The sequence below is a fragment of the Mustela nivalis genome (assembly GCF_964662115.1).
Source record: "Mustela nivalis genome assembly, chromosome: 3".
Lineage (NCBI taxonomy): Eukaryota > Metazoa > Chordata > Mammalia > Carnivora > Mustelidae > Mustela > Mustela nivalis.
In genome coordinates, this window is record NC_139022.1 from 74,160,305 (window position 1) to 74,232,393 (window position 72,089).

General features: G+C 38.8%; 1 protein-coding gene across 1 annotated transcript; it reads right to left on the reverse strand.

Annotated features, from left to right (window-relative positions):
* Positions 1 to 36,523: 36,523 nt before the first annotated feature.
* LOC309861226 (V-type proton ATPase subunit S1-like protein) lies at positions 36,524 to 59,777 on the reverse strand. The gene is made up of 7 exons (XM_082723977.1): positions 59,640 to 59,777; positions 52,926 to 52,969; positions 52,607 to 52,668; positions 50,634 to 50,869; positions 43,884 to 43,934; positions 41,452 to 41,692; positions 36,524 to 36,957 (listed from the first exon to the last, which is right to left on the reverse strand). Exons 1-7 carry the CDS (start codon positions 59,732 to 59,734, stop codon positions 36,655 to 36,657), a joined length of 1,032 nt encoding a protein of 343 aa, XP_082580103.1. The 5' UTR covers positions 59,735 to 59,777; the 3' UTR covers positions 36,524 to 36,654.
* Positions 59,778 to 72,089: the final 12,312 nt, after the last annotated feature.

Sequence of the window (72,089 nt, forward strand, 5' to 3'; positions counted from 1 at the left end):
TGACAGCAGCAGCCGGCCCAGAAGGAAGTATTGAAACTGGATCCACATTTGAGCAGTTTTCTCTTATTCGTAGAAATACAGGATTTCCTGAAAGACCTATCAAGTTAATGGCTGGTCCATGCAATAAACATACATATAGTGATAAATGGCTAGGTGATGAAGAGCTGTGTCCTAGAACTGTACAGTATCAGAGTTTTTTAATCAAAGGCTCATGGAGAAGGAGAAAAAGGCATATAGCCTTTTCCTTTGGTTTGCTTCCTTAGCTCAATCCAACTTGGAAATAGCAGAGACCACTGAGCAGTACTTGGCAATACCTTTATTGTGTTATCCAAATCCAGGACCACGATCTTAGTGTAAAAGGAAGCTAGTTTCTTAATCAATCCTTCCTCTCACAACTTCACTCATTGAAGCCCTCCCCCCAACCCCCTCACCCCACCCAAGATGATGATATTTAAAAATGGAGCCCTTGAGAGATAATGAAGCTTAGATGAGGTCATGAGGGGATTAGTGCCCTTAGGAAAAAGACAGCAGAACATTTTCACTCTCTCTTCTCTGGGTGAGGACACAGAAAGCGCTGACCACCTGTTAGTCAGGCGAGAGTTTTCACCAAAAATTGGCCATACTGGCACCCTGATCGTGGACTTTCAGCCTCCAGAACTGCGATAAAGTTAATCTCTGTTAAGACAGCCATTCTATGATATTTTGTTATAGCAACCCAAAAAAACTACATAGCCAGTTTCATACACAGTGCATACACAACCAATCTAGAAGTTAATCCCACCAAGACCTAATTGCCACAGACCAGAGCCACTAATCTAGATCCCTTCTCCATGCAGGTACCTTCTCCCTATGAAGCATTTTGTCTTTGTTCTTAAATAAATCCTTCAAATCCCATATATATATATATATATATATATACACACACACATATATATGTATATATATAAAATATGTATAATATATATAATATATATTATATATAATATATAGATTTACTTTTATATATTATATTAAATATATTATGTTTATAATCTTTATATATAAAAAATATATTTTTTAAATTTTGCAAGATAAGCCCTGACAATCTAGCATTCTCATCTTTTGTCTAAAGAACCTATGGCCTGTCCCTACTCAGCCCCCAATGTCACACTTGAGGATTTCAAGAAGTCAGGAAAGATGAGACAAAATCCTCATTTCCTACAAGAGCTTCTGTGTCAAGCTCCTAATCTGATCTCCCAATATGCTGAGCTCAGTTTTCTTCCTCCCCTAAGATCTGGGGTAAAACCAGGTGAATCAGTCTGCTATGACTTTAGAAGAGAGAGGGTAGAGAGCTATCACATTATTTCATTATGTTATTTCATCACATTATCTCATCTGTTAATCCCTAAAATATCTATTGCCTAATATATGAAGGCTATCACATTCGGTTTGTAATATTTTGAAGCTTTTTTTTTTTTTTCTATTTTCCAAAATTGTAAGAGCATGCTTAGGTGTAGAAAATATTTATTATTATTATTATTATTATTACCTGAAAAGCTGGCACCATAATTACTCTTAGGGAAGAAATCATTTTTCTTCTGGTCAGTCTTTTGTAGTAGAAGGTGGACCCTGAAAATACAAGGGTTATCAGGAATAAAAGCAATAAAGAGATAGCTCTTGCTCCACAGTAAAAAATGAGAGATTTGGTGTTGCTCCAAAATGGAGGAGAGAAGAGAAGAGATGAAGAGCCAAACAAATGACACGGTAGGAGGACGGGAAATGTGTAAGGATAGGTAGCTAGTGAAGAATACACCTTGGTGAGCTTTTAAACACAACAGTGGTAAAAAATAAATAAATAAATAAGAACTGGTTTAAAAAGAGGAACTGAGTAGTCAGAAACGCTCTGTATTTCGAAATGAATCCTTGAATAACTTCCCCAACGTATCCAATGCACATCACCATCTAGTCAGTGACGCCCCATAGAGGCTCCGTTTGTCACCTGCAGGGCTGTTCCCAGGGACCATTGCTTCGGACTCCCCAGAGCTTTTTCAGGCCCTGCAAAACAAGCCTGTGCCAATTGCTCAAGTATTTATAAATGCATAAATGTAATTTGGTAAATTGGTAAATTTGGTAAATTCAGCAAACTGGTCATTTAACAATGGGCAAATTGGTTTTTGGCAAGTTGGACCAATTGCCCTAGTACTAGGAAAAGGAAATCATTTCCAGACCTTGGCAAATCTACCCACCACAGCATTCAATACAGCGCTTTGATGTTCACTCCCTCCATTCTCCTACTCTCCCCTAGTAAATGCTAAGTGTCCAAAATTCAAGAACCAGTCCTCACTCTCTGAGAAAGGATCAGAGGTTTAGACTTACGCCTAGACAAAAGCTCTCTGACAAAAGCTCACATCTACAGGTGTGCTTTAAGCCAAATATTAAAAGAACATGATTAGCTACTTTTCCCATAAGTAGACATATTCATAAATGAGATATTATTATCAACCTAGGTAATATATAACTAAATGTGGCCCAGGACATGATTGCAAAGAGGGTATGTACACAGGCCAAAGGAGGGTAGAAGTGGTGTGGTGTGCAATGAAGGCCAGAAGCTCCCCTCCATGTCTCTTCTCATGCACATAATCTGGGGAGTGAAGGGGACACACTACAGAAGAATCAAAGTCATGTGTGTCTCCTATCATTCTCCCGTTGTAGGAATTAGGAATTCAGCCCCAGACTCCATGAAAGAGAAAGGGTTTAAACCCATTTTTGGTGAAGGCATCCTCTGCCCTTCAGAGAGACCATCCCCACTCTGCCCTGAATGGGAGACCACAATGCTCCTGGGGGTGGGGGGACTGCTCTCCCCACGTGGTCCAGAGCTGAGCTTCAAAACTGATCCCAGGTGTGGCCAGCCAATTCCCAGGTCTGGACTGCCCAGAGCAGAGCTGAGTCCTGCCAGGAAAAGCAGGGCAGAAGGCATGTTGGTTATGGGGGAAAGACAGTGAGAGAGCATCTGCTCTTCTTTCTTTATTCAGTCTCCTTATAACCAACTTTCTCGTTCATTGGCAGATAGAAAAAAAGCTAAACATATACAGAAGAGAGGCCTTGTTGCAAAGAGCAAGAAGACTCCAGCTGGGAACATTAAAATCACACAGACAAAAAACATAGCAGAACACATGACACCCCCGTTGGCAGCCCCCAGCACTGGACCAGCCAACGATCTGCCTCTTGAGATCCAAAGACACAGCTGCAGAAACACACACTCTGCAGCAGCCCCAGTAGAGTCTGACGCTGGAGAAGAAGGCAGAGGTAAATGGGTGTCTCCCCATCACTCCACCCACAGGTCCCAAGGGCTTTCCCAGCACCAAGCCAAGGAGCAGGCTGTCAGCCTGTGCCCATCCAGATGGGGGACAGTGGGATGACCAAGGTACCTGACATTAAACCTGGGACCCTCTTGCGATGGGCCACCTGTGCAGCAGGAAGTTTCCTTAAGGCTGGCTTCCAAATACGGAGTGGGGCTATGTGTACGAGGGTCCTGCAACTTTATTCTCAAGTTTGGTGGTGTTATCATGGAGAAACATTCTCTTGGGCCCTCTTACTAGATTTGGGAAAGGGATAGATTCATACAACTGAACAAACATGGAACTTAAAGCAAAGGCCAGAAGAGCTCATGACTAGCTCTCTCTCCAGCAATCCTTAGAGAGACACAACCTATTATTAATAACACTTCCTCACTTGCTTGAGAGCACGGCCAGCACACAGGCTGCAGAATCAAATGTTCTGCATGTAGCTAAGACAGAGTCCCCCGGCATCATACGCAGCTGCATGAGCACTTTTCAGAAACCACCCAGTTCTATATTCCAAACAACCAGGGTTGAATCCTCAGAGAGAGGCTAATTCAACCTGCGGTCATTTGTGTTTGATGAGTTGCTCTGATTCTGAAAGGAGGTCTGACAGTCCTCACAGTGAACAGGTTGGGGTGAGCCTGATAATGGTTAGCAGAAAAAGGTCCCACAGTCCTGTGGGGACCTTCCAGAAACAGCTTGCTCCAATGTCTCCCCAGACGTTAGCCCAATCCACTTCTTGGGCTTAGGTGAGAACAAGGGAAGGAAACAGAGGGGGTTTGTACTTCACCCTCCAGCCCCTGAGCTACAAAGGCCCTCAGTCACACGTCTTCTTCCTGCAGTTCACCAAGTGTAGCAGCCCTAGATGCACATGAATGACCCCCCCCCCCACCTTCGTCCCTGGCTAGGCCCTGATGTGGTGTGCAGGAAGGTTCACACTGTCGTCCTTGCTGTGCAGACAACCCCTGCACGTGTCATGTGTCCTGGCAGGACACTCAGTTTCAATGGTTTCAAAGCAAGTCACAAAAGCTGAATGCATCCTCTTCCCCAGGAAAGAAGAGTGTGAGTTAGAGGGCGAATCTGGCTCTCTATGGGGGCCTTATCTCTCTGCACTAGAAGAGACTTGTAAATGTCTTCTGACAGATCACAAGCAAAACTTTTCTCAGGGATTCCTTCTTTGACCACGATAGCCCCAAACATCCTTGCTATTCATCTGAGGATCCCCATGCACTAAGGACACTCCTTGGAGGGAGATGGCCAGGGAAAGGAGAGTGATTGCGCGATTCAGTTTTGGAACGCCCTCAGCTCTTCACTGAGAACTCTCACAGAATCTTAAAGACCAAAACCATAGAAAGGATACACCACCAGCTTGTGGTTAACCCAGCTGTTGTTCTCCCTGTGGCTGGACAGGCAGGAAAAAGGGCAGGAGAGTGAGGGGACTTGAGACAGAAAAGAGTTCATCCTGAACCACCTTTCTCCTCTTGGCCAAACAATGTCAGATGTGGTCAAGACTGAGGAGCTAAGCTCCTTCCACAGGAAGGTAAGTGTCTACAATGCCAGCTCATATCTGCTGATCACCTCCAGTGACCCTCACTGAGTTAGGCACTATGACAGGAGCACAAGGTATGGTCCTCAGAGGGATGGCATCCACCACTCACCCAGCACAGGTGAGGCAGGACGGTGAGTGCAGGATGATGGAGTGCACAGACTCCAGATCTAGTTGGTTTTGGTTTAAATCCTGATTCTAGCACTTAGCCAGAATTTAAGACAGGTTTTTTATGTTGCCATTTTCTCATTTGTAAAATAAAGATGGTGAGGGTCAACCTTATAAGAACTACAGTGTGAACTCAAAGAGCCAATGTACAGAAGGCACAAACTTATCCAAATGTCAGCTATTCATGGGATAAGAAAAAAAAATATTAAATACAAAGCCAAAAAAGGAAACGATGACAGACATGAAACAGTCTACAAACCTAGATGAGTTAGAGGGGACACATCTCCCAAGTTCTTTAAATCAATTTAAGCACAACTCAAGTCCCCTATCAATGTAACAGTCACTGTTGGACTCACTCCCTCTCAGGGTTGAGCCTTCCATAGCTCAAGGACACCAGGACGCCTCCTTCACGTGGCACGTGCCTGCCCTGTTGTTCTGGTTTCTGCTGAAGTGCCTCATGACTCAGCCCACATGATTCCCCCTGGGCCAGAAGCTCTGCCATCTCCTTGCCTCTCTGGGATGAGGGGCTTTTGCGAAGGTTGGAGACCACGTGCTCAAAACACCATGCAGCCACCTCCGAGGCCTTCCGGCTGCCCAAGGGCCTGCTAGTATTTACCAGCCTCTCCCATCTCCCCTTTTGAGAGTCTCTCTTTTCCTTTTCTGCTTATCCACAAAGGTGCCCCCACAGCCCTGCTCCTTTCTCTCCATCTGGTATACTTCATATGATTACCTGACAAAAGGCAGGCAGATTTCACTCTACACGGTTACTACTTTCTTCCCAGAGGTAAGGATTCCGAAGGGCCTGTCAGCCAAGTGTTTAAAAGGGGAGGTGGGAACATGCAACAAGCAAAACACAAACCAATACTCCAAGGTAACGTTCTGCTGCAATAACACAACAGGAAATAAATGTTCAATTGCATCATGCTGACGACAGAGTCACCAGGATCTATACTTTTTTTTTTTTTTAAAGATTTTATTTATTTATTTGACAGAGAGAAATTACAAGTACACTGAGAGGCAGGCAGAGAGAGAGAGAGAGAAGGAAGCAGGCTCCCTGCTGAGCAGAGAGCCCGATGCGGGACTCGATCCCAGGACCCTGAGATCATGACCCGAGCCGAAGGCAGTGGCTCAAGCCACTGAGCCACCCAGGCGCCCCAGGATCTATACTTTTAAACATGATTGTGTTCTATGTCATCACACCTCTTCCCGCGAGCTTGGGGCAGGGTAATGCAGCGGCCTGGTCACCTCAGCAGATAATGGTGAGTGGCTTCCCATAGGGGAATGACTCCTTAGCTGAGCTCTAATGTAAGAAAGGGAAAAATCCTAGAGAAGGTCAAGAGGGAGGACATTTGAGACAGAAGCTAGAGGAAGGGCAAAGGCATGAAGGTCACCATCATGGAAGGGGAGGGACAGAGAGACACAAGAGCACCTGAGTATTTCTGGAATCCAAAGTACAGGCAAAGGAGTCCCCACAGATAGGGGTAGGTCATCAAAAGACAGCTTAGGGGGCGCCTGGGTGGCTCAGTGTGTTCAAGCCTCTGCCTTCAGCTCTGGTCATGATTCCAGGGTCCTGGGATCAAACCCTGCATCGGGCTCTCTGCTCCTCGGAAAGCCTGCTTCCTCCTCTCTCTCTGCCTGCCTCTCTGCCTGCTTGTGATCTGTCAAATAAATAAATAAAATCTTTAAAAAAAAAAAAAAAAAGACAGCTTAGTCCCTGCTGAGTAGCTCGACCATTAACATTTGATCTGCCTTCTGAGACAAGGAATGAGGACCCCAGGTGCTGTGGCAGAACCATGCAAAGCCTCAGGGTAAAGAAACGCATATCAGTAATTTCAGTCATTGCATTTATGATAAGACAAATGTAACTTTGTTAGTGAGAAGAAGGTAAAAATTGATGAGTAATTTATAAAGATAATATAGGAATTTTTTGTTTTTTACTTATCAAGAGGATATCCCTATGATCCCTGGGGATTGCATTTGTCCTCTTCAGTCCTTAAGCGTATTTCTGTAACAAATTTTGAGAAGTGCTTTAGATCAGTAACTTTCATTTTTGCTAAATCAGGATTCCCAGTTAAAAAAATGAAGTGCATTTTTCAAAGTCACCCTGCCCTGTAACACACACACACACACACACACACACACACACATTTTCAACCCAAATTTTGCAAGCATTACTTACTATGTGGGAATCACCGTACTCTAGTCTACTCTATCCTAATCTATCCAATTTAACTTTCTTTAAAACTCTGATCATAAGTTACTGAACTGATTTCATAACCCACTGATGGCTTCCCACTCATAGTATAAACGTTGCTGCCATAATTGAGGTAAAGCCATTGAAGAGACATCGATAAAGAAGTAGGCCAGTTAGATTTGTGTTTTTAATTAATCGTGCTCTCGGCTGTGTGGCGTTTGACTCTGAGGAAGATAAACGGAGGTGGCAGATCAGACAGGTGGTTCTGATTCTTAAGGTGGTCTGCAATGAGGGCATTGCATTAAAAATAATAAGGATAAAGAGGAGATAATGATCACAAGTATTTAGGAACCAGAATCAGGGGGATATAACACTGGATTGGACATGGGTCTAAAAGAGTGGGAAAAGTCTAGAATGGCTCCCAAGTTTCTGCCTCAGCCCTGGATCTACCACTTACTGAGGCACACAGGTCTAGATGGGCAACACCTTACCTCACTTTGAATTTGAAGTTCTTGAACCATGTCTGCATAGACGGTACAGAAGCCATTTGTATGTACAGGTCTGAAAAATGAGAACTATAAATTAATATTTTGGCATCATCCGCATATGGGTAGCATTTAAAACTTTGAGAGTGTGTGTGATGCCCCAGGGAGACTTCTATATAAGCTGATTGTTTCACTCTGTCTTCATGTATGTGATTATATGTATGCAATATTTTACACACAGAATTAACCGCTGTCCTGTTTTACTCCCCCCCCCACCTCCACTCACTGAGAACAAAATTAGTAAGACAACCCCTGATGCCATGGTGGAACTCAGAGTGGGAAGACACAAAGGTTGTTGTCTGGCCCATGAAACCAGTGCACGTCACTCCTTTGGTACTTGGCTATATGCCCAGGACACTAGCTAGGTATCTGCTTCTTGCTACGTTCACCCATCCAATCCTGTGCTGAACATGGCATATAGTGGGCACTTAGGGGGGATTACAGGTGAATGAGGCAAGTAATCCTGCCTCCACATTTAACCATCACATGTATACATCTATCTCCTTTGAAGTCCAGATTCATGCATGGCTGATTAAGGGGAGATCTTTCTATATGGAAAAAAAGTACTCAGATGGGGCACCTGGGTGGCTCAGCCGATTAAGTGGCTGCCTTCAGTTCAGGTCATGATCCCAGGGTCCTGGGATCAAGCCCTACAACAAGCTTCTTGCTTGCAGGGAGCCTGCTCCTCCCCTGCCTACCACTCCCCCTGCCTGTGCTTGCTCTTTCTGCCTGTGCCAAATAAATACATTTTTTAAAAAATCTTAAAAAAAAAAAAATAGAAAAGAAAAAAATGCTTAGAATACAAATAATAATGTGACTGCTTGGAAATGTGACCCTTTTTTGGGCAAGATATGACAGAAATTAGTTTTGTATCTAAAAATGATAATATATAATGACAGAATAAAAGAATCTTCTACTAGAATATAATTACCATACTCTTAACAAATGTACGAGTCATGCTTGAATGAGTTAGATGAAATTTCCCTGCTGTGACTAAATTGCATTTCCTTATACAAATACATGATTTCACAAAGATGTCATGTTATATAATTTTAAAACCTACCAAAATAACTTATTCAAAAATATTTCAAGACTTTAAAAATATCCACGTTAACCTTGTTGTTAATAATAAACTGATTGCATAAATAATTTCATTTTTAAAAGTATTATTTCCATTTTTCTTTTAAGATAAACACATTAAAAACAGCAGATGCCTGAGATCATTTTATATATTGTTGGATGTTAAGTTAGAGAACAATGCAACTAAACTGGTTCAAAATTGTTTCAGTTTGACATTTTCGACTCTTACATACATATGGAAGGAGGCTAATCACATTTTTATTGATAGGATCATAAAAATTATTAGTTCTCAAGGCTAATGTTATAGTATCTAATTTATTTTAAAATACTTGCACACAGGAGCACCTGGGTGGCTCCAGTGGGTTAAGCCTCTGCCTTCGGCTCAGGTCATGATCTCAGGGTCCTGGGATCAAGCCCCGAATAGCCTGCTTCCCCTCTCTCTCTGCCTGCCTTTCTGCCCACCTGTGATCTCTGTCTGTCAAATAAATAAAATCTTTTTAAAAATAAAATAAAGTAAAATAAAATACTTGCACACAAACAGAGCAATATATTTGTACAAAAAATTTAACTAACCTGAACTTCTCAGGGGTGATTAGTTAGCATTTAAAAGACCCTAATCAGACATTCTCTGAGAAGACTACTGCAAGCAACTTTCAACATGGCTTTTCAAATCTGCACTAGAAGATAGAATCCACATAAACATGCTAGATAATATTTCCACTAGTGACATAACAGGTGCTCTGGATAGTGCTCAGTGGAAATTGTATGCAGGCACCTTAACCTTGTGAAAAAGGGTAAAAAATTGTCATGTTCCCTCTCAATGCGAGACCCTAGATCTGGTCCAGTCTTCACCACTTGATGAAGGACTTTTTTTTTTTTTTAAAGATTTTATTTATTTATTTGACAGAGAGAGATCACAAGTAGGCAGAGAGGCAGGCAGAGAGAGAGAGGGGAGGAAGCAGGCTCCCTGCTGAGCAGAGAGCCCGATGCGGGACTCGATCCCAGGACCCTGAGATCATGACCCGAGCCGAAGGCAGCGGCTTAACCCACTGAGCCACCCAGGCGCCCGATGAAGGACTTTTTTTGCTTATTCAAACTAGAGGGCTTTTTTCCCCTTTCACAAATACTATTTTATCTGCCTTGATGTGAATATTTATGCAAAATGTTCAGCCTGAGTGCCTAGAAGGCCAAGAACGTCATCAAGCCGATTACATGACTGCTTGCTGAAAAATGTTAGATTATAGTAGAATTACGTATAAGAATTGCTTTCGCTATTCCTAACACCTGGTAACTAGGGATGGGGAGGAAGCTATCCAGTTCTCACTTACTTCTAACTGTTGGAAGTGACCTGTAATCACTAAAAGGAGAAACTGACATTGTCATTGGCTAAATTGGCTAACACGAGTTTTCAAGACTATAGTAGAGAGACCAATAGGGATAGCCAGAAAAAGACTGACACTGTCCCTGTCCCAAATAACTTGAAGCTGAATAATTTCTGAAGTCTATCTTCACAGAAAGGGACATATGAAATGAATGGTATAGATAGAACGACTGATCTAGTCTACACCTCCCATTACAGAGGGGAGAACTTTAACCCACAGATAAAAGATCAGAATCTCACAGGTAGTAAGTAGATCCTCACACTGCCCCAGCACAAGGGCAAGTCAATCGGCAAAGAAGCCTCAGCTTCATTCTCTCTCAAAGGTTGGACATTTCCGACTTTTCCTACACTCACTGGGTGACTAGAGGGTAGTGGAAAAAAGGTCCCATGGGCTGTTACTGGGTGGTGTATTTCCTGATGTGGATTTGAGGTTTGAATGGATGAAATCACTATACAAAATATAGAAAGACAGGCTGTTTGTTGAGATTAGGTTGGTTAACAGCTGAAATTTCATGGTCAGGAATTTAGCCTTTTGAATTTAGCATGACTTTCTCACATACAAAGATACTAAATTTATTCAGTAAACATGACTTGAGCACCAATTGTATGCACAGGTATTTTACTAAACACGAAGGACACAGAAGTAAAAGAGACATAATCCCTGCCTCAAGTTGTCACCTGTCCTGTGGAAATGTTGTGATCTCAGTAGGAATTTCATAGAACTTAATTTACTTCATTTTTTTCCTGGATGCCCAGAAGGACCTGGGGCAATTTCTGAGCACAGGGAAAGAATTAAAGGTAAATGTCAAAAGGGAACAAGAAGGGGAAAGATACTAAATGAGGTTCTTTCTGGTGGCAGTCTTTCCAGCATCATGGCCCTGGGATCAGCCCTAACCATACATGAGGCAACCGAAGTTATTAGCCAGGCGTGGGATGTAAATCTATTGGTAAAATGCAGACTGATATGTGGTGGCTTGGCTCTGGTCTTGAAAACAATAGAAAACATAATGCTTCACTATGCATTCATGCTCTTTAATATGTTTACCCCAAATCCTTGTAATGAAGAGAGGCTTCCTCCTTTCCATTTCCATTGACCAGATGAACTCAGAATCGTCTGGGGTTTGCATCATACAATGTCTCCAATGAAGCAGAGGTAGATGAAAGTAAAATACATCCTGTACCTCCTGCCAAGTTAGAAAACAGGCCCAGATTGGGGCCAGATGTGTAAATCATGCCAAATCATATTTTACCCTTCCAGAGTGCCGTTCCTCTGAGACACTTAGAAACAGGAGCAGGTAGACATTGACGGCTAGAAAACATTTTCCCTCAGATATAAGCAAGGATTTTAGACTCAAGGAGAAAACCTGAATATTCTGGTGCTGGGCATTAGATTTGCCCTTGACGAAGCATTTAGGAAGGCTTGGAAAAAGTCGAAAGACTTGTTAGGCATCAAAACCTCAGAACAATGCTTTAATGATTTAAGTGTAAATGAATCTTTGACACATCTGGATTAAATTTCCCTTACAAGGCACATGCTAAAACACTGAAGAAAAATGTTTCTGACAAGCCACATGTTCAGTTCACCAAATGACTGCAAACTATGTGATAGATCATCTGTGAGGCCCAATTGTGTGCCATCCCACAGGACATGTGCTGCCCACAGGTGGACGCATCTCAGGATCTCACCCAATAAATGGTTTTCTATATGGAAAAGAACGAAACCGGACCCTTATCTTACCCCATACATGAATACACAAAAACCAACTCAAATGTATTAAAGATTTAAACTTAAGACCCAAAACTAAATACTATACATAGAAAGCCATAAAAACCCCACCAAGAAACCAGTAGAACTGATAAATGAATTCAGTAAGGTGGCAGAATGCAAAATCAATATTCAGAAATCTGTTGCATTTCTATACACTAATAATGAAGCAAAAGAAAGAGAAATTAAGAAAACAATCCTATTTACAATGGCACCAAAAAATAAATAAATAAAAGAAAATGCCTAGGAATAAATGTAACCAAAGAAGTGAAAGAAATGTACTCTAAAAACTATAAAACACTGATGAAGGAAATTGTGTCACAAAGAGATGGAAAGACATCCCATGCTCATGGATTGGAAGAACAAATATTGTTAAAATGTCTATACCACACAAAGCAATCCATACATTCAATGTAATCCCTAACAAAATACTAACAGCACTTTTCACAGAACCAGAACAAACAATTCTAAAATTTGTATGGAATGAACCACAAAAGACTCCTGATAGCCAAAGCCATAAGAAAAAAAAAGGGGGGAGGGACCAAAAAAACTGGATGCATCACAATTCCAGACTTTCAAGTTATATGACAAAGTTGTAGTAATCAAAGCATTGTGGTACTGGCACAAAAACAGACACATAGATCAACAGAACAGATTAGAAAGCCCAGAAATAAACCCACAATTACATGGTCAATTGATCTTCAACAAAAGAGGCAAGAATATGCAGCAGGAAGAAGACAGTCTCTTCAACAAATGGGATTGGGAAAACTGGATATATATATATATATATATATATATATATATATATGAAAGAAAGAAACTGGATCACTTTCTTATTACAGAATAGAGAAAAATAAACTCAAAATGGATTAAAAACCTAAATATGAGACCTGAAACCATAAAAGTCCTAGAAGAGGGTGCAGGCATTAATTTCTCAGACATCAACCATAACATCTTTCTAAATATGTCTCCAGAAGAAAGGGAGACAAAAGCAAAAATAAACTTTTGGGACTGCAAAATAGTTTCTGCACAGCAAAGGAAACAACCAACAAAACTAAAAGACAACCTACTACTAAGAATGGGAGAAGATATTTGCAAATGACATAACCAATAAAGGTTTAGTACCCAAAACATATTTAAAAAAAAAAAACTAATACAAATCAAGACCAAAGAAACAAATAATCCAATTAAAAAATGGGCAGAAGACATGAACAGACAGTTCTCCAAAGAAGATATCCAGATGGCCAGAAGACACTTGAAAATATGCTCAACGTCATTCATCATCAAGGAAATACAAGTCAAAACCACAATGAGATATCACGTCACAGCTGTCAGAATGGCTAAAATAAAAAACACAAGGAACAAGTGCTGGTGAGGATATGGAGAAATAGGAACCCCTTTGTGCACTGCTGGTGGGAATGTGAACTGGTGCAGCCACTGTGGAAGACAATATAGAGATTACTCAAAAAATTAAAATACAGAACTACCCTAAAATCCAGTAATCATACTACTGGATATTTACCCAAAGAACACAAAAACACTAATTCAAAAGGATAAATGTAATCCTATGTTTATTGTGGCATTATGTGCAAAAGCCAAATTATGGAAGCAACCTCAGTGTCTACTGATAGATAAATGGATTAAGAAGATGTGGTATATATCTACAATGGAATGTTATTCAGCCATAAAAAGGATGAAATCTTGCCAGCTATAACAACATGGATGGATCTAGAGAGTATAATATTAAGCAAAATAAATCAGTCAGAGAAAGACAAATATATTATTTCACTCATATGTAGACTTTAAGAAACAAAACAAATGAACAAAGGAAAAAAAAGAGATAAGCCAAAGAACAGATTTCTTAACTATAGAGAGCAAACTGATGGTTGCCAGAGGGAAGGTGGGAGCAGGGATGGGGAAAACAGGTGAAGGGGATTACAAGTACACTTATCTTAAAGAGCACGGAGTAATATATGGAATTGTTGAATCACTATATTGTACACCTGAAACAAGCAGAACACTGCATATTAATTGCAATGTAATTAAAATTATAAAAATGGTTTAGGACCTAAAACCGTAAAACTAGAAAAAAAGCACAGGGAAAAAGCTGTTCAACATCAATCTTCGTGCTGATTTTTTGGATTTGAGGTGAAAAGCAAAAGCAACAAAAGCAGAAATAAACAAATGGCATTATATGAAACTAAAAAGCTTCTGCATAGCAAATAAATAAATAAACAGAATGAAAAGGCAACCTATGCAGTGGAAGAAAATATTTGCAAACCATATATCTGATAAGAAGCTAGTATCCAAAATATATAAAGAACTCATACAATTCAACAGCAAAACCAAACAAAAAACAATAACAATCACAACAAATAACCCGATTAAAAAGTGGGCAAAAAATTTGAATAGATATTTTTCCAAAGAAGATACACAAATGACAAATATGTACATGATTAAGCGCTCAACATCACTAATCATCAAGTAAATGCAAATCAAAACCATAATGAAATACCATCTCACACCCATTAGGATGATTATTACCAAAAAGTCAAACTATAACAACTTCTAGTAAAGATGTGATGGGTATGTACACTGGGATAGCCTTCATGGAAAACAGTACTGAGGTTTCTCAGAAAATTAAAAATGGAACTACCATACAATCCAGCAATTCCACTGCTGGGTATACAACCAAAGGAAATCAAATCACGACCTCACAGACACCTGCACTCCCATGATATGGGAATTATTTACAATAGACAAGATATGTAAACAACCTATGTGTCTATCAACAGATGAACAGATAAAGAAAAATGCAATACACACACACACACACATACACGGAGAATGGAATATTAATCAACTTAAAAAAAGAAAGAAATGAAACAACAGGAGTGAAGTGGAGGGCATTGTGCTAAGTGAAATAAGCCACAGAAAGACAAATACTGCTTCACACCACTTAAAAGTGGAATATAAAAATGTTGAACAGAACATTTTACAGAAGCAGAGAGAACAGTGGTTAATTCCAGGCTGAGGGGTGAAGAAATGGGGGAATGTTGGTCAAAGGGTACAAAGGTTCAGCTACAAGATGGCTAAGTCTGGAGACCTAATGTCCAGCATGATGACTATGTTAATGGTAATGTATTGTATCCTTGAAATTTGCTAAGAGAATAGATCTTAAGTATTTTCACCACACACACATTCGTAATCACTTCACAATATATGTGTATATCAAATTAACATGTTAAATGCTCCCTGGTGGTCTAGTGGTTAGGATTCAGCGCTCTCAAATTAACGTTATACTTTGAATATATACTTTTTATTTGTCAATCATACCTGAATAAAGTTGAAAAAAAAAAAACCATTTCTTTGAAAAAGATGGATGGTACTTTGATAGGAATTGCATTAAATGTGTAGATTGCTTTAGGTAGCATAGACATTTTCACAATATTTATTCTTCCAATCCAGGAGCATGGAACATTTTTCCATTTCTTTGTGTCTTCCTCAAATTCTTTCATGAGTACTTTATAGTTTTCTGAGTATAGATTCTGTGTCTCTTTGGTTAGGTTTATTCCTAGGTATCTTATGGTTTTGGGTGCAATTGTAAATGGGATTGACTCCTTAATTTCTCTTTCTTCTGTCTTGCTGTTGGTGTAAAGAAATGCAACTGATTTCTGTGCTTTGATTTTATATCCTGACACTTTACTGAATTCCTGTATAAGTTCTAGCAGTTTTGGAGTGGAGTCTTTCGTGCACCCGAATGTTTATAGCAGCAATGTCCACAATAGCCAAACTATGGAAAGAACCTAGATGTCCATCAACAGATGAATGGATCAAGAAGATGTGGTATACTATGGAATATATATATATACAATGGAATACTATGCAGCCATCAAAAGAAATGAAATCTTGCCATTTGCAACAACATGGATGGAACTAGAGCATATCATGCTTAGTGAAATAAGTAGAGAAAGACAACTATCATATGATCTCCCTGATATGAGGAAGTGGTGATGCAACATGGGGGCTTAAGTGGGTAGGAGAAGAATAAATGAAACAAGATGGGATTGGGAGGGAGACAAACCATAAGTGACTCTTAATCTCACAAAACAAACTGAGGGTTTCTGGGGGGAGGGGGTTTGGGAGAAGGGGGTGGGATTATGGACATTGGGGAGGGTATGTGCTTTGGTGAGTGCTGTGAAGTGTGTAAACCTGGTGATTCACAGACCTGTACCCCTGGGGATAAAAATATATGTTTATAAAAAATAAAAAATTAAAAAAAAAACCAGTAGGAATCCAATAGGGCAAAACATGAAATGAACAGGAAGGAAAGAACAACACACACACACACATAACCAAAAACTACGGGCTATGAGATACAGATTTTTGAATCCTCCTTTTGGTTCAATGGATCCTAGCATGGTCTCCTTGGCAAGAGAAAACTCAACATTTTGAAAACTGTGCAGTCTACATTCAGCCTGGGACAAAAGCTAAGACTGCCTTACTGAAAAAATACAGATATAGCCTAAGGATAGCCACATAAGTTTAAAATCTATAACTTTGTGACATCCTAATTTTTGCACACAAAAGTCTGCCAGAAATATGAGTCCAAGAGACCAAGAGAGAACAAAATTATTCTGGGAAAAAATAATTAAGTTTGAGGGTTGTATGAATGCATAAAAATCCACAGTAAATAAAAATAGTCAAATTTAGAAGAGAAAAACCAAGGTTTCTTTCAAAAGTAGCAATAAGGCTGACAGATTCCAAACCTGGCTGAGTGACTAAATCCATTAATCTAAGTCTGAATCTGAGTGCCATGAGGCTTACAGACTCTCGAGGAGAGAGAGCAGCTGCAGAATTGTTCCATTGTTCTCCAGAATTAATGTCCATTGCACTTTTCCAACCACCTAGAAAGGCTGTGAAAATAAGAAAATGCAGTAAGAAAAAAAAAAAAAAAGTCAGCCATCATTACATATTAAATGGGTTTACTGTCTCAACTTTGGATTCAGCCTTTTATTTTTATATCTTCTAGAGAAGGTAATTTTAACTACTACAAATCCCTAACAGCCTTCCCTAAGAATGTCTATGCTAGTTTCTGTGCAAAAAAGGAAAGGGGAGAAAGCAGGAGGGATGCAGGAGGAAAAAAGGGAGACAGAAGGGAGGGAGGGAGGAGGAGTAACATGCCAGATTAGGAGCATTTGAGGAATTATAAGTGATTGGACTGGGTATACAGGGCTTTGTCATTAGACTGTGTACTTAAAAGTCAGAAGATGAAAAACATAGGAAAAAGCTGAGTAAAGACATAAAAGGCAACTAAGAATGGTTTATTAAAGCATATAATCATCCTTAAGGAATGAACTGGAAGGGGGTTTTAGATCGAAGAAAGGGTGAGGAAATCCCAGCTAATTAATTTTGATAGATACATTTTTTAATTTTACAGTTTCCCCACTAAATGTCAAAGAAATCTTAAACTGCCCACACTTTTCCCAAACTATTTTATTTCATGTTTCATCATTTGGTGAATTTAATCAGTTCCATAAAGGAAACAGAAATGATGGCCAAATGAAAATATAAACTTCAAGAGCTTGGGAATCATCACTGAGGAGTGCTGGTTCTTCCCAGTAAGGCTGCTCAGCTGTGGGCTCTGGACAGAATGAGGATCTCTTCTGAACTTACATAATCTTAAGTCAAAAGATGAAAAGTGGCTAATAGGAGAAACTCAGGTTGAAAAGAATGAGCTCTCGCTAATTACTCAGCCAAAGGTTCTGTAGGAAGTAGCAATAAAGGTTTCATGTAGTTCACACTTTTCCCTAGAATAGGTTTACAAATTTTAGTAAAGACACATGGGAAGATTTCTTTCTGGGCATTAACTTAAATCTCATTTTCAATTCGTATTTTTAGACGTCGAGTCCTGTGGTTGGCATTACAGAAGTGTTTCTGGAGGGTGGCCATGTTGCTGATGATTTTTAATGGATGCCAAAGAAGAAAAAACCTTTCCAACTTGGAAGGAATAATTTAGGCCAGAGAGGAAAGCACAAGGCAGTCTAAACACAAACCATCTATGTTAAACAAATGCAGCCAAGCCGAAACAATAGTCTGTACTTCAGACCAAGAAATACTGTGATACTCTTGTGGGCTACAGAGAGTCACATAAGAAATATTGTAGAAATTATGCTTTCTGGTACTGGGAAAAATTAGACCATTTGCCTCAAACATTGTGCTGCGGATAAAGGCCATTCTTAGCTCCAAAGCCTTTTTTCCTTGCCAAACTAAAGCAGATAAATACATGAGCAGGAGGCAGTGGGGACCAGCCCTTGGACACTTAAGGAATAAGTAATGGCGATATCACACAAGGAAGTCCAAAGACCTGTGGTCTAGTCAAAATTTGCTATTATTTGCTAAGTATGAACCATTAGTAGATACCCATCTGAGCCTCTATTTCTCATTAACAAGAATGGGATGATAATTCTAGCTCCTTCAATGTCCTTAGGAGGACCCAGTACCGTATCAATTGCCAGACGATAGTAAATTTGGGGACTAATAATGAGTTCTTATAAATTGAACCTCTTAAGAAGAAAACACGTCTTTCTGGCTTAAAGAAAGCAAGACAGAGATTTAACTTTTCAACAAATTGTAGCACAAGTAGAAGAGGTATAATAGGGTATCAACTAATATTTAAGAACCATAAGATAGGGGGAACCTGGGTGGATCGATCAGTTAAGCCTCTGCCTTTAGCTTAGGTCATGATACGGGGGTCCTAGGATCGAGCCCCACATCAGGTTCCCTGCTTCTTCCTCTCCCTCTGCCACTCCCCTCCTCCTCCTGTCCATGATCTCTCATGCTCTCTGTCTCTCTCAAATAAGTAAATGAAATTTTTAAATTAAAAATAAATTTAGAATATATTTTAAAAAGAGCCACAAGATAGGAAAAGTGAAACTTTGATTTTTGGACAGAGTTAATGAAAGTCTCTTTGGTGCCGAAGGCACCAACAGGTGGTCAGTTCAGCATTTAGGCATGCTCGCAGGCCTTTCTGGTCTCATACAGCATCATTCAATGCCATGTCACAGATGATACAGGGAGTCTTCAAGACTCCAGTCAACCTGAATCTCTCTCAGACTCCACTCTCCTCAGTCTCACGTGGACAAAGCTCTCAAAAAAAAGTTCCGCTTATCTGACTCCGACAGGGTGTCGAGTTGCTCATGTCAGAGCTCTAGAAGTAAGACACTATTCTTAGCTGGGCTTACTTGGGAAATATTTAGCAGTGGTTGTTAGCTATTCTAGGAACGACACTGAATTTGGATGGGATCAGGTTGGCGCCTCTATTAGAAGAATGTCTGTTCTGGTAAGGAATGGAGCATGAGGATTGTAACTTCAGTTAGGGTATTTTAAGCCATCCTGTGGGTAAACGGAAGTTCTGGCAAGCCAACTCATCAACATAAATCACCCATGGATCTGGGTGTTCTCATGAAAGGTGAGGGGCACTGCTAGTCCGCATTACCCTAACCACCATGATAATTGGTTCAATTCACATCTTCCGATGATAAAAGTCAGAAACTTTAGATGCAAGGAGAGTCCTTGGACACCTCAAAACACATCTCAGGGGCCCCCATCCATGAACACCTTACCATAATTCTTGGCACCCAAAACTGGCATCAGTGCACGCCTATGCCAGTGTTTCAGAAATCACAGGTAGATAAACTCAACCAGGAAACCAGAATGAGAGACTGTAGGAAGCAAAAAAACAAACTAAGGGCTCAGTTGATATATGAAGGCAGAGTAACACATAGGCAAATTTTGCTTACTTGACAAGTTTACACAAAGGGGCTCTGGACATGAAAAATAGTAAATCACAGTCCATTTCTAGGCTTTCATATGTTCACAGTACATACCCAACCTTTTGTATTCCCTCTGTTCTGGAAGACTTTTCTATAAAAGTCTTTCATAAATGCACTTCCAATTACTGAGTCACTTAATCTAGATGAATATAGGCATTAATATCCATAAAGCACTTAGAAAAATCCCTGGCACACAGAATTCTTTATATAAATGTTTGTTAAATAAAGAACTTAAGAATTTAGCCCATCCATTTTTAAACAAGTCAACAAAATTATAAACTCCTTGGAGCCTTTTTAAAAATTCCCTACAGTTCTATCAAAGTTCTGGAAACACACCACACATGTAATAAACACTACTTTATAACAGACTCTTTCAAATATTTATTGAATATCTGTCAGGTTATTCAAAATGAATTGAACACTTAAAAAAATTCATTGTTCAGTATCTAAGCTGTATGTGAACATGCAGCCAAACCAATCTGTAAAGAAGCCACTGCAGTTTCATTTCTCTTACAGATGTTCATTACGTACCCTGCATGTCACCTGGCAGGCCTCAGTCCTGCATCTCATTCATCTCAGAACCTGTACAGCAGTATACCGCCAATGCAGAAAGGGTAGCCTTGACGTGGTCCCTCATGCCCTCAGATGTGAGAGGATGAAGTGGTCAGAAGATAAGCTTCTTGACATACCCCCCACAAGGAGAGTCACACGGTGTGTGATCTGAGGGGTCAGGGAGCCACTGCTCCTGAGATGGGGATGGGGAAGGCACTATATGTGGGACCACATGCTACGTTCCTTGATCCCTGACAGTATGACCTACTAGATGAGCTAAAATAGTCCTCCTCTTGAAGGAACTTTACTCTGAGTCTTAAATTCTATTATTCTTTTTCCTTCTCGGCATACTTGCCCTATTTAAAGTACACCATTCCTCCTTGGAAAAAAATCATATATATGTATGCATTATAATATACAGAGTATATAATAGATTATATATAGTATATAGATATACTATAATAGATCGAGGCAGATAATGAGTTCCTTATGCTCATATTTTCACATTTAACTCTTCTACTTACTCGTTTCTTTGAAACATTTCTTACTTTCCCCATTTGAATTGTTCCTTTCTGGAGCTTCTCTCTGTCCATCTGTTCTTAGAAATCAAGGTTCAGGTTAAAAGCATCATTTTCTGGGGCACCTGGGTAGCTCAGTTGGTTAAGCATCCAAATCTTGATTTTAGCTCACGTCATAATCTTAGGGTCATGGGCTCAAGCTCAATGGGGAATCTGCTTCTCTCTCTCTCCCTTTTCCACTGCCCCTCCTCCCACTCACAAGCACTCTCAAGCTCTCTCTCTTTAAAATAAATAAATCTGGAGTGCCTGGGTGGCTCAGTGGGTTAAAGCCCTTGCCTTTGCCTCAGGTCATGATCCCAGGGTCCTGGGATTGAGCCCTGCATTGGGCTCTCTGCTTAGCAGGGGGCCTGCTTCCCTTCCTCTCTCTCTGCCTGCTTCTCTGCCTACTTGTGATCTCTGTCTGTCAAATAAATAAATAAATAATCTTTAAAAAATGTAAAAATTTAAAAAAGAGTCATTTTCCCAGTACATGTAGTTTGCCATTCATCAGTGTGCACATGAGCACCAGCTTTGTGTACAGATCATCAAGTTATCCTGCCTTCCCTTTTAGTCAGATGAACTACATTTTACAAAAATTATCTTCCAAGCTTCAGACTTTGCTGTCTCCTTGTGCTCAGTGACACTGCAAGTCTCTCCTAATACATCTTTTACCCAGTGTCAGTTACATTTTACCGGCTTTTTTCACCAAAATATTTCCAAAGATGTTCAATAAGTCTGCACCTCACAACTTCTTTAATGCCTGAAACATCTCTCCACTGCGGGGCAGACACCAATATAGTCTCAGCTCTCAGTTCTCAGAGTCTGTTTCCACTCATCGATCAGAAAACCCATACAGTTTCACACATCCATATCTCACTTCTAGGTAGGTGAGAGCTCATCAAATCCTAAAAGGAATGGTGCACTAAAATCCACTCAAATAATCTATCACTACTCTCTTTAGTCCTCTAACAAATCTCCCGTACCAAGGATGGTACTCAGCATATCCAAATGAATTGTGTACTTAGAAACACAAGTATGTGCAAGATTATTATGCACTCCTTTAGTGGCAAGCCCAGGAAATTCCAGAGATGAGAGATGGGTTACCACATGAATTCCCTTCAGAAAATGGACTTCCTTTATTTCACTGGCCTTAAGGAATCTCTTTTACTCCTCATTCTTTGCAATAAAGAAATCTAGAGGAAACACATTTTTTAGGCAAGGGAAGAAATGCAAGACCTGCAAATAAAAGACCTCAGAAGTATTATTCTGGGGTTCAAATTTCCAAAACTGGTGCTGACTTTCTGAAAGGCAAGGAGATTTGAGCTTTGTATTTCCTTAATCTGAACATAACCCTCACTCTTCATAGTATGCCTCACACACATATAGCTACCCTTACTCTTCAAGAAAAATAAACCCATTCCTAACAGCAGCAGCTACCTATGTTTCCAGTCACATTGCTGCCATGTTCCCTTTCCCAGTTCTCTGCTCTCCAGATACAAGAATGTGAATGAGAAATACGAAGACTTTCATCATCTTGATTTCCATCAAGATTAGAGATCCCATATTGTAACTTCATGGTTGTCAGATTCATGGATGGTCAAAATTCTCAAGATAACTGGAGATTAGATGCTCAATAAATGCTACTTACTATTCCATCAGACTCTAAGCAAGGACTGTATCTAAATTTTCTCATCAGTGTGTCTCAGCATCTACCAGAGTGTGGCACATAGTAAGTGCTTAGTATCCATTTCTTGAATAAATAAACAAATAAATGAGTAAATTAATGAATTCATGAATGAGGGATCATTATTCTAAATGTCTATTTTAAGAGTGACAAATGTTATATAGCATTAATAATGGACATTTTGTATTTGCTTTCTGCCTCAGAGCATCTGGAGTTTTAAATAATATAAAACTAATTTAAATGACTTGCCTAGCTTCTCACACTTCTAATACCAACTTTTTAGTGCTCCTAAACCCAAAAAATATGCTGCAGTTGGGAAATCACCTCCAGCAACAAATTATTAGGGCCATGCTAACCCACATGAACTTATGAGGACAGAGCCTGAAACCAAAAGTAATAGGTCAGTAAACTGTGTGAATATTCACAAGTACATACATAGTATGTTGATACTATTGAAGATATTTATTATAATTTAGATGCTATTTTGCTACTTGGGCAATTGATAATCTCTTACTGCATAATCAGTATCACCTTGACATTAATAAGAGAATGCCAAGCTGATGACAATTTTGCTGGGCAATCAATGCTTGCTGATGAACATTTTGCTAGCTGCTCAATATTGATAATTTGTTTCAAATTAGCTATAAAAGCAAAATGTCCTATGGGGAAAACACAAATTACGGGGAGATTAAAAGCAGAAATACGGTGTTTTTATATCAGGAAGTGAAACAGATATATCTATTTTAAAACTGTAAGTTTGGGTTCTATATCCACTAAAGAGAAGAGTGGAGAATTTCAGGAATTATCCAGATATTTCAAAAGAGGAACTGTATTTTGCTTGGTCCACTAAATATCTCATACAAAGGGCTGGTTTTGTTTCACATGGTCTGGGAAATAGCCCCAGTTTTCTCCTGAAAAGTTGATAGTTACATGTAATGAGTAATTCTTAGTCCATGGAAAACCTTAGTTTTAGTGTGATTCATTGGTCTCGTATGCATTGCATTTATTACAAAATAGGTTGCATTTTATTATATTACAAAAAATTAAAAAGCACATATAATGAACACATAGATCTAGAGAGAATAAGGAAGTAGCACTGTTTATTTACCCAAATATTATCTAATAAATATCATTTCCTTGAGTCTAAATACAAATGAATCTAATAGATACCAAATGCCTTACTCTATTCTTTGTTAACTGTTCTGTAGACTTTCCTAAGAAGTCCACCACCCACAACATGGAGGTAAGGCCTGCTTCATCCTGCTTAAATCAAGTACCAGCTGACCAAAAGCAATGAATCATTAACTTAGTTTTCTCTGAGTAAGAAAGAAACAGATTTTGTGTGTTAATCCATCTATTTAAAAGGGAAACATTCTGAAAATTTTTAAAAGGAACCTTGGATCCCAAAACAAATGCAGATTTGGGGGAATCATTTATAGGAAAAGCCTGGGTGTGTCTACATTTTCCTTACTGATGACTGCAACCAATTAAATAATTTAATTGGCAAAACTTATTAGTAGGACAGAACTGGAAATAAATTTTTTTATTTATTCTGACAAGTTTTCAATTAGAGATATCAAGAACCAACTGATGTCTCTTGGAAAGGACTGAAGACAACGCCCTCTTCAGCAATCAACTGCATTTCCTTTGGTTTGATTTTCCCTGGTTTTCCATGGCAAACAGAATTTCCTTAAAGACATCTCTCCCTGATCTATTCCCCATGAGAATCAGAGCTCCCTATTTGGTGATGAGTCTGGTTTCCTACAACAAATGAGGATGATACCATGAGGCCTCTGAGGCCTGCTCCTCCAGGGAAATGGGCACCTGTGTAGAAGAACCATAGAATAGAAAATGTCTTCCCTTACCAAAAGCAAATATGGAAAACTGGGAGGAAAGAGAAACCCTTGGTTCTGAGGTTGTAGAGGTTGGTTGTAAGACCATCTGATTCCTTGTAAAGAGCACATTACAGCTGCAGAGACACAATCTTTTCGTCTCAATGGCCATCTCACAAGGCCTACACTCTAAGGTCCTGAAAAATCTGGGAGGATGAGAACACAGTGCAGAAAACTAACTCCGTTTCAACTGTGACATTCAAACAAAGATATGTGGCTATTTGGGAGAACTCTCCTGACTACAAAGGAACCATCTGGGACTAATTATGACATCCAACCTTATTTGAAACCATCATTACATTTTGTATTTTGAGATTCTCTAATGTAGTTAGTTAAGGTTTCTTGTATCCCTACCATAATCTTATATATATATTTTATAAAGATATCTCTCCAAAGCATTTGCAGAGTTGTGTCAAGATTACCACTGTGAGTGGCGGAGCGTTGCAAATTTCTCCAGGATTTTTTTTAAAACTGTAAGTCATTTTCTAAATCTTCTTTAATAGATAACAATAATAGTTTCAGAACAAATTAATGACTGACATCATTGGAGCATCACATCTGGACACCACGAGTGCAATGCACTCTTGTCCCTGCAAGCATGTGAGGTCTTTGCATTCAGGAATTATTACAGATCCAGAATAAGTAAGCCCCTGACCCTCTGGTCTATTGAAAACCCTTGTGGGAGCCAAGAGGCCATAGAGAACATGTATATTATCTCCTCTCCCAAAGGGTCAGAGACTGAACCAGATGAAATAAATCCTTTTTCTTGCAGGCCTGTGGCTAGAAGTAGATGGTTCTGTGGTGGTGTTCTTCCTGTTTGGGGGTACATTTCAAATCTTCCATTTTTGAGAGAATAACTTTAAAGATGCTTCAGAATTCTCTGAAATCTGTCTACTTTTTCCAGTTATTAAATGAAAACTGAATTTAGAAAGGAGGTAACATGAATTCTGGTGGACGATCATCTCTTAAATCATAAAGACAGACAAGATGCCTTACCAAAGGAGCAGAAAGACTGTCCTCTTCTTTTACTACAGAGTGGTTTCTTTTTCCTGCAAAAGAGCTGTAGTCAACATGCTGAGAAAATCTAATGACCATGAGATTTGTGAATAAGTCTTTTGATTCTACCTTTCTTTCTTGCTGGCCATTTTTCTATCCCAGACTCTGGCTGAGCCAGCAGCAGAGAGAAGAACAACTTGACTACTTGTGGCTCTCTGGCAGGCTTAGTGAAGAACAAGGTTCAACTTAATTTCTAAAATAAATTTTTCAAATATTATTTGGTACAAACTCAGTCTGTTCTCCATTACCACAGATACCAGGAATTAACTGTAATTTTGCTTCTATTTGATTCCCCGTAGGGACAAAACCACACTTTTAATGCCAACACATGCACATTCTAACATTACAGTAAACGTTTTTCTGACGCATTTGCAGATTCACAAAAAAAGAAAGATAAACTGGAACATTTGGCTAAGGCTTAGTTACTTCACTGAGAATCAATAATATTTCAGAAAATGGTGCAATGTAGAAATTACTAAATCTATTCTTTAAAAACCCCCAGGTTAGAGTTTGAATTACTAGAAAAAGAAAGAAATGCAAATTGTTTATTGTTTTCACATGTTACAGTAAATTCAGAAAATTGTACTTCTTTAGAGAACCATATGGGAGAGAGAGACTTTCTTTTCATCAGGAGTGGTTTTGCTTGTTGTGCCAAGAGCTAAAAAGATGTTTTTAATAGCTAAAGCCAGTTTGTTATACAATCTGTCTGGATCTTGCTTATAAGAGAGACTAAGATCCCTTGTGTAGGAAATAGAGGGTGATGAGGGAGTTGTCTAAGATGATAGAAAAGTTGTGTAAAAAAACACAATCCAAGGGAAGAATCTTTAACTCCTGATTGATGGAAAACTGGTTTGCATATTTCCCCGAGGAGCCTTGGGAGGTGGCTGAGGTTCCTTTTGTAAATGTGACTGTGTACTGTATGAGTGGGAATGGGACGATGAGCTGGGTGCAGCAAACATGGCTCCCAAATACCCAAGGTGGGTGCTAGTAAAGAATTTACCCAACAACCACTTAAGAGGGCCTCTGAGCATTACTTTGGCCAGAGGGAGGGCCAGAACCTTACCTCAGAGGTAGGTAGCATTCTTGGTGTGAAATTTATCCTAGGAGGATCACACAGACATGTTTCACTAGACCAGTATTTAAAACACACACACACACACACACACCAATGTTAACTAACTGGAATTTACTTATTTTTTTTATAATTTTTAAAAATATTTTTAATAAACATATAATGTATTATTAGCCCCAGGGGTACAGGCCTGTGAATCACCAGGTTTACACACTTCACAGCACTCACCATAGCACATACCCTCCCCAATGTCCATAACTCCACCACCCACTAACTGGAATTTAAATAAAATCTGGAAACTAAAAACAACAACAACAAAGTTAAAAATTAAAATTAAGATTAAAAAAAAAAAAACATCCAAAAGTAGTGCTATACCTTGATGAAGTTTTCATGGTCTATTCAGGAAACGAGGAAATTAAGGAAAGTATAGTGCATTTCTCATAAAGTTAAATAAAAGCATTGTAAAGGCTAATCATTTTTTATAGGATTATATCCTTTCTATAGTTCTCACGTTAAAATATGCTTTAATATACTATACTGAACCACAGGAAATTGCCAATACTTAACTATTTTTGACCTACAAAAATAGCAATTTCCTAGGTTTCAATCCAACATTAAATGATGATGATTGAATTGAATATGGGAGCTTGTAATGACCTTATGTGGCAAAATATAGACCTGGTAACCATATGTCAATACTCAGATTTGTTTTCAAAAAATGTTGAGTCCATAAAATCCATGTAACTATAAATTGCCACTAGAGAGTGTCTCAACCAGCAGCCTTTTAGATTTTGACTGTTGTAAAATAAAACAAAACAAAAACAGAATTAAAAAAAAAAAAAAAAAAGGCAGACCCAGATGCTGAATACAACACTATAGCACTGGAAGCTAGCTTTATATGAAGGAGAGGCTGGAACTAAATCTTGGGACACCAAGAGCGCCATAAATGCATATGGAGCAGAAAGCAATGGGCTAAGAAAAGTGTTCTAATCCCTGCCCTAGCCTATCAGGAAAGGAAACTGCTGATCATTCTCATTCATATTCCTCAATAGAAGGATGCAGAAGGGGTTCTTCTACTGGAAGGCAAGGGTAAAAAATCTGCCAGTGACTTGTAGAAACGGAATTCCAGAAACTCAGGGTGGGGACTCCTGCCAACAGGAGACATTAAGAAGAGCAATCGAATCTTCTGTTTCTTACAAAAGATGCTTGCCCAATGTCAACACAAGGGTATTTTTATTGGCCCTGCCAATGACCACTCAAGCATACCTAAGGGACCACAGAAGACCAACTAGATTCTCTCTGACTGGGAATTTAAATTTATGGAAAGTGAGCTAGTAGGTCATGAAGACTTGAAGCCGAGGCTATTTTGGAATAGGCATGATGAAGCTATGGGCACTCAGAAAACTGAGAAAAGAAAAAGTGAAGCAAGCAGGCAGAAGTGATACGAGATCTTACACCAAAGTGAAAGGCATGGAAAGACAACCAAGAAGAGAATGTCATTCCTTTGGTTCTGCATTATATGCCAGTTCCAGGTTAGTCACTCAGGAAGACCCAGCTAGGTCTTGGGACCCAGACTCTTGGGAACCCATGAGATTCCCCTGAGACAAATTTTTTACTTAAGCTAGTGTAGGGAGTTTCTGAGTCTTGAAAACAAAAGATTCCTGCTGAACTGTAAGTGATTTAGTGGGAGAAGAAATTGGATTATAACCAGAATTGGCTGAGAATAATAGCATCCTGACTCTATATTTCTTCTTTTATATCTCTTCTCTTCCATATATGCTTCATCCTCTGCTCTTTCTCTCCTTTTATGTAGAAAATGTGATAATTCAGATGTGGAAATAACTCCTAACTTGAAAATACTTCTAACCTTGATGACAAATAAGTAAGCTCTGGCTGCATAACAAACGACTCCAAGACCCAGTGACTGAAACAACCATTTTTAGCTCAAAATTCTGCAGGTGGGCAATTAGGCTGACTTCAGCTTGGCAGTTCTTCAGGTCTCAGCTGGGCTAACTTAGACAACCATGGTCAGCTGCTGGGTCAGCTGGAGGCTTGCTAATCTAGCATGGCCTCAGCTCAGATGGTTCATCTCTCTTCCAGGTGGTCTCTCATCCTCTAGCAGGCTCTGCCTCATAATTGTTTACTTGGCAGCTGAAGAGGATTCCGGAAGAACAAGTGGATGCTTAGGCTCAGAATCAGCCCTTTATCACTTCTGCTGCATTCTACTCGTCAAGGCAAATCATCGGGCCAGGGCAGATTCAAATGCCGGGGAAATACAGTCCATTTTTAAGGGAAGTGATATCACACAAAGGATAAAGATGGAGAGAGGGGAATACTAGTGGCCCCTCTGCAAACAATCTACCACAGACTGTCTTCCCAGCCCCAGGGTAGGGCCTGTTCACAAAAGAGAGATATGGAGCAGCAGCTTAGTTCTCTCTGCTCTAAGACCAGAGGAGGAAAGCTATTTTCCATTTCCCTACTGGCTCCCTTCTGCCATATAGAGAGTCATAGGATGCAGAGAACCAAATCCGGGGCATAGATTTACAAGGCAGACCTGTGGACAGAGAAGGTTGCAAGATGGGAGGCTAGAAGCTAGAAAAACAGACACAGTTGGTTTTAACAGTTTAAGAGAAGACTTCATCCGAAGAACAGCAATGCAAACACTGTCAGGGCATGAGATGGTGCATTTTGACCCTGGCAACTGAAAATTATCTCTTTTAACTATAGACTTATGGTTATAAGATGCATAAGATCTGGGGATCTAATGCACATATTTATTAAAGCTAATAATATTGTGTTATATACCTGAAAGTTCCTAAGTGATTACATTTTATTTGTTCTCACCACACAAAGAATGGTAATTATGTGACATGATGGAGATGTTAGCTAATACTATGGTGATAATCATTTTATAGTATGAAAGAGTATCAAATCAACACAGTATATACTTTAAATTCACGAAATGATGGGGTGCCCAGGTGGCTCAGTAGGTAAAGTGTCTGCCTTCAGCTCAGATCGTGATCCCAGGGTCCTGAGATCGAGCCCCGCATCAGGCTCTCTGCTCAGCGGAGAGCATGCTTCTTCCTCTGTCTGCTGCTCCCCCTGCTTGTGTTCTGTCTTTGACAAATAAATAAAAATCTTAAAAATATATATATAAACTCATGAAATGGTATATGTCAACTACATCTCCATAAAACGGGTGTAAAAAAAAATCAAAGTACAAAAAAAAAGTATCTCTTCTGTATACTATTTTAACTAAAATTCCTTGGCTAGAAAGATGGATGTGCATCTTCCATAAGTACCTCTCCCATTCCTGCCCAGACTCACCGTCCCTATAGAGCCTCCAACACGACTTACTTTAGCTATGCAGTTCCAAGGACACCAGCAACACTGCTTTGAGTAATACAGAGGATGGAGAAGCAGGAAATGGGTCACTCTCACATCTGCAAACCTTCGGAGCAAAACAAACTAGACAAGAGAACTTAGTTATTTCAGTGGGTGGTCGATCCTAAATCATATCCCTAATACAAGTTTGTATTTGAATGACATAAATCTTTGAGGATTTTACGATTTGCCGAACCCAACAACAGGAAACACTCATTGATGGACATGAGGGATAAGCAGTAAGGAGTCAGAAAATGCCCTGCACATAGACTGGCATTTACCTAATGCAATTTGAGAGGCTCCAAAATTCCTAGGATTAGCCTGCCACAATACTGAAATTTCTACCAGTAATTTTTTATGTGTCTAAGACAGTCTGCAAAAAACTCTATGAAAATATTAAGTGTTTCAAATATATTTGAAAATATAAGTTACTGCTTCATTAACAGCTTATCATTTTTCCACTAGAGCTCAAATCATAAACAAGAAAAAAAAATTAAAAAGGAAGCTTGCTGAAAAAATAAAATTGATTGGGCAGGACACAGAAGAGGGGGTAGAAGGAAAATCTTGCAATGATGCAACCCACTTGCATCCTTTGTAAGCTTGCCTGGAGCCAGTCTTGAGGAGAATGTTGGAGAAAGGGAGGGGAGGAGGAATGCACGGGGAGGGAGGGAACTCTGCTCAGACACTTCATTTCCCTTTGGGTCCAGTTTCATATCAGGTTTCCTATTGTCATTGTGACATACTGCCACCAACTCAGTGGCTCTGAACAACACAAATTTGTTATCTTATAGTTCTGGAGGTCGACGGTCCTAAATAGCTTTTGGTTTTTTGACTTTCTACTTGATCTCAGTAGAGATAGAACATCTGACCATGGGCTACCAAGTAACCTTGTGCCCTGAGGTGCCCATCATGAAGTAGATATTGTCTGACTCACCAAGCCCACGAAGTTAGGCATGCACAGTAGCAACACTCCAGCTTCAAATAAGAGTTGTATCTACAAAGGAGGTTCAAGTAAGTCTTGGAGGCAAAGTCAGTCGCGTGAGAAAGTAGCCTAGATGTCCACGCCTCCCACTCCTACTAACTGCCTTCTCTCTCTCAGCCTGTACCTATGGCCTAATGGGTGAGCAGTTCCTAAGGAAAAACAAAACAAATCAAAACAAAAAACCTCAGACTTGGTCTACAGATGGCTCTACTTAATAGATGCAAAGCACAACCTGCATATTACCATTGTAAAGAGAAATCCTCCCTGTGGACAGGACTTTGAGCAATACACCTGGCTGTTCATTGTCCCTGGAAGGAAAATACAGCTAAGCTGAACTATGTTTCCCAGAATTAATTTCCCTGTATGTTTCTGGTTAAGGTAAGCCATATTAGAAAGACCTATTTGCATGAGATTTAGAATATGGGAATGAAGCAGCAGCCATATAATTTTTTAACCTTCACTTGGTGGGGTCAGGGTACATTTGTAGCTCAAACAAATTAACATTTATCTGCTGGCTCACCTTGTTGGTAGAGGGCAGCACCCAGGCTGGCAGATGCTCTACCTTCTCCTGGATCTTTCTTCAACATCTTCAATCCCTGAGCCTTTCCTTCCGCTCTGGGCCATTTTAAACAAAGGGCACGACTTAATCAAAGTTGGAGGCAGTGAACACTGACACAGGCCCCGGTTCATTCTTACAGTCCCAGCTCTTCCTGGATTCTCGCTCATCCTTCCTCTGCACTACCTTATGTCCTTTTTCCCTTCCCAACTGTCTGCTGTGTTAAACTTCAAATTTTAGTATCAAAGATGAAGATATCAATCACACAGAAACTACTTAACCAGTGTCCACCATTGTGTATGAAGTCAATGCTCTGCAAACACACACACACACACACACACACACACTCTCTCTCTCTCTCACTCACTCACCTATACAGCTTCTCTTCCAGGGCCCTGGAAGGGTACCCGGGCATTATATTTTAATAACTGTATGTTTTTCTAAAAACTGTAAAAATAAGCTATTTTCAAATGCAGCCAACTAGTCAACTTTCCCTGCTTGTCTTAGTTTCGACTTCCTCAGAAGCAGATCCTGAGACAAGGATTTAAACACAAGCAGTTTATTTTGGAGGTAATGCCAACATCATTCGGAAACATTAGGGGAGCAAGGAAGACAAGAAAGAAAGGGAGTTAGTAAAGTAAACATTATCAAGCAAGATACCACAAGGGCAAAAGAACAAAGTCCTGTTGGGAAACTCCAGGAAATGGCGTACAGAACACTATAGAAATACTCTAGTTGAGGGACAAATAAGCTGGGTTATTTATTCACAATTCCTGAGAGTCGAGGCATGAGGGCTGCTCCTGGGAAGGCATTAAATCTTCAGCACTTCCAGCTTGCCATGAACACATGGAGGGCAGCCTTAGAGGGCACTAACTGGCAATGGACAGATGGGTCAGGATGCAGTTAAAGGGCAAAGGAGTATGGTTAGGATACGGACAGCATCTGTTGCATTTCTAAATTTCTAGTCCAGATCTCCTTATTCTGACCCAGGTTCGTAAACCAAACTACTTGGACCTCCATTATAGGATCTGCCTGTAGGCATCTCCCATCTCAAACTCCTACCCTTTCCTATTTCTCCCTGACTGCAGAATTGGTATCACCATCTACCTAGCGCCCCAAATAAGATACCTAACAGACATTTGTAAATTGACAGCTGGTTCCAAAAACTTACTGAACCAACTTCCTAAATACTTCTTCTTGCTCTTTCCTCTCACCCCACTCTCTAAGCTTATGCCCTATTATTTTTCATCTGAACTATTCCCATAATCTCCAAATGGAGTATCTGTCCTGATTCTACTCGCACTTAGCTGCCATCTAATCCCCTTGCTTAAAATCCTCCAAAATCTTACCAGGAATGTCTCCATTCCCTCATGTCAAGATTCTAAGTCTTAGTTGAGCACAATGACCTGTTCCCTGGATTATTACCAAGTTAATATTTCACTCCTTTAAATACATTATACGTGACTGCCCAAAGACATATATTCATAGTTCTCCTCACAGGGTAAAGTCCAGTCTTTGCATATGTGTTTCCTTTGGCCATCTCTGTCCTTCTCCATATTACATGCCCAGTCGACTCCTACTTACATCAAACATCACTTTCATTGCCATATTGTTCCAGACCTCCCAGGACGCCAGACATCTCTTGGGCTATGCTCCTGGATAGCACTAACAATTATGGGGCTGCAATCACATACCTGTTGGGTTAATAATAAAGGTATCCAAGGGAATAGCATAAGTTCTTCACCTAAAGATCAGAACACACCATAAGTGATACAAAAAAGAAATATACTTAATGGATAAACATAAAATCATTCATAGTAATGCTCAATATTAAATATGAAGACCACAGACCCTTTTTTAGGAGGTCTCCTCTTCAGTCAAGAGCTCTCTTATTGAGTTATCAACACACTCAGCTCTGGGAATCTATCATGATGGTTCAAATAAGGTATTTTTATATGACAACTAGATTTTATTAAGATTATGATTATTTAGACAAATGTAATTCTTTAGTGGGTTGCCCCCATACATCTGTCATATAGATCACTTTACCATTAACAAACATGATCCAATCCGGTTAACATTCCTGCCCTAAAGCTGCTTAACATTGTTATGCTATCTGACCTCTGCCACTCCAGGATCTAGGCATTCCCACTGACATTAAGGAATCAAGGATAGCATTCCCTGCCTTCATCCATAGCCTACAGAGGACAGCCACTAGAGCACTTTTCGAAAATGCTGAAGCTATGTTTCCAACGTATTTTTTAGCTCAGTGCTATGACAACATAAGTGTTCACTGGGCCTTCAAAGAGGAAAATAGTTTTGGGGATGGAGAGCAGGACATGCTTAAGTCCATTCCTATATTGCAATTCTCTAAGATGTTAAATTTATTTTCTTCCTCTATATTATACCAGTGAATTTCTGGTCTATTTCATTTAGTGCATGTCACTGTTGAGGCCATATCTTAATCAATTGAGTAAATAGTTAGAAACACTGCCAGCTGCTCAAACCAAAATATTTAACCCAAAATCTGGTAAGAGAACCTATTAAAAAATTTAGCCCAATATAAATTATATACTTCTCTCTCTGAGCTAGTACCTCCAGAATCCATTCCTCCACATATCCCTCCGTCTTTTCTTGCATAAATTAGCAAAACCTTCCAATTTTTATTCTCCCATATTTGACTTTGCAATTGCTTCCCTGGGATATGCTAGAATGTGATTCTAATTATTTAGAGACATTGAGGAAAACCGGCACCCCCTGGCAGTAACTATCTTTGCTGAGGTCAGAATAGCTTCATCTCGCAGGGCTGCTTCTGCTAGCAAGAAAATCTTGGTGGAATTTATGGGTTCAGTGTCCTTAAAGCTGTCTAAATTATGCCCAAAGTTACTATTCTTATTTCAAGTTTCTTCTGTTTTGTAATCAGTGTTCTCATATCCATTAAGAAGAGATCCAGCAAGGCTGTGAATTTCACCTACCACACATTTTACCAATTTGCAGGGTCAGACCTGTGTGTCTGATTTGCAACTATGTCAGTCCCTTGATAAGAGGTATGCGATCCTTGTAGATCAGTCATAAAAACTCCCTGGATTTTTTTTTTTTTAACCATGACTTGAGCTGTGAATTTTAAATCTTAATCTATTATTTTCTTTCTGTAAGCCCTCCAGCACAGTTAGAAAGAGCCATCTTACCTTAGGGGTATCACCCTATAGGGCAATCACCATACTTCTATGGTCTTCCCATATTAGGGTGACTATATATCCCAGCTTGTCTGGCATCATTCTGCTTACGTCTGTATCTAGGAATTGTTAATGACATTTTCACTTTCAGAAGTGTCCCAGTTGGACCATAAGCTATGTTTACCCTTCAAGTACCTATAGTCTACCAACAACAACCACTTATACCACCAAAGGACACTCAAAACAACTACAGTGAAAATTTCATTATAGAATGATGTGAGCTCTGTGTTTCCCACTATCTAGCGCTAAGTGTCCTTCTTGGTTTTCAGTTAAACAAGGCCAAAAAATCAATACTAGATTCCCATATTCTTTAGTTTATGTTCCCTATAACTATCTTTGGTACAAATAAGCACATGAATCAAGATTCTTATTACAGAATACAGAATCTACTCCAGGTATTAAAACAACAACAAAAAATTCACTATACAGTATTAGGAGCTTACGGAATTCTGAGAGGGCTGGAACCAAACCTCTCACAGCCAAGAGTAATGCAGCCAAAAGAAATGTCCAACGTAAGACTGTTTTATCAGAAACCCCAATCACTGCCATTCACACTTGGCATCCAAGACGGTACTAGATTGTAAACTCATTTCCACAGCTGCCCAGAAGATTCAATTACTATGTGCATGATCCTCTACCCCACATCGTTCCCATCTGCTTTCTAAGTTTTGTGCAGGTCATGTGTGGAACACTAGTTAGGGAAATACAAGGTACTTTTTACACATAAGATCTCTTTCGCACACAGGGCATATTAGAGAAGCTTTGGTGAAAATTCAGGGAAAGCTAATCTTCAGTATCTGTCAAGCACTGGAAAAGACTATGGAGAAACCCATCTGTAAGAAGAGCAATGGTGGGGGTCACCGGGGTGGCTCAGTTGGTTAAAGCCTCTGCCTTCAGCTCAGGTCATGATCCCATGGTGCTGGGATCGAGCCCCGCATCAGGCTCTCTGCTCAACAGGGAGCTTGCTTTCCTCTCTCTCTCTGTCTGCCTGCCCCTCTGGCTACCTGTGATCTCTGTCTGTCAAATAAATAAATAAAATCTTAAAAAAAAAAAAAAAAAGAAGAGCAATGGTGGCAGCAGAATTTCTACTAAAGAAGAGTTTAAGGGACATGATGGCACAGGAAAAGGTTTTAGGATATCTGTCATGAATAGCAAGGACACTGTTCTTAGCTCAGCTGCTTATTTCAACTGGTACCTAGGAGAATTAATGGGGGTCTAGTCAGTCAGACAAATGAGACAAGCCTTGACACCACAACCAGATAGGAAAGAAACTGCAAGACTGTTACCTCACTTTCACAAATCGAACTGGGGTGCCTCTGAACAGCAAAGTAAATGACAAGTGAGCCCTTGAAAAGAGTGTTCTACCATATTGACAAGAGTCTTCCCCAAACAGCTCCAGGAAAGACTACTTCTTAAAACAAAATTGGGATATAATTTCTAAAAATGCAAATTCACAAAATAAATTCTGAACTTCTAGATAACCTTGGAATTATTATTTCCATATTATCACATCTGAACGGGAACAAGCAAGAAGGACCAAATATGTTTTCCCCTCTCTAAGTGGCATCACTGGTTTTTTTCTGTCTTCCTAACTTGAAACATGCTTTTGCTTTCAAAGTAGTTTTTGGGCAACAGTCATATTTATCTCTGTGGGGTTCCAGGGACAACTTTTTCATTGTCTCAAGTCTAAGTAGGCCAGTGGATGCTCCAAAATGTAGTTTCTGCATGTATGTTTTTGTTTAATCAAGCCATGAGGCAAACACTTTATATCACAAGTCAAAGAGGATGGACATAAATAACTCCTTTCAGAGCCCACTGTGGACTTCACGAGGAAGAGGGGCCTGTGCCGTTACACATAAATTTTGCAGATCTGTGGGCTTCTCAGTTCATAGCACTCAACGCCCTGGCTCCTCAGCAACTCCTTCTCTTCTGCTGCATCTCGAGATTTCAGCTGGGGGAAGTGGGCCGGAGAGGTGAGGAAATCGTAGTGCCGCTCCAGATAGCGCAGGTAGATGAGCATGTGCAGAGCGTAGGCCAACACCAGCAGCAGGATCAGGGACATGGCCAGGCCGATCAGAATGGCTGGCGAGAAGGAGGAGGCACAGTCTCGGGGCTTGGCAAACTGCCTCCCCTTGATGGTGAAGCCTTGGATCTGTCAGGACAAAGAGCTCAAGTGACATATTCTTTCTCTCCTAAGATCTACCTCGCACCTGTGCTGAGGGTTCTGGACTCCTAATTAACCGAATTTAAGACAATGGGTAGTGAGTTCTACTTTCTGACTAATTTGAGCAAATGATCTAACAAATGTGAATGTGCTTATGGGGACAATGAAACAATTTTCAATCAAGACTGACCCAGATACTCTGAGATATATGGTAATCATAATTAAGAGGCTCATGAAACTCAAGTCTCTGAAGTAAAACCTCTCAATCTGATCCTTAGAAATATTCTAGTTCATCTAAAAAATAACTTTGTGGTGTCTCTAAAATTCAAAGTACACTCAAAATCTTATAAATGTTAGCATAAATTTCACAAAGAATAATTAAGTCTCACTTCCTCTGCCTTTGATTCTATTAATAGGAAGTGGACAGGAAGAGTCTCCTAAAAGAAGCTATCATAGTCCGCAATGAGGCAAAATACAGATAATAAAGGCTAATACCTACCAAAGATTTTTTATGTAGTAGATACTGCTTTAACTCATTAAAAAATCACAAGAGACTATGATTATGTTACTATTTAATGGGTGAGGAAATTGAGGCACAGAAAAGTTCAGTAACTTCCCCAGAGTCCCATAGCAATAAGTACAGTAAAGATATTTTATATTTCAATTCATTTTACTTTTTCACTTATTTAAGTGCAGTGAAATTATAATTCAAACTCAGGCAGGTTGGCTTCACTTCTCAGTTTACAACTCTACAAGTCCGACACCACCGCCCACTCTTTATCAGTTGTACCATACATACTTGTACTGCTTTTGGAAGAGCTACATACCAGCCCCTATGTGCATCCTGCCCAGAGAATGGAAAGAAGAGCTTTCGTACATGTGCAAACAAAGTGGCTCAAATACTTGGAACTAGAAGAGGCTGGAAAGGACAACAGGCTCTGTATCCAAATACGGTCACAATGAAAGAAACTGAGCTACAGGGGAACTACTCTAAACGAGAGCAATCATTTCTAGAAGACAGCTCCCACACCTAGTTGGCTTTTAGAATCGAATGCTACACAACATCATCTCAGTCACCTGGTTGGTTTTACAGAGGTACATCAGAAAACTGAATTATCCATGAGTGCTTAGTGAGAACTCATTTTTATGACTTAAGTGGGTGCTTGGCCATTTTTCCATGCTAAAAATGCCTGTAGCCATAGACTAGAGGCCTTGCCCATCCAATTGTCTGTGCACACTAGACTGAATCCAGAACCAGCTCCAAAAGGAAACTCTTGACCTGGCTTCTGGGGTCCTTGGCCCATCCCTCTATGTTGGAGGCAAAGTGGCCTTCTCTTCAGACTAGTGCCTGCAGGGTCACGCTCTTGACAAAACGACAAAAGATGGCCTCATCTGATGCTGCAACTCCAGCCAAAGAGACTGTCCTCACATTGACTGTTATTTCATTCTCAAGACTTTGTTGAGACAAGTATCTGTGGAGAATGACTAAAGGGTAACTTGTCCATCCATTTTCTGGACTAGTGGTTGTAAACACCCTGTACCGAGCCCATTGGCGAGTTTTGTTAGGCCCAAAGTTTTGGACATCCTGAGAATTTCCTATTAAAAATCAAGACTTCTAGCTTCCATTGAAAAACTGAAGACCCAGCAACACAGCCAACATTCTTAAGAAGTAAAAATTAAATAGCTGGAGTTGAATAAACATACTCTTTGTGATGCTGGTTACACTTTACCAGTCCTCAGATGGCCCACCAAAGGCATCTCAGCTTGCCATGCATGTGACATCACGCTACTTTCTTCTTAGAATAAATCAGATGGGCAAAGCCACCTATGTGGAATGCAGCCTTTGGTATATACACACCTGGATCACTATCACTACCACATCTTTCGTGGACTGACCTTGCACTCCACTATCTGCTTATAGCAAAGGTGTTTTAACAAGGCCCACCTGTGACATCCACGGCTGTGTTCGCTGTAAGGCTGCTGTCACAGATACTGGCACAACCGTACCAGCGATGAATGTGCTCCCCACAAGCATGCTTCCAACAGTCTTTTGAACCCCAAGCACATGTAAATGAGCAATTCTTTCTTATAGTGGATGTTCCAAAGCTTCACAGCCAAATCACTGTACCACTTCCAGCCAGATCAGACAGAAGGTCTTGCAGTTTTGTGTACCAACCTCACTGGTGGCTCCAATTGATTTTTTCTTCCTTTGTTTTTCTTAAGCCACATGTTTTTGCCCATTTTAAAAATATTTTTATTGTAAAATATACATGACAAAAAAATTGCCAACTTAACCATTTTTAGGTGTACAGTTCAGTGACATTAAGTACATTCATGTTATTGTGTAACCATCACCTTCATCCACCTCTAGAACTTTTCATCTTGCGAACTTTAAGTCCATTAAACACCAATTCCTCCTGTCCCTCTTCTCCCAGCTCCCTGAAAACACCATTCTATTCCCAAATCTGACTACTGTAGGTATTTCATATAAGTGAATTCATACAAATATTTACCCTTTGATGTCCACTTTATTTCACTGAGCACAGTATCAAAGTTCATTTGTGCTGTTGCCTATATCTAAATTTTCTACCTTTTCAGGTCTGCATAATATTCCACTGCACATATACACTAGCCTTTTCCATGCATCCATCAATGAACATTTAGGTTGTTTTCATCTTTTGGTTATTGTCAATAATGCTGCTATTAACATGTGTACACAAATATCTGTTCAAGTCCCTGCTTCCAATTCTTTTAGGTATATACCCAGAATCACATGTTAAGTCTAGGTTTAATTTTTTGAGGATCTACTACCATATCATTTTCCATAGCAGCTACGCCGTTTTAAATTCCCACCAGCAATGTACAAGGGTTCTAATTTCTCCACATCCTTGCCAACATTTGTTATTTTCTGTTCTGGGTTTGCTTGGGTTTTTTTGTTGTTGTTGTTGTTTGTTTGTTTTTAATAACAACCATCCTAATGGGTCTGAAGTGGTTTGTGCATTTTTCAAAGTCTGTTTTCTTCCAATGTTTCTCTAAGTCACCCTAAATCATTTCTGAAAGAGATATAAATCAGTCAGTTCCTCTCAATCAGGCAAGATTTTTGTGAATTATTCCTTGTTTTCAATATTACTTTGTGCCTGCTTCTTTTTTTAAAATGCAAGGGAGAGAAATATGTATAATAATTATATATATTATAATTATATATAATATAATATAATGTATATAATATATACATATACATAAAATATATACTATGTATAATAATATATACTTTTAAAATATTGATAAATATACATTATATACATTATAAAGTGGCTCTGATGTCAGACAGTACAGAATTCAAAATCTGCTTCTACCATTTACCAGTTATATCACTTTGAAAAATTATGTAATCATCAGAGCTTCAGTCATCCCATTTTTAAAACAGGGATAATGACAGCAATCCTGCAACATTATGATAACTTTTAAAGACAAAGTGTGTAAAATAACCACAAGAGTGCTGACACACAGGATGCAGGGGCGCTCATAAGTAGTAGTTACTGGTAATCCATGCCTGACACAGTCCTGGCTGTTGCCACACAGTAAGGCCATGACTTCTTTACCTCCATAAAAGAAAGGCCAGAAATCAAGAGGGTGAAGTAGTTTATCCAGGTAGCTGACAAGCAATTTGAAACCAAGTCTTTCTTTCAAACTCCAAAATGCAAACTCTTTCCCTACCCCAAGCTGCACACTTCTCCACGCTGAAGGTAAGAGGAAGTAAATACATTTACATTTGGAAAAGATTGGGCAGTGCCCATAAAAGGGACATGCAAACCCATGCCTATTGCAGTGAGTTAGAAGAATGAGTGAAGCTCTCTTCACAGGTTAACAGGACAGAGGAAGTTGACTGATGTCTCTCTGCCTGAGATTCTGGTGGTGAAAGAAACGTCTAATGCCCCCATGCCTTTCCCCAAATACTTTCAAGAGGATCTCTCGGATATTTTTACTTCTTGGCTGACAGTTCCATTCCTGTGCTGCCTAAGCTGTCACTCAGGCTACAGATGTACTACTTATCTGTCCTGATAGGATCACTGCTCCACTCCCTGAAGGAAATAAAATAATTATCCAACAGTTCCTCTCCCCAGAAGGGCCTCTCACTCCAGGAAGTGTCAGTCACTGGGCTTCATGCCACAGCTTCCCTCCAGTTTAGATTGCTGGCATTCCTCACTGATAATTATTAGTGGCTGCATAAATGTGAATGTAAAAGCAAGTCAGGGGGATGGGAGGCAGTGCGTAGGGTGTGGGTAGGGCACAGGGAGAGAATATTCTATCCTATTCCATTCCATTTTATGACTTAGAAGATAAAGAATAAATACCCATATTATTTTAAAGGTATCCATTCCCCTCTTTTCCTTAAACATCTATATTTCAGGTGTTTTCCAACACTGGATTTCTTTGGCACCAAACAGACAGGTACACTGAGCATATGTTTTAGTTTATTACCTGGAAATCAACAAACGTGACCTCCCACAGGCTTGACGTATCATCTGTGTAGCTGGGCAGCAAGAGGGCATCATACCGCTGCAGGCTGCTGACACGCTGGCAATGGTAGGAATAACTCGACGGAGCGTATATGCCAGTTGCATTAAAAGTTGCTTGGACTGAATTATTGAAAATAATCTCAACTCGCTGCAGACTAAACCAGCTCTGGAGGTACAACTTGTTGTAATTGGTAAGGGTGAATCTGAAAATGGTTACAAACAGTATTACTGCTAAAGCACTCTGATATTTGCTGACACAGGAAATCATCTATGAGCAGTGCAATAGCACCCTCTTTTGTCATGTAGTAGAACTGGTTTGGAGAGTTTACGTCTAGTGCTAAACCAGTCTCCTAATAGGTATGAATGAAAGCAAATGATAGGGCAGACCCTGAAAGTGAATAGTACAAATTCCTTCGAAAAGAAAAATGCAAAAAGCTTTATCTGTTTTTTTTTTTTTTTAACATGTAGTAGACACTATTATTGTCCTCATTTCACAGGGGAGGAATCAAAACACAGAGGGGTTAAATAAATGGCTTGTGCAAGTCTACTTGGACATTGAGTATTGGAGCTGGGCTCCGAATCCAATTTGAGACTAGAGCCTTTACTCTTAGCCATTTTAGAATGGAATATTCCCCAGCAATAATAAAGTTATAATATGCCATGATTATTTTTTTCATTAAAAGAACAAACAAATGTGTAATTGCATAGAAAAAAAAATTCAGGAAGGACAGAGATCAAATGTTAATAATGATTACAAATGCTGGTTAAATTATGAATGATTTTCAAGTTCTTTTTAAAGAGAAGTATTTTCTGATTTTTTTGTTTTGTTTTGTTTTCTGGTCATGTATCAGGCTCTAAGAGACCAGACCCTGAGACAATGATGTTAAGAGAAGGAAGTATTTGGGGGAGGCAGTCCCAAATTTATTTAGGAATTCAAAATATGTCAAATGGGGAAAAGAGAAATGACAGAGGAATGGAAGATACCCCAAAAGGACACATTATTAAGCAAGTTTCCACTGTGGGCAAGTGGGGGTTGACACTCATGGGGTACATTGGGAATGAAGGTAGTTCACATGCCTGTTATCTGACCTTTGGGTGAGGGATCTGGGATATTTATACACTTGTTTCAGTCATTGGTTCAGAGTTGCTGGGGTAGAGATGGGACGCAATGTACCACTTTGGCTAAAGAAAGCTTTTATGCAAAGAAAAGTTGACAGTTCAAAGTTGAGCTGGTAGACTACAGTGCTCTCAAATGGAAAAGCTCAAAGTGATATAGATGGGGTACTGACAGCATCTACCACATTCCTTTATCATCAGAAAAAAAATAATAAAGCCAAACTACTCATTCCTATATCAAACAGATATGTATATTTTTGTTTGCATATGTTTCCTCACCTTGTGGGATTCTATTTTCCTTATAAATTTTATCTAAAAGATGAGGACATGTATTTTCTAAATTATGACCAGTGAAACAATAGTGGTTCCATGAAATATAGGCAAGAGGAAAGAGCTTTCCAAAGTAAACAAAGGAAATGAGAAGTTCATCAAAGTTACCAAGCGCTGCAATCTTCCTTAAAAGCATGTCTTCACAGTTACTTTAATATACAAATTAATACTGTGAATCTCTAAGAGAAGAACATGGTATGCAGTTTTTCTCAAACACATTTGACCAGAGAACCCCTTCCCTGGGGAATCTTATAAATATTTTCACATAGCATAAGTGCTCCATAGAACACAGCTTAGGAAAGACTGTCCTAGCACATCCTGCTGCTTTTTCAAGTGATGTTAAAGACAGGGCTGTTTATCTCCACTGAAAGGTTGGCCCAATAGGAATGGAAACATTTTATTTTTATAAGAAAAAAAATGTAATGCCTTGAAGTAATGCCCCACTCCTGGAGCAGTTCCTAACTACTTGAATAAAACACTGTTGGCAGATGCATTCTTCCAGACATAAACATAGCAAAATGGAGGCCTGGATTGTCTGCTGAGAAATTCAGCTACAGAGACTTTATTTGCTATTATGAAGTGATAAGTGTGATTCATTGTAAGCCACGATATAGAATATAACTTCAAACCAGAGATGCAGTTTTGGAGCTTTACATATATTCTTTGCTCAGAGGAAAAAAGTACCACATTTTCAGGTTCATGTGATTTCTAAGTCCTAACTGAAGAAGGAAAAATTGATACAGATGCTTTGGTAGAAACTAAAGAAATCATTCCTATAGGATCCTACCATAATATCACTGACTCTGTGTAGTTAGTTATACGTGGCATTTCACACGTCACTGCTTGGCACATAGTGGGCCCTTGATACTACATGTTGAATGAATAAATTACATGGAGCCAATGTGAAGGGCTGAATCTAAGACCCTTCAAAGTAGTATCCTCACCTACCTTATATCAAGACCTTTGGGAATTTCAGCATCACCAAACTTCAGAGACAAACTACGAAAACAGAAACAATACAGTCCATCAGAACAGAAATAACCTTTACTTCATCGTACACTAAAAAATTACCTCAAAATACAACTAAAATAATAAAACTTACAGAATAAACATATAGCAATTTTACAATCTTGAAACAGCCAATAGTTTCTTGAAAAAATACAGAACCATAAGAGACTCTTAATCATAGGAAACAAACTGAGGGGTGCTGGAGGGGATGGGGGTGGATGGATGAGATAACTGGGTGATGGATGTTAAGGAGGACATGTGATGTAATAAGCACTGGGTGTCACATAAGACTGATGAATCACTGACCTCTGCCTCTGAAAACAATAATACATTATATGTTAATTTTAAAAAACTTAATATAAAAGTATGAACTATAAAGGAAAAATTGATATATTGGACTTCCTTAAATTGAGAATTTTTACTCTTCAAAAGACAGTGTTAAGAAAACAAAAATCGTAAGCCAAAGAACAAGGGAGAATATTTCCACAATACATATAGACAAAGAACTAGTATCCAGAATATAATTAACTAACTACTAGTATCCAGAATATTATTAACTAACAACTCAATAATAAGAATACAACTTAGCTTAAAAATAGTGAAAAGAAAAGTACTCCACAAAGGAAGATATACATATAGCTAATAAATACATGAAAAAATGCTTAACATCCTTAGTTATCAGTAAAACATAAAATAAAACCACAATAAGATAAAAGCATCATGGTACAGTAATTGAAATAATTAAAACTTTTTTTAAGAACCTACTCTTGGAGTGCCTGGGTAGCTGAGTCGGTTGAGCATCCGACTCTTGGTTTCCACTCAGGTGGGAATCTCAGGGTCCTGAGATCAAGCCCTGTGTCAGGCTCCACAATGGGAAAGGGGCTTGCTTGGGATTCTCTCTCTCCCTCCGTCCTTTCCCCACATTTTTGCTCTCAAAAAAAGAACCTATTCTTAAGCAATTAATATCCACATTATTCACACTTTTCTGAAAGTTAACACAAGATTTCCTGGATGTGAGACAGAGTATTACCAATTCATAGCAATAACCACATTGGTTTCCCTTTTAACCCAATTCTTGTGCCTGGGCAACATGATGAGAGTCAGATGTCATCCTGTTCATACTGTGATTTGAAATACAAGTGAGGAACACCAAAATTGTGAGTCTGGGAGTTTATGTAATAGAGAGACAGCAGTTCCCTTTGAGAGAGGGAAACACTTGCTTCCTTCATGTCAAAGATTTTCCTTGACATGCAAAAAGAGAAGAGTACTAGGTACCTACCTCACAATGTAAGCCGATGAGTTTTATCAGCCTTTGGATGGGAATAAATAGTTTACCATAAAGGTGAATGTGAATTTGTCTCTAAGAAGAAGGCAAGTAGCCTCTGTATGTTTCCAAGCACTGAAATGTTTCCATGGTCCTGAGGTTCATTACTCCTTGACAGTAGTTCATTACTCCTTGACTCATTGACATTCATCTAAGATGGTTAATCTCTTACTAACTCCAAGGCTTATTTTTTAACCCAAGTTACAGTCAAATTTGTCCAGAAATTACTAACCATGAAGAAACATAAAACTATTTTCCTTACAATCATTGACCATACCAAGTGTCAGCAAGAATGTAAAGCAAATAGAACCTCCTCATACAATGCTAGTGGAAAGGTAACTGATACAATGACTTTAAAAAACAATTTGGCAGTTTCTTAAAAAGCTAAACATACACATACCGTATGATCTAGCCATTCTACTTGTAGGTATTTAAGAAAAAGGAAAATATACACTCCTACAAAGACTTGTACATGAATGTTTAAAGCAACTTTCCTTAGAAAGCTATCTAAAATCTGGGGCAAAACCAAATTTCCATCAAGAGGTGGACAGATAGGCGCTTGGGTGGGTCAGTTGGTTGGGTAACTGCCTTCGGCTCAGGTCACGAACCTGGAGTCCCAGGACTGAGTCCCGCAATGGGCTCGCTGTTCAGCGGGGAGTCTGCTTCTCCCTTTGACCCTCCCCCCTCTCTCACTGTTCCACTCTCTCTCAAATAAATAAATTAATTACATTTTTAAAAAGGAGGTGGATGGATAAATAAGTTGTAGTCTATCCATATGATGGAATACTTACTACTCAGCAGTTAAAAAGAAACATCACTTTGACTTTGATATGTGTAACAATGTAGAAGAATATCAAAATATCATGTTAGGTGAAAGAAGCCAGACTGAAAGAGTATACAGCATATGACTATATTTATTTACTTATTTATTAAAGATTTTATTTATACATTTTGGAGAGAATATATGAGAGCAGGGAGGGGCAGAGGGAGAAGGAGAAAGAATCTGAAGCAGGCTCTGCACTGAGTGCAAGCAGGGCTCGGTCCCACAACCTCAAGATCACGACCTGAGCCAAAACCAAGAGTCAGACATTTAACTAACTGAGCCACCCAGGTGCCCCTATATTATTATATTTATATAATATTCTAGAAAATGCACACTCACCTATAACTATACAGAGCAGATCAGTGGTTACCTGGAGGGGTGACCTGGGAGTGGCAGGAGGGAAAGATTACAAAGTGCACAAGGAAACTTTTGAGGGTGATGAAAATGCTTGTTGTTTTGATCATAGTAATGGTTTTGTGGGTGTACAAATATGTCAAAACTGATCAAACTGTGTACCTTAATATGTGCAGTTTAGTGCATTTTATTAATGTTTCAATAAGGTTAAAAATAAAAATGAGAAAAAGCTGAAGAACTGAAATGAGAAAATGTGAAAATTTTAAATACAGAAAGGATATGCAGCTATGTGACATTATAATGTACAGAAGTTATAACACCTCAACATACATTATAAAACCAAAAAAGCAAAAGTGGATAACCATAAATGCTCAATTACAAGCTTGGAAACAATATCACACAAATGTAATCTCATTAGTTTGGTCCTACCTATCAAGAAATAGAAATGTCAGTGATTGAGCTGAAATTTATTATCATACTATTTATGGGGAAAGGGGAATATTTCGTATATTTACAAAATAAGCCAGATAAAGTTACTAAGAGAATTATCTCTATTTCCTAACACTGTAAGCTTAGATACATTAGAAGCATTTGTTTATGAACTTTTTTTTTTAAGATTTTATTTATTTTATTTGACAGATAGAGATCACAAGTAGGCAGAGAGGCAGGCAGAGAGAGAGGGAGGAGGAAGCAGGCTCCCCGCTGAGCAGAGAGCCCGAGGGAGGGCTCGATCCCAGGACCCTGGGATCATGACCCGAGCCAAAGGCAGAGGCTTTAACCCACTGAGCCACCCAGGTACCCCTGAACTTTTTTTTTTTTTCAAAGATTTCATTTATTTATTTAACAGAGAGAGGTCACAAGTAGTCAGAGAAGAAGGCAGAGAGAGAGAGGAGGAAGCAGACTCCCTGCTGAGCAGAGAGCCCAATGCCAGGCTTGATCCCAGGAACCTGGGATCATGACCTGAGCCGAAGGCAGAGGCCTTGACCCATTGAGCCACCCAGGCGCCCCCATTTATGAATATTTTATAAGCTGATTTATTCAGTAAAGCAAGTCTCCAAAAAGGCCTTTCTCTAAGAATATTCTCATAGTCTATTACAAAGTACTTAAAATACTTTAATGAAATAAAATTTCTTTCTTGAATAGTATTTTACAAATCTGACTGGTCACTAATTTTAACAGAAGTTTCTCTTCCTCTTACAAAGAATCAGAATTGTTTGGCTATCCATAAAATGACAGTGTAGCTGATGACCTAAACCTCAAAGCAAGGCCATACTGAATCCACCTAACTGCTGTCCCCTTTTCCTGATGGAGCAGCTCCATGGCCTCTAAGCTTGTGGTACTCCAAGAGCTTTCTCCAGCAGTCATGATCTCAGTGAAAGCTGCTAACATGCTCTGCTGTAGAGTAAAGAACGTGCCTGATTTCAACACAGCAAATTCAACAACCATTCAGTGAGACTCTCCTAAGTGCCAGGCACTGCACCATAACCTGGGAACACGAAGGAGAAATACAAGCAAGTCACTCAAAAAAGACCTGTTTTTACTCTTCCAAGTGCTCCAACCTCCCACATTCAAAACAGACTCTGAATTCTTCAGACCATAATTGCCCAACTTCAAAATACCCCCCAGATGCTTGTATTATGCTCTGTTTGTAGGGCTTTCACTATGTAGAAAGATTTCCGTAGCAAATCAGTCTGCCAACACTTTGCCTTCCCCTGAACATTTTGTTTCCAAGCACTAAAACAAGGTCACCTTTTTTTAATCTGTGCTTTTGACCTTACATGGGTATGTCTTTACTTGGGTTTATTCTTTCAGCAACTCCCTCCCTGGTTATTGAGAATATAAGATTTCCTTGCCAGCAGAACAAAGGCATCTCACTAACATCCATGATTCACAAGAATGAGGGATGGTCTCAGTATCTGGTCCCTGCATGCCTCATGTACTGGGAAGCCTTCCATTCATCTCCATGCGTGGGCTGTCCAGGATGTCTGTACACTCGCCTGGACAGAACTCCAGGAGGTAGATGCCACTCACTCAGGACGCATCCTAGTAGAATATGTAGATGCTAACCAAGAAGAAGATCAGGTCCCAGCCAATCATTCCTTTGTGCATCCTAAAAACCAAAGCTTCCCTAGGTCCCTTCACCAGATAACAAGGCACAGGCACTATTTTACTCCAGTTATCATTAGTATGTTAGGAAGATAATATTATTACTTTGCATAGCACTTGAAGAGTTCTCAAAGTTCTCATGCATACATTTCCCAGTTTGATTTTCACAATGCAATGAGACAGAGCCAAAAGAGAGGATGTAAAACATTATTGTTAAAAACTAATTTTAGGGGCACCTGGTTGGCTCAGTGGATTAAAGCTTCTGCCTTCAGCTCAGGTCATGATCCCAGGATCCTGGGATCGAGCCCTGTATCGGGCTCTCTGCTCGGTGGGGAGCCTGCTTCCCCCTCTCTCTCTGCCTGCCTCTCTGCCTACTTATGATCTCTGTCTGTCAAATAAATAAATAAAATCTTAAAAAAAAAAAAAAGACGAATTTTAGGCCCCAGCTCTATTACCAAATAAGTTGTATGATCTTATCAAATTTCTTAACCTCTACAAGCCTTGCTTTTGGATGGTAACAGTCTGTGACTCGATAGTATTGTGAGGAATAGCAGATATTGCGCCTGGCCCAAGGCAAATGCTTCAGGCCTATTACAACTAATAAATGCCATCATCTCCATTCATAGATGATGATGCTATAGTGTCTCCTATCTGTAAAGTCACAAAGCTCACTGGCAGAACTGGGACTAGAAGCCAAGTTTTCATTCTTTCAGTCTCTGAGTTCCAGTGATCATTAAGATTTCTAAAGCCCAGAAAAACAAAAACAAAAACAAAAACAAAACAAAAACCACCAAAAACTGTGGTGCTCTGATCTTCCCCACAAATATCCTGGGGTAAGAATAAATGGAATCAAGGCAGGCTAGTCAGCCACAGACAGGCAAGATGATTCCCAGGCAATCAGCCTCTCTCCGGGCAACTGACCACAAATAAAGAGCTCTGTAGGGAATTAATTAGAGCCCAAGGATAAAGTCCTAAATGCTCAGCAGTGCTGGAGACTCTGGTAATCTGTGTTGCCACAGAATAAACAAATCTGGGGGAGGACTCTGGATGCTTATACTCACAATTTCCTAATTCCCTAATAAGACATAATCATTCTGAAGAGCAAGATACTTACTAAAACTTGTAATATTAATACAATCCATTTTTACCCATCATCAATAATTTTTAAATGAAAAGTAAAGTTCAGTAGTAAAAAAGTATTTCCAGCCAAATTATGTAAAATGAATACACACACACACACACAGATTATACAAAGCATTCTGCCCATCTAAACCAGGCCAGGACAAATGCAGACAATCTTCCAAAAGCTTTTATTATACCAGCAAATGTTGAAAGCAAGATTTACAGAAAGCAAGTGGGATATGCCAGACTTACTCCTCCTCGACCAAAACAAATACAAGCGAAAACTTTTGCTTAGATGACTAGAAAGCAGAGAAGGGTACTGGAAATTGATTTCCTCTTCAAAAGAGATATTTTTTAATCTGCTTATCTCAAATCAAAAGAAATTATTAAAATCATTTTGAACAAATATCCTAAAGAATTATCTGAAATACAGCCATTCAAAGGTACCCTTGCACATTAGCAAACTGGCAACGTTCCACTACTTGGGAACACTCCCTAGAAGCAGAAATCTGCCCTGGCTACAATCAGCCTTATCTTTTTTTACCCACTAGAAAATGTATGACTCTGCTGCCTGATACCTGAGTTCTTCCTGCTAGGACAAAAGTCGTTGGACATCTCACATTTGGAGTTGATACCAAGCCTGGAATCCTGTTCATTTTTCAGAATGAATTTGGAAAACCTTCACTTTCACAACCCTGATTTTCCTCAAGGTATTGTAACAGGAGAATTGCTTGGGGAAAAGTTTTTTTTAATTAATTTCTGATTTTTTTCTTTCATTTTAGACATTTCAGTTTAGGTATAGTGTAGACATTTTAGACATTAAACCTTTCATCAGAGATGTGTTTCAAGTTCGCTATAGAGGAACCTACTGCCGTTTTCTGAAATGCCAGAAAACTCGGCTTCCCAGTTAACAGACTACAATTTGCTCTAATGGTTTCCTCCAGCAAAGCAGTCAACTTACATGGCACTTTCTTCACTGCAGTTTGAGTTGCTAATGTCCACTGTTGTCTTCTGGCCAAAAGCTTCATCTGTAAGGTCCAGCCAGGTCTGATTCTTAAATTTTATTGTTATTCCTTTGGCCCAGAAAAGAATGCAGGGAATTCCATCCATGGAGACATTAACTGGGCTATGGTGGCTGAATGCATTCCAAGGTTCTTTTTCTAAATGTCCATGTCTGCTCAGAGTGTAGCTGAGAGTCTAGTTAATCAAATAAACAAAGTTTAAGAGACAGGTTTGTTTCCACGGCACAATACGCTTCTTGGAGTAAAAGGACTTATTTATAACCTATTGAAACTTTTATCTCACTCCAGAGTCCATGCTACTGTGAGACAAAGGAGATGATAGGTGGGTCCATCTTAATCACTTAACAAGCCTAAACTGATAGGTATACCTAAACTGAAAGGTATACGAATCTACCTATACTACCTACAGTTTGGGTGCTTCTACAATTGTTTAAAAAAAAATTGTTTAAAAAAAAAAAAAGCCAACTTTACAAACAACCATAATAGCAATATAGACTTCAAAAAGTTACCAGGCTGGGAGAGATAATGGGGATGAATAGGTGGGACACAGATTTTTAAGGCCACAGAAGTGTAAGTCTGTAAAATACCATAATGGTAGGCAGATATCATCATACGTTTGTTAAAACCCACAAAATATACAACATGAGGGATGCCTGGGTGGCTCAGTTGGTTAAGCTGCCTTCGGCTCAGGTCATGATCCCAGCATCCTGGGATTGAGTCCCACATCGGGCTCCTTGCTTGGCAGGGAGCCTGCTTCTCTCTCTGCCTGCCATTCTATCTGCCTGTGCGCTCTCTCTCTCGCTCTCTCTCTCTCTCTGACAAATAAATAAAAATCTTAAAAAATATATATACAACATGAAGAGTGAATCTGAATGTAAACCATGGCCCTTACTTAATAATATTGTATCAATATTTGTTCCTCGACTTTAAGAAATATACCACAATAACACAAGATGTTAAACAAAGGGGAAACTGGAGGGGGAGGGATTGAGGGAGCATATGGGAATCTTCTATTTTGTTCAATTTCTTCTGTAAACCATTTTAAAACTACTCAAAAAAAAATCTAGTAATTAAAAACAAAAATTCACCATGCCATGAACTAATGGCAGTAATTTATCTCTTTAGAAAATAGGTACCCAAATAAGGCAAGATTTTAAAATTAAGAAATTAAAATGCAAACATAACAAGAGGTTTCTAGATATCAAGCCTAATTCTCCAGACCACTAATAACCAACAGAACATTCTGCAAAATTGGATAGTCTGTATCTACACTGTCCTGTGCAGCAGCCACTGACTTCTGTAGCTATTATGGTACTGGAAATGGAGGCAGTGCAACTCAGACTAATTTTTAATTTCACTTAACATTACTTCATTTGAATTTAAATTTAAATAGTCCCATGTGGCTAATAGCTATTGCCTTGGGCAGTGCATCTCCAGATCATGGAATATATAAAAACTAGCAGGGTTCTAACATCATTCTTCATCTTATGAAATCTGAGACAATGCACTTCATTACTGAAGTCACAGATATCTGAAAGAAGATCCACTTATCTAGATCAACTATTCCATACCAATTACTCCAATATAAGTACAGCTAAAAGAAAAATTAAAGGGGTAGTAGCAATCCAAGCTTACCAGTAACCAAAGATAAACTCTCACTATAGTGATCCTCTCTGGACAACAACAAAAGCAAAACTGAATATTGTAATGAAAATACACAAGAGCAAGTAAAACTTTAGTTTTTTATTTACTAGAAGACTACCATAAACCATTCTCTCCCCAAAGCTTAAGCAAGAATGTTAGTTATTAAAAAATTATTATTTATATTTTCACATTTTTTCTGACCTAATTCAATGTGTGTTTAAAAAAAATTTTTTTAAAGATACAACCTAGTTTCCTAATATATCCTTACCTGAGTGATTGGTACTGTTGTGAAATTCTGGATTGGATTCACATCTCCATTACTCTGCTTATCTGTCAAATAAATGATATGAATACAAAGGCTAAATGTCACTGATTGATTAATGTACCTGAATGATACTAAAATGGTAGGCACTATAAAATATACGAGGCTTGGGCCTCTTCTGGCTCATAACCTTAGAATACACCAGTTTAAGAGATTTTTACATGAGATACTCCTGCTCCAATCACCATATTCAGAGAAGCCCAACACAAACAACACCCTTCTCCTCAACCCTTCAAGGAATCATACAGGCAAATACAGTTCTTACCGTTTATAACCACTTCTTTATTTGAAGATGTTCGAGAGATGAAACTAGAAAAAACAAAAATTAAAAAAAGATGCTGAACATAGATCTGTATTTCAGATTTCATAGGAAGTTTTAAGGAGGATATTTGTTTATCACATCTCAAGAGAATACAGAAACTTAAAGGAAGTCAAAACTGTCCAGTTTTTCCTAGTGAGTTTCTGATTTTAAAAAATTATACATGTTCTTCAAAGAAAATAAGGAAAAGTCAAAACTTCTTAAAATTTGTAAATATCAACCCTAATTTTATCCATTGAATACTATTGTTGAGGGTCTACCAGGTGCCAAGTAGTGTGCTGAACACTGAGGTCTAACCAGAATAAATAGTAAACAAATAATCAAATAATGAAGCATAATAAAATCTTTTACAATGAAATTTTATACTCATCATATTGTTACTATATTAAAGCAAAAATATTAAATCCTTTTTATTAAAAAAAAAAGACTCAATTACCACAACGCTATTTCTGAAAATTATGGGGATTTAAATTATAATATATATTCTTCCAGGTTTTCACTCTACACACACACAAACACAGAACTCTAAACACACAATGCACATAAATTTACTTTTTATAAAACTCAAAAACAGGTATATGTAAACATCCTGTTTTGGAGCCTGCAAAATTTTCTTCAACTTAAAAATATATCACAAATATTTACTTATGTAATTATAACTTAGACCCTAACTTAGAAGATCTATACATCTTTTATTATGGAGTATTGTGAACACATACAAATATAAATAGAAAAACATAAGCCCTCTTCCCACCCCCAGGTACTTGTACCCACCACCCAGCTTTAGTAATTATCATGTTATAAGCAATCTTGTTTCACCTATGAGCTCACCCACTTCCCTTCTTTGGTATTATTTTGAAGGAAATATCAGATATTATATGATTTAAGTATGTATTTCTAAAAGATAAGGGCTTTTTATAATAATAGCCCAATTACATCTAGAAAATATTAATAATTTCTTTAACATTAACTATCATATCAGGGCTTAAATCTCTAACTGTGTCATAAATGTCATAAAAATTTCGTTTATTGTATATTTAAATTCTTTCAGAACTTGTACCTTGTGGTATATAAGAATGTAGATCAAATTCTATATTTAAGAGATTGCTATCCAAGACCTATATAAATAATTATTATATTAACTCAATATACTTACAATTAGAGAAATGTATATACATATTACACAACATGGTCCATATGCAAAACATAATTTTAGCTCAAGAGTTACTAAACTGTAACATAAAATGTTTTAAAATGAATTATGTGGAGCCAATTACACAATGAATGCATCATTCTCTTGGCAATACAATCTCTATTATCTAATGAGAATTTCTGAAGATGACAAGTTGGTGGCCATGATGTCTACTCATTATTATTAATAAATTCCTGCATGTATACAAACTTATTCTCACTTTATCAGCTTTACTGAGATATATTTAAGTACAAAAAACTACACCCACTCAAATGTATATAATCTGATTAGTCTTGGCATATGCATATATCCATGACACACCACCATAATAAAGATACAGAATATCTTTACATACCACAAGTTTCCCCATGCACTCTTGCAGTAGAGAGATGTTCCCTCCACCTTCAGCCACAGGAAAACTAAAGAATTGCTTTCTGTCACTATAGTTTGCATTTTCTAGAATTATAAATGGAATCATATATATTCTTTAGTGCTCAGCTTCTTTCCATCTAAACATAATGACTAGAATTCATTGGGGTTATTATATGGATCAATATCCCATTCCTTTTTATTGCTGAGAAATGTTTCACTGTGTGGATATACCACATTTTGTTTGTGTAGGCATTCATTGATGGACATTTATGATGTTTCTAGTTTGGGGCTACTACAAATAAAGATATAAATATATTTGTGTATAGGGCTTATATGGCATTTTTTTTGTTTCTCTTGAATAGATACTGAGAGGAATGGCTGAGTCATATAGTAAAAGTTTAACTTTAAACAAAACTCCCAATCCATTTCACTATATGAGCTTTTCTATGGCCCCACATTCTTGTAATACATTTGTACTGTAAATCTGTTTAATTTCAGCCATTCTCATACATATGGATTGCTATCACATTATAGTTTTTCATTTCCCTGATGACTAACAAGTGAGCATCTTTTCTCATGCCTATTCAACATTCATGTATTTTCTTAGGTGAACTGTGTCTTTAAACATTTTATCAAATTTTTAAGTTAACTGTCCTCTTCTTATTGAATTGAAAGAGTTTTCTGCATGTGTACAAGTCCTGTGTCAGATATATGTACTGAAAACATTTTCTTCCATTCTATCTTGCTTTTCCATTTTCTTAATGGGGAATTTCAAAATGGAAACATTTTAATTTTCATAAAGTCTAATGTATTTGTTTTTCTTCTTTTATTGTCTGTGTTTCTGAGTCTAAACCATTTTCTTAACATAATGTCACAAAATTTTCTCCTGTGTTTTATCTGGAAGTTTTAAAGTTTTAGCTTTTACATTTAATTCTGTTACCCATTTTAAGTTGTAAGATGCGGTACTTGTAACATTTTAGAGCTTGAGACAAGGAAAGCATCCTATTAGTTTCCAGAAACTGAAAAACAAACCAAACAAAAACAAGAATCATGCAAGGATTCAGAAAATATATCTCTCACACCCTTTCACAAAAGCTAAAGGAGGATGTGCTCAAGCAAACTGAGAGGAAACCGAGAAAGAGGAAAGCACAGGCACTAACCAACAGAGGCTCTAACATAGAAGAGTGAGGAAGAGAAACTTCAGGATGCCGACTGCATATCAGACCTAGAGAGCATCAATCTAGATCGAGAGGACAAAAGAGCTCCAAAGAGGAGACCTAGAGGGAGGGTTCTAGGTAAAAGGATTTGAGGTGCTACACTACATGATAGCTGAGGGGACGTGTGAAAAGAATTAAGGATACATATATTTTTTCCTCAGAGGTTCAGTTGGTTAAGCATCAGACTCTCGGCTTCATCTTAGTTCATGACCTCAGGGTTGGGAGATCAAGACCCACATCAGACTTCACACTTCGCATAGAGTCTGCTTGAGATTTTCTCTCTCCCTCTCTTTCTTCCCATTCCCCTTCTCTTTCTCTCTCTCTCAAATAAATTAATTAATCAAAAAAAGAATACATATATTTTTAAATATTGCAAATGAAAAAGGGTAATCTTTAACTTAAGAGAAAAGGAAAGAGCTGTACAAAGGAAAAAGAAACAATTATAGTATGCTAACTGGCTTGTCAGTGAATATTATATGCATAGTCACACTGATGCCAGCATAGGTTTAACTGAAAGTAGTAATGTTACTATGTATTAGAGGGGTGATGGGGTGGGGGAGAAGAAAAGGAAGGTGAGGAAGAAAAGGAAGGAGGCAAAAACTTGTCACCAAGAATAGGAAGCTGTTAGACAATGTTGAAAATGTATATACTGAGGGGCGCCTGGGGGGCTCAGTAGATTAAGTATCTGCCTTCAGCTCAGGTAGTGGTCCCAAGGTCCTAGGATCAAGCTCCACATCGGGCTCCCCACTCGTGCTCTCTCTCTCACTCATTCTCTCTCAAGTAAATAAATTAAAAAATCTTTAAAAAAATAAGATAAAATGTACAAAGTGAGAAATCCCTTACACATATTTAAATAAAGTGGCAGTGTTGTGGATTGTATGGTTGTCCCCAACTCCCTGGAAATAATCTGAGATGTATATATCCTTGCCCTTGGCCATTTGCTTTGCAGTACCTCCCTGTATGTAGAGAATATTTCCTACCCCACAATAAGTCTCAGCTATGTTTCTTGGTCAAGTCATTGGAACATGAGTGGAAGCAACAGTGTACCAGCTCTGCAGAAACATTTCAAGGTGCTACGTGTGTTTGTCACCTCCTTTTCCTCTTCTGTCTTCCATGGTAATGGTGGGCCCAAACAGGTACTGCTCTTTCAGTCTAGGCCTTGGAATGACAAGACATGGGAAACAGCTAGGTCAGGCCTGCAACAGCCCACTGAACAGCTATCAACATGAGTGAGAAATAAATGTTTGAGATCATACAATTCTGGAAAGCTGAAGTTGTTTGTTACTAGAGAAGCTGACTAAACGGGAGACACTTTTTTTTCGTTAATTTATTATGTGTCTTGGTAACAGTTGATTTTCCTAAAACCATGTACATGTATTACTTTGATGTTTTTTTCTAATTTATTCTTTTTAAAAAGATGACTTCTGGGGCACTTGGGTGGCTCAGATGGTTAAGCATCTACCTTCGGCTCAGGTCATGATCTCCTCCAGGTCCTAGAATTGAGCCCTGCATCAGGTTCCTGGCTCAGCGTGGAGCCTGCTTCTCCTTCTGCTTGCTGTTCCCCACCCCACGCCCCCCGCCCTGCTTATGCTCTCTCTCCGACAAATAAATGAATAAAATCTTTTATACACACACACACACACACACACACACACATACATTTTCACATCACTACAAAATCTCTGAACTAAAGTAAGAGTTGAAAAGAATTAACTGGTTAAAGTTATCCATATGAATAAACTGAGGGGCACTGTTTAAAAAAATTTTTTTAAAGAAAAAAAATAAAGAAACAAAACCTATATTGTCTCTAAAATATCCCAGTCGTTGTTCATTAAAAGGGATCTCTGCAATACCTTTGAAAAAGTAATCAAGAGCCTGAAGCTTGTAGTGGCAGGTGCCATATTTTTTAAAATACGCGGTGGTCCCTCATGAGTCTGCAAAGCAATACCTTCACGAAGGTGAAGGTGAAACAGCTCTGTCATGGCTCTGTGCAGGATGAACACCACATTCCCACCATTGGCCTCTGCGGCCCTAAAAGACGAGCTAACTATACTCACCTCAGCTGACCTCTTACGTTGTCTGTTCCATCTAAACCAGCCGTCTTTAGTTCAGCTCCTTGAAGGCTTCATGTTTCCTTCTTCTCTCATAAGAGTCTTAGCATTTGCTGTTCCCTCCACCTGGAATGTTCTCTATCCTCCCCTTCTCCTCTTCCTCCCTTTGCTACAGATCACAGCTTAAATGTCACTTTCTTAAGAGCACTGTTTCTACCATCTCAGACCAGTTAAGATCCACCTGTTAGACATGTTCATAGCCTCCCACACTTTTCTTTCACAGCATGATTCACTTTGACTAATAAGAGTACCTCCTCCACCAGACTTAAAGCTTCATGAAAGCAGGGACTAGATCTGTTTTGCTCACCATTTTAGACCCAGTACCTAGCACAGCACCTAGCTATTTAAAAGTACCAAGTATTAAAAACATATGTGCTACATGCATGAATGAATAAACAGATTTAGTTAATGAACAAAGTCTGGAAGAGAAGTAGAAAAAGAGAGATCACAAAGGATGCTGTGTGAGAGGCAAAAGATTTCCTTTCATTAAAGGAATTGTTTAAACCCAGTTTAAGGAAGCAATATGTAAAAAAGAGTGGTGACCCCTACTCTCTCTAAGCTTAAGAAACAAGTATTAATTTAAAATACAGTCATCCTTCCTAGAGACTTAAGAACCTTGAATTGATGTGTAAAACTGAGATATTTTAAATTTCAGATCTATGATTTAGAGGACATTCACAAAATAGCAACTGTTGTTTCTTTCATAATAAATTAATATGCTACATTATTAGATTCAAATGATCATCAATTGATGTGATTTCTAGGGTCCCTTCTGAAGCTGAGATTATTTAAACCCTTTAACCTTGCTTCAAAAACAGAATTGGGATTTTTATAGTATTTGGGTGTACATTTTACCAGTGAAATACACAAATTAGTCATCTCTGTAAAAACAAAGTAAGGAAACCTTATTAAGCTTTAATAACCTAAGAAGTATAGGCCTCTTATTATTTGAAAATGAACTTGAGGGAAAGCACTAACTGATTTAGAAACAACGGGAAAAACAAATAGGACATGTCTGTGCTTATAGTTTTTATCAGCTGGTGACTTAAAGATTCTTTAACACGAGTTTTGGCAGACCATCTACTTGGCGCTATCCTTTGTGTTTGCACTAAATTCCCTGATATTTATTGCGATGACACATGATGAGCAATTAGGAGACAGAACATAAGTTAACTGTTATTCAAATTCTTAATATCTTCCCTTATAGATAAATCTCCATAGTCTCCCTCACACGGATGGAAAGAGCTAAAAGACAAAGGATACAGAAATAGAAGTTTTGCTTGTGAGTTTTCAACAGTATGTACTCCAAACAACTATTGTCTCCTACCAGTTAAAATGATTTGACACCTTTTCTTTGAAGAACAGGTTATGTATTTCTGAGGTTTTTAAATTTTTCCTTGCTCTCTTCTCTTGTAACAACAGCAGGAGAAAACCATCAAATGAATATTTACTTGTAAGAATAAAAGAAACCTGAACACTGATTTGAGTCATTTTCTCACATATATACTTTGATACATAATACAAATGCTTCTGTGCATTTTTAATAATTCTTGCCTCTTATAATAAATACTGTATTTTCATCTCTTATTTATAAACTACAGTTCAATGATTTTATTAGCTACAGAATGATCTAATCTAACCAATTTGAATTATAAACAAATATAACTATGCAACAATATAAAGAAATTACAGAACCATCTAATTTCACACTTGTGTTAAAGTTCACAGATGCAATGAATTAAAAAAAAAAAAAAGTGCAGTTACTCACCTTACATTCTTCCTGGCAAGTATTTGATCCAAAGTTAATGAAAATCCTATACATAAAAAGATGAGTGAAAAACTAAAGAAGATTTTTCTTCCCATCAAGAAATGAATCAGTTTCTTCAAAGCAAGCACATCTGTTAATTCTTAAATGCAAAAAGAGCAGAGGCAGTATTTTCCATGTCTTGTGACTGACAACATATTCAACCAATAAAAAGACCATATTCCCAGGATGCATTATGCATGGGAGAGGGTGGAGGGAGGGGCCTGATACTGCTTAATTTAGAGTGTAGAGTGAAAGCAGTGGGTCTATTTAGGATGTTTGCTTATTCATGAAAGATTATTAGGGAGCAGATTTTCAATTAACCTCTTTTTAGAAACTAGCATTGTTGGTTTTTTTTTTTTTTAAGATTTTATTTATTTATTTGACAGAGAGAGATCACAAGTAGGCAGAAAGGTAGGCAGAGAGGGGGAAGCAGGCTCCCTGCTGAGCAGAGAGCCCAATGCAGGGCTCCATCCCAGGACCCTGAGATCATGACCTGAGCCGAAGGCAGAGGCTTTAACCCACTGAGCCACCCAGGTGCCTGTAACTAGCATTGTTTTGACACTCTTCACTCTTAGTAAGAATCTCATACTGCTTTTCAGGAAGCTATTATATTCTCCTCAAAAATCTACAAAATATACATTATTAAATGTATTTTTCAGGTGAATAAATGATAAAAATCTCTGAAACTTACCTAATTTTACATATGTGTCCTACTTCACAGTTTCCTATTAAATTCATGACTCTCCATGTGCTAAGAAATCTGGAATATAATGGTAAAGAGCACTCACTTTGGAGTCAGACACCCCTCAAGTGCATTCACAGCTCTAGTTACCCCTTCTGCAGAGTGGGGACAAAAGTATTTTACTCGAAGAACTGTTGCAAAGATATATCGAGGCCCTAAACAGCCAAATCTATCTTGAGAAAGGACAAAGCTGGAAGTGTCACAGTTCTTGATTTAAAAATACATTGCAAAGTTACAGTAATTTTTTTTAAGATTTTATTTATTTTATTTGACAGAGATTACAAGTAGGCAGAGAGGCAGGCAGAGAGAGAGGGGAGGAAGCAGGCTCCCTGCTGAGCAAAGAGCCCAATGCGGGGCTCGATCCCAGTACCCTGGGATCATGACCTGAGCTGAAGGCAGAGGCTTTAACCCACTGAGCCACCCAGGTGCCCCACAAAGTTACAGTAATTTAAACATAGTATTGTGGTTCAGATGGTTAAGCCTCTGCCTTCGGCTCAGGTCATGATCTCAGCGTCCTGGGGTCAAGCCCTGCATTGGGCTCTCTGCTCAGTGGGGAGACTGCTTCCCCCTCTCTCTCTGCCTGCCTCTCTGCCTACTTGTGATCTCTATCAAAGAAATAAATAAAATCTTTTAAAAAAATAAAAAATAAAATAAATAAACATAGTATTGCCATTAAAAACTGATGTACAGGGGCACCCAGTGGCTCAGTTGGTTAAGCATTTGCTTTCAGCTTAGGTCATGATCCTAGAGTCCTCAGATCAAGCCCTGCATCAGGCTCCCTGTTCAGTGAGTAGCCTGCTTTTCCCTCTACCATTCCCTGCTGCTCCCCCTGCTTGTGTGTGTGTGCACGCTCTCTCGTTCCATCTAATAAATAAGTAAATAAAATATTTTTTTTTAATGACATACAGAGGGATGCCGGGTTGGCTCAGTCAGTTAATCTGATGCCTTCGGCTTGGGTCATGATCCCAGGGTCCTGGGACCAAGTCCTGCATTGGGCTCCTTGCTCGGCAGGGAGCCTGCTTCTCTCTGCCTCTGCCTGCCATTCTGCCTGCTTGTGTGCTCTCTCTCTCTCTGATAAATAAATAAATAAATAAATAAATAAAATCTTAAAAAAAAAAAAAAAGGCATACAGATCAACAGAACACAGTACAGGCAAATAAATTCACACATATATAGCTAACTGCTCTTCAGCAAGGGTGCCAAGAACACACAATGGGAGAAAGACAGTCTCTTCAACAAATGGTGCTGGGAAAACTAGATGTCCACAAGCAAAAAATGAAATTGGAGACTTATTTCACACCAGACACAAAAATCAACTCAAAATAGATTAAAGACTTAAAACCTAGAAGAAAGCAAAGGGAGGGGCACCTGGGTGGCTTAAGCATCTGCCTTCCACTCATGTCGTGTTCATAGGGCCCTGGGATGGACCCCCACAGCTGGGCTCCTTGCTCAGTGGGGAGCCTGCTTCTAGATCTCCTTCTGCAGCTCCTCCTACTTGTGCTCTCTCTCTCTCTCTCTCTCTCTCTCTCTCTGTCAAATAAATAAATACATTCTTCAAAAAGAAAAAAAGAAGAAGAAAGCATAGGGAAAAATTTCATGACACTGTTCTTGGCAATGGTTTCATGGATATGACACCAAAGCACAGATGATAAAAGCAAAAATAGTGGAAATACATCAGACTAAAAAGCTTCTGTAGAGCAAAGGAAACAATAAATAGTAAAAGGCAATCCACAGAATAAGAGAAAGTATTTGGAAAACATACATCTAACAAATCATTAATTTCCAAAATATGTAAGGTACTCTTACAACTCAGTAGCAGACAGAACACAAGTTACTTAAGTTAAAAATGAGCTAAAGATTTGGAAAGACATTTCTCCAAAGACGACATACACATGACCAACATATATATAAAAGGGTGCTCAGGGGTACCTGGGTGGCTCAGTCATTAAGCATCTGCCTTTGGTTCAGGTTATGATCCCAGGGTCCTGGGATCGAGCCCCGCATTGGACTTCCTGCTCTGCTGGAAGCCTGTTTTTCCCCCTTCCCACTCCCCCTGCTTGTGCTCCCTCCCCCGCTGTGTCTCTCTGTCAAATAAATAAGTAAAATCTTTAAGAATAAAAGGGGGGGTACTCAATGTCACTCATCACCACAGCAATGTGAATCAAAACCATAAAGAGGTATCACCTAACACCTGTCAAGATGGCTATTATTAAAAAAAAAAAAAAAGAAGAAGAAGATGAAGATGAAGAAGAAGAGGAGAAGGTAAGAAAGAGAGAAGGTAAGAAAGAACAAATGAACAGACAAGTGTTGTCATGTAAAGAAACTGGAATCCTTGTACACTGTTGGTAGGAATACAAAATAGTAGAGTTGCTGTGGAAAACAATATGGAGATGCCTCAAAATATTAAAAATAGAGCTACCATATGATCCAGCAATTGCACGTATGGGTATTTACCCAAAATACTTGGAATCAGGATTTCAAAGAAGTATAAGTGCACTACAGCACTGATATTCACAACAGCCAAGATGTAAAAACAACCCAAGTGTCTGTGGATGGATGAATGGATAAAGAATATATGGTATATACACACGAAGGAATATTATTCAGCCTTTAAAAAAAAAAGGAAATTCTACAATATGTGACAACATGGATGAACCCTGAGGACATTATTATTATTGAAATAAGCCTGTCACAAATACCACATGATTCCATTTATATGAGGCATCTAGAATAGGCATAGCATAGAATCAAAGAGAGAAATGGTGGTTACCACGGGTGGGGCAGCAGGGGAGGGAGGAGAAAATAGGAAGTTACCAATTAATGGGCATAAAGTTTCAGTTAAGCAAAACTAATAAATTCTAGAAATCAGCTGTACAAGAGCACACCTATGGTTAACAATGCAGTATTATACACTTAGAAATGTGTTAAGAGGGTGGATCTTGTGTTAAGTGTTCTTAACACAATAAAATAAAATTTTAAATAAATAAATATAATAGAGGAAAGCCTTTTCTTACTTCAATGCCTAGCTAAATAAAGACTATCTATTGTTATTCCTTCTTTGCCAGCCTTCACTCCCACTCCCCTGCCACCTAAAATGCATGCAAAAACACAAACCAAACAACAAAATCCCAAAGAGTTATTTGACATTTAAAAAATACAATTAGGGGTGCCTGGGTGGCTCAGTGGGTTAGGCCTCTGCCTTAAGCTCAGGTCATAATCTCAGGGTCCTGGGATCAAGGCCCGCATCGGGCTTTCTGCTTAGCAGGGAGCCTGCTTCTCCCTTTCTCTGCCTGCCTCTCTGCCTACTTGTGATCTCGCTCTCTGTCAAATAAATAAACAAAATCTTTAAAAATAAAATAAAATAAAAAATACAATTAAAGGGACATCTGGGTGGCTCAGTTGGTTAAGCGGCTTTCGGCTCAGGTAATGACCCCAGCGTCCTGGGATCGAGTCCCACATCAGGCTCCTTGCTCAGCAGGGAGCCTGCTTCTCCCTCTGCCTCTGCCTGCCATTCTGTCTGCCTGTGCTCACTTCACTCTCTCTTTCTCTCTCTGACAAATAAATAAATAAATAAAATCTTTTAAAAAAATACAATTAAAATGCCATAATAAAGAAAATTCTCCAAAACGAAAGCGTTAGCATTTTTGGCACTTAAGAACCTTGATCTCTTTAATGGCAAAGTACTGGTAGCTGAAAGGGGCTATCTAATAAGTGACATTTCAGAGCTGATTGATTATAGGAAGTCTGGGGACTTGACCCTAAGGACATACTCCCCTTCCTTACTATCTACTTTGCACACACACCATCTTCTAACATAGCTCTAAGGAACCCTACAGAAAATGAGAAGAGAAGATGAAAGCACAATGACTAGGAATTGGGGGCGGGGGGGATGCAGGGGCTGGAGATGGAGATGGAGAAATTAAAAAGGAAGATGCTAAGAAATATTATAAAATAGAAAAGGTCACCACTATCAAGGTGGCCTTTCCATGCCTATCTTATTCCTACTTCCCATCATATTTCCTTTTCTTCTCTGTTCTTTCATTTTACTTCCACTTCTCATGTCTTTTGCCTTTCTGCATTTTTCGTGATTATGTGGAATTTCAGGTAGCAAGACAGGTTTGGAAAGGAGAAGTTTCGTCTTGGGCAGGTTTGCCAAATAAAGTATACGACACCCAGTAACATCTGAATTTCAAAAAAGCAAAAATTTAATAATAAGTATGTTTCATGCAATATTTAGACACATTATACTAAAAAAAAATCATTTGTTGTTTATCCGAAATTAAATTTAACTGGACATCTTACATTTTTATTTGCTAAATCTGGCAATCCCAGTCTTAGAGCTCTGTGCTACTCAAATTTTAACATGCATACAAATCACAAGAGATTTTGTTAAAATGCAAATTCTGATCCAGTAGGTCTGGAGTAGGGCGAGAGCTTCTTTGTTTCTCACAAGCTTTCACATGACAGCTGCAGCTGCTGGCCTGCCGACTGTTCTGTGAGTAGCAAGGATTTAGAATCGCACTGTTCAACAGAAAGATAATGACAGCCACATACGTAATTTAAAATTTTCTAGTAGCCACCACACTGAGAGAAGTTCAAATCAACAGGTGAAATTAGTTTTACTATTTTTTCTTTAACCTAACATCCTTAAATTTTTATCTCAAACATAATTATTAACGAGATATTCTACCTTCTTTTTTGGCTCTAAAGTCTGAAATCTGGTATATAATTTACACTTACACACATCTCAAGTCGATCTAACCAAAATTTCAAGTGGTCAGTAACCACCTGTGGCTAGGGGTCATTGTACCGGGCGGTGCATATATAAAACAAATCCTCCAGCTGCCAGAGCAATACCTCATGGTGTCCCATGGCAGCAGCAGCAGCACTGCCCCACCCGTTGCTCCCCAAATTTCTGGTCGGGGAAGGTAGGAAGCCAAGCCCACAAAGATACTGCACTATGATAATTATGATATTGTTAACACTCAGAAGCCAGAGTGGAAGCTCTTCAGAGCTTACCATGTGACAATCCTTCCATGGACATATGCCTCAGTTATATTTTCAGGCATACAAATGGATATAACACTTTTAATTTTAAATCATTTTCATTTTAATATATTTTATGACTTGATAATCCTAAAATTTCAACATAGCAATCTTTCTGTTGTTGACATTTTCTTCCACTTGGTTAAGAATATTTAAGGTAAAATAATTAGTAGCTAGTAGGTTTCACACATGTATTTTAAAATAGAAGTCACACTTAAGATGTGGTTGTCAGAGAATAGCTCATCTTGTGACTTTAGAAGAGAAAAGCAGTGACAAAAATGTTAATGCGATAACTTGCAGGCTGCAAAGTGCTAGGATATCACCTGCCTGGCACTACACCTCACTGCTTAGATAGCAGAGGAGTCCCTGTCCAGAACTGTGACGGGTCTGACATTTTACCTAACCGATAGTCTAACAAGGTAGCTGCCAGTTTCAAGGATGCTGGCAGAAGACACAAGACTTCAGGGTCAGAGACAAAGAACTTTATTCCTCACCACAGAAGCAAGCAGCATGAGCAACAGTATATTGTGTCAATTTCCCGTGCTCACAGACCAATCCCACTGGACCAACATGGATGCTTGTACACACAGTGAATTTCATTTCAGGAGAAACCTTGAGTTTCCAAGGCTATAAGTAAACCTGCCCTATGTAAGAGAAAGACACTATTTCTACCTTTCAAGGCCATTCACTATACATATATCCTAAAGATATTCCAAAACAGAAAGGTTAGTGACTCACGCATAAGACAGGCAGAAAATTCAGAAGGGTGTGGAAAATATCCCAACAGTTTTCTTGAGAGAACAGGAGATTGTCCATCCATGCTGCCTTCTTTTCAACTGAAAATATCTTGTGTTTGCTTCATGTTCTGATTTACGATATATTACTGTTACCTGAAAATTTGACTATCACTGATCTATCTTCCCAATATCATATGTGACCATATAGAATTGTATTATCGTAAGGGAAAAAAATGGCCCTAACTTAATTATAATATTTGCCTGAAGGAATAACTAGCATTTTCCAGATTACAGTCTCTAATCATCTAAATGCTCTCAGACCCAAAGTTACTATAGTCAAATGTTCATATCAATCACAATGGTCTTCACGCACAGAGTCAAAATCCAAATCCATCCACCTCCTTCAAAGCCCTGCATGATCTGGCCCTTGCTGGTTTCTATTACTTCATTTTATGTCAACCCTTCCCCATACTATGTTCCAGCACACTGGCTTGGATTTTGCTCAACACCCTCCAAATGCTAACTTTTTTGCACCTCAGTAACTACACATATTGTTCCATCTGTAGAGATCGCCTCATACTCTCCTAACCTTCCTTGCATTCTGTTCACCCTCATCATAACATAGATCACCTGGGTATGGGACATTTATTTTCTTGTTACCTATTTACAGAGTGTTTCTTCACTGGAAGGTCTGCTCCAAGGCAGCAGGGACTGCATCTAACTAGAGCCTTAGGTTCTGCTGGTCCTAGACGATGCTCAATAAAGTGTATAGGATAATGAATAAGCCTGTGAAAATTCTCACTTCATCTCACATGGTTGTGACTCCAAGAGCTAAATATTTAGGACTAGAAAATCAACTAATACAAGTATTTCATCAAATTCCATATCTTGAAAACACAAATATACAAAATCCAAGTTACATCTGTTCATTAGCAAAATACCAGACTATGTACTTCTTGCCCATTGTAGAGGGGTGTGACTCTGTTAATGCATGTCAACTTGACTGGGACACAAGGTGCCCAAGTATTTGGTTAAACACTATTCTGGCTGTGTCTCTGATTGTATTCCTAAGTGAGATTAATATTTGTATCAGTAGACCGAATAAAACAGATCACCTTCCCCAGTATGAGTGGGCCACATCCAATCCACTAAAGGTCTGAAAAGAATAAAAAAGTGAGTAAGAGAGACTTCTCTTTCTCTACCTATCTTGGAGCAGGGAAGTCTTCTCCGGCTTTCAGACTCACTAAGACTGGAACTATACCATTGGCTCCCCTGGGTCTCCAGCTTGGTGACAACAGATACTAAAACTTCATAACTGCATAAGTCAATTTCTGTAATAAATCATATATAGGATTAATTAACATTAATTTCATATATATATATATATATATATATATATATATATATATGGTTTTCTCTGGAGAATCTAGACTAATACAGATGCTTTATTAAGTTCAGAGCCTAATTGCTGCCATGATTTCTACTAATTTTCATCAAATCAACTTCTGAGTTGATTAGAATCAGGTTAGTAAATGAAATACTTATAAGTGCTTTTGATTTAAATGTTAATTTTTCTTACTTTTGATGCCCCTTTGGCTTTTTAGAACACAAATAATATACCAAATTAGTGGCATATATTTATGTTCTTGGTTCTCAAGCTAAACTGAGATAAGAGTCCTACACTTTCATAAATTGGTCCATTAGACAAATATTCATTGCCATATGCTACATGCCAGGAATACAAGATGAAAACCACCCAGTCCTTCCCCCATGAGGCTCCTAGCCCAGTGGTGTACAGAAATGTGAGCATAAACTGCCAGTGCAAACATCTTAGGGATGTTTCACATAGCAATCCTGTGACCTCCACGGATTCTGGTCACCCCTCTACTCCAAGCAATGGCTAAGGGGTAGAGGGAGGCAGGTATATAATAAAGAGACAAAAGATGAGACATGACTAACTCTTTAGAAGAGTATGAAGGGGCTTTCCAATTCCCGATTTTACTCTCTCATGAGGTCAGTATGTATCTCTTGCTACTGAAGTCTGTCACTTATCCAAGTGTCCTTCCAGTAACTTGGCTTTTGTTCTTAAAACAGCCTGAAATGGGTTTCTGTTAGTTATAGTGCAAAAGAAACTTTATTAGAAGGGTTTGCTAAGTACCAAATTTAGTGTGAAAATTAGAGGCATGGATTAGAAAGGAGGGTTTAAGTATTAGGGAAAACCTAACAGATCTGGGTCCTAAGGAAGAAAAGGCCTCCAACAATCTCAAAAATACTCACTAGGAACATACAGGTCCCACATTCCCTACCTCAAGAGAGACTGAGTTTTAACTCACTGAAGTAAAACTCATATTGAGGATATGTGCTATTTTGACGCTGCCCTACAGATCAGGCCATCATTTATAGTAAGTGCAAAATTGATTCTTTGGACAAAAATTAATCAGCACACTTAGTTTCAAAGATAGCACTGTATGTAGCTACCAGCTACAAATCCAAGATGTTGTCTGCTAAATAGTTAAAGTTAAGTTTGAAAATTTTAACTTAAAACCTGTCTGAGTGGGGCGCCTGGGTGGCTCAGTGGGTTAAAGCCTCTGCCTTCAGCTCAGGTCATGGTGTCAGGGTCCTGGGATTGAGCCCCACATCAGGCTCTCTGCTTGGCAGGGGAGCCTGCTTCCTTCTTCTCTCTCTCTGCCTGCCTCTCTGCCTACTTGTGATCTCTGTCAAATAAATAAATAAAAATTAAAAGAAAAAAAAAACACCAAAAACCTGTCTGAGTATATTTTAATATCATTGGAAATTTTAACTTAAAAATCCTGTCCAAGTAAATTTTAAACACTGGTTGGCAGATGCACATTCCATACTATGAAAAATGATACTCAGAGCAGGGTTCTGGTTTTTTTTTTCCTTTTTCTTTATTATTGTTTTTTATTTATTTATTTATTTTATTTTTTATTTTCAGCATAACAGTATTCATTATTTTTGCACCACAACCAGTGCTCCATGCAATCCATGCCCTCTATAATACCCACCACCTGGTACCCCGACCTCCCACGCCCGCCCCTTCAACACCCTCAGATTGTTTTTCAGAGTCCATAGTCTCTCATGGTTTACCTCCCCTTCCAATTTCCACCAACTCCCTTCTCCTCTCTATCTCCCCATGTCCTCCATGCTATTTGTTATGCTCCACAAATAAGTGAAACCATATGATAATTGACTCTTTCTGCTTGACTTATTTCATTCAGCATAATCTCTTCCAGTCCCGTCCATGTTGCTACAAAAGCTGGGTATTCGTCCTTTCTGATGGAGGCATAATACTCCATAGTGTATATGGACCACATCTTCCTTATCCATTTGTCCGTTGAAGGGCATCTTGGTTCTTTCCCACAGTTTGGCGACCGTGGCCATTGCAGCTATAAACATTGGGGTACAGATGGCCCTTCTTTTCACCTCATCTGTATCTTTGGGGTAAATACCCAGTAGTGCAATGGCAGGGTCATAGGGAAGTTCTATTTTTAATTTCTTGAGGAATCTCCAGACTGTTCTCCAAAGAGGCTGTACCAACTTGCATTCCTACCAACAGTGTAAGAGGGTTCCCCTTTCTCCACATCCCCTCCAACACATGTTTCCTGTCTTGCTAATTTTGGCCATTCTAACTGGTGTAAGGTGATATCTCAATGTGGTTTTAATTTGAATCTCCCTGATGGCTAGTGATGATGAACATTTTTTTCATGTGTCTGATAGCCATTTGTATGTCTTCATTGGAGAAGTGTCTGTCCATATCTTCTGCCCATTTTTTGATATGATTGTCTGTTTTGTGTGTGTTGAGTTTGAGGAGTTCTTTATAGATCCTGGATATCAACCTTTTGTCTGTACTGTCATTTGCAAATATCTTCTCCCATTCCGTGGGTTGCCTCTTTGTTTTCTTGACTGTTTCCTTTGCTGTGCAGAAGCTTTTGATCTTGATGAAGTCCCAAAAGTTCATCTTCACTTTTGTTTCCTTTGCCTTTGGAGACATATCTTGAAAGAAGTTGCTGTGGCTGATACCAAAGAGATTACTGCCTATGTTCTCCTCTAGGATTCTGATGGATTCCTTTCTCATATTGAGGTCTTTTATCCCTTTTGAGTTTATCTTTGTGTACGGTGTAAGAGAATGGTCAAGTTTCATTCTTCTACATATAGCTGCCCAGTTTTCCCAGCACCATTTATTGAAGAGACTGTCTTTTTCCCACTGTATATTTTTTCCTGTTTTGTTGAAGATTATTTGACCATAGAGTTGAGGGTGCATATCTGGGCTCTCTACTCTGTTCCACTGGTCTATGTGTCTGTTTTTATGTCAGTACCATGCTGTCTTGGTGATCACAGCTTTGTAGTAAAGCTTGAAATCAGGTAACGTGATGCCCCCTGTTTTATTTTTGTTTTTCAACATTTCCTTAGTGATTCGGGGTCTCTTCTGATTCCATACAAATTTTAGGATTATTTGCTCCAGCTCTTTGAAGAATACCGGTGGAATTTTGATCGGAATAGCATTAAAAGTATAGATTGCTCTAGGCAGTATAGACATTTTAACAATGTTTATTCTTCCCATCCAAGAGCATGGAATGGTCTTCCATCTTTTTGTGTCTTCTTCAATTTCTTTCATGAGTGTTCTGTAGTTCCTCGAGTACAAATCCTCATGGATTCCCTGGGGAATTGAACCAAACTTTCAAAGAAGAAATAACACCTATTCTCCTGAAGCTATTTCAAAAAATTGAAGCAGAAGGAAAACATCCTGACTCTTTCTATGAAGCCAGCATTACCCTGATCCCCAAACAAGGCAAAGACCCTACCAAAAAAGGAGAATTTCAGACCAATATCACTGATGAATATGGATGCTAAGATTCTCAACAAATCCTAGCAAACAGGATCCAACAGCACATTAAAAAGATTATACACCATGACCAGGTGGGATTCATCCCTGACCTACAAGGATGATTCAACATTCTCAAATCAATCAATGTGATAGAACAAATTAATAAGAGAAGAGAGAAGAACCACATGGTCCTCTCAATTGATGCAGAAAAAGCATTTGACAAAATCCAGCATCCGTTCCTGATTAAAACACTTCAAAGTATAGGGATAGAGGGAACATTCCTGAACTTCATCAAATCTATCTATGAAAGACCCACAGCAAATATCATCCTCAATGGGAAAAGCTTGCATCCTTCCCGTTGAGATCAGGAACACGACAAGGATGCCCACTCTCACCACTCTTGTTCAACATAGTATTAGAAGTCCTAGCAACAGCAATCAGACAACAAAGAGAAATAAAAGGTATCCAAATTGGTAATGAAGAAGTCAAACTCTCTCTTTGCAGATGACATGATTCTTTATATGGAAAACCCAAAAGACTCCACCCCAAAACTACTAGAACTCATACAACAATTCAGCAACGTGGCAGGATACAAAGTCAATGTACAGAAATCAGTGGCTGATACACTAATAATGAAAATACAGAAAGGGAAATTAGAGAATCGATTCCATTTACTATAGCACCAAGAACCATAAGATACCTGGGAATCAACCTAACCAAAGAGGTAAAGGGTTCTGGTTTTAAAATGGTTATGTTCTAAGATCTTCAACTCACAGACATGCTGAGTCCACAGACATGCTGAGTCTACCACTACACATGGAACAAGTTCCTATTTAAAAAAACTTAAAGCCTAGCTGAATGATGACTACACATCAGGCAAATTATAATAAAACCAAATCAAAGTGTGTAATAGAGGCCAGAACACCACCCCAGGCGTGGCAACCCACAACCGCGGGGAACTCAAACCCAGAGCTTCTTCCTGAGCACTGGAGAGTTTGAATTCCCCATTGGACACCTTAACCTTTAAGACATGTACTTGA

Excerpts from the sequence above, each read along its gene's own strand:
- LOC309861226 (XM_082723977.1), bottom strand. The coding sequence starts at position 59,734 with ATGGGAAGAAAAATCTTCTTTAGTTTTTCACTCATCTTTTTATGTATA. Across the intron at positions 52,970-59,639 it reads CTTGCCAGGAAGAATGTAAG|TTTCATCTCTCGAACATCTT; the intron begins GTGAGTAACTGC and ends TGTTTTTTCTAG. Across the intron at positions 41,693-43,883 it reads CCCAAAGGTCTTGATATAAG|ATTCACCCTTACCAATTACA; the intron begins GTAGGTGAGGAT and ends AACCATTTTCAG.